Raw genomic sequence first — 72,089 nt, forward strand, 5'->3', positions numbered from 1 at the left:
GCAGCGCCTGTCCCCTCGTTCGCTGCAACGTGTGGGCAGCAAGTGTTTGGCTGTAGCCCACAGCCGCTTGCAGAGCCTGGCTTGCGAGGGCCCAGGCAGGCAGTGCCGGCTCCCAAGTTCGCTGCAGCGTGTGGGCGGCGGTTGGCTGCGGTTCACAGAGCCGGCCCCTGTGAGCCGGCCCCGGGGAGCCCAGGCAGGCAGCAACAGCTCCCAAGTTTGCTGCAAAGTGTGGGCAGTGGCCGGTGGCGGTTCACGGAGCCGGGCAGTATGGGCCCAGGCAGGCAGCGCCCGCTCCTAAGTTCGTTGCAACATGTGGGCGGCGGCCGGCTGCGGTTCACAGAGCCGGCCTGCGGGGGCCTAGAGGGCAGCAACCTCTCCTATGTTCACTGCAACATGTAGGCAGCGGCCATTTGGCGGCCCCAGCAGGACTGTGCCCCTGCTCTGCGTTGCCGAGATTCAGTAGTCTGTGACAAGCTGACACCTCCAATTAAACTTACTAGTTTCCGGTAGGTCTCCTTTCAGTGGAATTTTGTTTGAGGTTCCTCAGCAGGACGCATGTAGGTGTATTAATGAGTCTCGGATCCCCTTACCACGGAGGCATTGAATGTGCTGCCTCTTCGCTGGCAGCCATGTCGGGTCCCTCCTTTATCAATTTTATTGTAAAGTAAATGGCAAAAATGCACTTTTATTTTTTCTCCTTTACTACAATTTGTAAAATTTTGATTTTCTCATAACAGTTATATAATTTGAGGAGATTTGTGTGATAGTACAGTACATGTATATAATGTATAATGATAATGCCTGTATCACCTCAGGCATTTATGAATTCTTCATGTTGGGAACTTTCCAAAACTTTGCATCTACCTATTTTAAAATATGCCATAAATAAGATAATGTGTATTTTTCAGATATTTGCTATATTTTCCAAATATCTGATCCCTGTAAATTACAGAAATTTCTGGGAATATAATAGTGAATGACAAGGAAGCTCTTTGGAGCAATGAGAATTCACATAGATATGACAATCACCAATTTGGATGTGAATCTTGTTTCCAAGACTTCACTACCATAATAGCCTTTCATATTGGTCATGATTAGTCTGCTAATTATCCTTTTTCTTTTCTTCTTTTGCCTATTCTCTTAACTTTTCTATTGACACTGACATTATCCCTTATTGTGAATGGAGAAATCATTTAGCCAAGGGTTGGACTTTGCAGAATATTCATTTCTCTGCTTGTGGAATGGAGAATTATCATATTTGGTTCTAATCTTTGAATAAAATCAGATTTTCTCTCTACAAAAACAGGTTTACTTTGGGCAAAAGTATCTTTTGAAAGATCAATGAATGATGTAGTAGAAAATGCTTGCTTTCAAATTATGTCATGAAGATGTGATATTCATTAAATATGAATATACATCAATTCTTTGATTCTTTTAAAGAATATGCTTATAGATCTGTTTATAATTATAAACTCAGGACAGCCTACTAATACAAGAGGTACAAATTAATAGGTACTCATTAAAAACGTGCAATTTGTATTCCTTGATACGTGTGCAACGTACATTTTTTTTTGTTGTTGTTGTTTTTTCTTTCAGGCAACTGTGGTATGGAGACTCTGTCCTCTCAGAGAGTTTTCCTGAGAACACCTGTACCATTGGGGTAGACATGAAACACTTCTGGTCTTCGCTTGTTATAACAGTTTTCACACAATTTCTTTCTTGCTCATAGTCTATCTTTCAATGCAGAATGAAAGGGTTTTCGGGACAGAGACTATGCTACATTGTTTTTCTGCATATTCAGCATTTTCCTATGGTACATGTTAGTCCCTTCTCAATATTCTGTCACAGAATGACTGGTATTTTCTTATGTGGTAATAAGATCTTCATTTATTTGACTCTATCCTCAAAAGTCCCATCAAAAGTCCCTATTCTTCTGTAACAAAAATGAAATTCACATACATGTGGTGGTATAGACATGCAAGAATTCCAACTTATAGGTACCTTTGCTCCATTCCAGGTAATTCTGTCACTGTGAGTGAGTCATTTTGAGCAAGAAAGAGAGAATCACACCTGATGAAGATGTAAGAAAGATAGAAACAACTAAATGGCAACAGGTTTACTTTGGGCAGAGGTTTGGCTGGTCTGCAGTGGAGTCCTCCAACAAAATGAACATTTGGTAGGGTTGGGAAAGAAAACTCTGAATCCCAGTAGGTGTGAATGAGCCAGATATCTGCTTAGCCACTGTCTCTGAGAATGTAGTGGGTCATACTGAACAGGAAAAGGAAGATTAAAGCTATAGTCCTACAGCTATTGGGAAATTGTCATGTAAATACACATATGCCTGGTGTCTGAAAGGACTTACAATAATGAAGGCAAATCTGTTTAAAAGTGCATGTTGTTTAATAAACCCATGTGTTTATTTACTATGTGTGCATGTAAAATATGTATATAAATCTGTTTATTACATTATGTTGCTTATATTTACATATCTGTAAATTGTGTCATATAAAAATATATATGACACAATGGGAGAAAATGTGGGGAACACACTATGTGTAATCATTTCTTTATTCCAAATCTTAAATATCATCATAGTAAGCCAGCTAGTATAGAGGTAAACATGTATTTCCTTAATCTCTAAATATGTAATAATAATAGACACAAATGTAAACAAATATTTTGAGTTATAAATTTATTCAATGTATGAGACTAATGGAAGGAACTTTCCACCATGCTTCCATCTCTTTTGTACAATTCAGAGGAAGAACTCTGATCCTTGTTTCTGCAAGTGAACTGAAAGGAGTTTGAATATGATTTTTGTTCTTTATATCTACTACTGCTTTGGGATCATGTTAGGAGCTTACAAATATTTATTATATAAAATAAATTTAGAAGAGATGGAAGTATTTAAGAATATATAATAGAAATCATTTCACTCATTTTTTCTACTTGACAATTTAAACAGAAGACTAATTTGCATTTCTATGCATCAACATTATATGCCTTAAAGAGAATGAATTGCAAACCCTTAGTGAAGAAATATGGAAGTGTTAGAAACCACAATTATAGGCCTCCTAATCTGGGATAAATACATTGTCACCCAAATGAGAAGGAATTCATTAGGTTAAATGATATATTTTTTTTTTCTAAATTAAGAATCTAATTGAACTAAAGGGAAACAATTTTCTCAGTGACCTACTAAGCATAAAACAACCTGTTTACCAGAGGATCCCCTGCTACACTGAAATATTATACCTACTGAACCCCTTTTGTCTGTATTGGTATAACTAAAGCAAAAGCAGGCTATTTCTTTGTTAGAGGCAGACCCTTCTGCTCTGTTCAATCAAAAATAAAAAAAAATTGATATTTTATATATCCACCCAAAGAAGGAATAAAAATAAGGACATCTAGGGGAACATTTTTAAAGGGCAAAGAGCAAAAGGGAATGAGCTCATGAAACTAAATATTTCCCACATACTTCTATTTGATAAGAGAAAGCAGGTAGGCATCACTACATTTCTAAAGCCACTGACAAATGACTTTGTTTCCTTCATCTTTCAAGAAAGAGGGATGCTGGGGCTGAATGTACTATGAAAAGTAAGCATCACTTCCAGTTTCCTGGAAAACCAATGGAAAGGCAAATCACAACACTCTAATTAGAAAACTCTATCTTCAAAGAGGTGAAAGCTACAAAACAGAATCAAATGGCAATATAAATGCATATGGTTTAATTTTATTTTCTCAAATAACTTTTCCTTGAACTGAAATATTTCTGTATCTTACATAGGGAGTAAATTTTAGGAAGACAAAATTTGACTTGACAAAGTGATTTGTGAAAAGTTGTTATGATAGGTAGGAACCTGGCCATATAGCCTCCTCTAATGGGAGCAATGGGAGGAGCCAGGCCTAGATAAAATTACTCTCTTTTTTTCTTCCTTCCAGTTTTAGAAAACCTCTGGCAACAAAACAGACAGCATTTAGTGATGATGAATATCACAGTTACCACACAGGCCATCAGGAACCCAATCACATCCAAAGAGTAGTACTGGAACCAGGAGAGGTCATGGGCAGCCACCCGGAGGTGTTTAGCTCCTTTGTGGCGCATGACAAACTCAATCCAGAAGACAGCTCGGTCCAGAGGCTTCACTGGCTGATCATGGTGAATTCTTGATAACTTCATAGCATTCTCTTTATATCTAAAGGTGAAACATAAACGGATGAACATTGAAAGTAAGTTAATCTGTCTCAGCACATGAAGTTAATGAAAGTTTTTCACAGGTGCTATATGGATGATTTCAAATAATTATCAGAGACTTGCCCTGCATATGATTTGTTTTTTCTTTCATCACTATATAATGTCTGATTTTAACTTATGTTCTGATGTAAAATATTTCAAAAGTGCCCATGGAATTTCAAGAAGGTGAGTCAAATGCTTTCCATCAGAGGAAATAGTTATGAACCATTCTGAGTCCCATAAGTGAGAGAGAAGGCACATAATTTGTGAAAGATCACCTTGAAGCTTTTAAAGAGGAATCATATCATGGTGTGCAGTGCTTCCTAACTATTTTCTCTGTTTTTCCTCTTCTTTTCTACTCTCTACTGTATTTTCCATTCAGTAGCCAAGATGGCATTATTAAAACATGCACATCAAATTATGAAGCTCTTCTTCTCAAAATTTTCATGTGACTTCTCATCATTAGTAGAATAAAATCCAAATCTCTTCTTGTACTCATGGATTCTGATGGGTTAGACACTGGCCATGATTTCTGATATTATTTTTCCTCACTCATTCTGTATAGACATATGTGTTTTTTAAAAATTTTATTTGAATTGACTTTTTTTTTAGTTATATGTAACACTAGGACACATTTTAATGTAATCACAAAAGCAAGGAATATAATTTGCTCTATCTCAGCCCCTAGCACTCCTCTCTTCCCATACCCTCCCTCCCCTTGCTTCACTCTCTCTACTCTACTGATCTTTCTGCAATTTATATATACTTTTTTAATTAGTGTTTTTTGTGTATAAATAATATTGGGATTCACTGTGATGTATCCAAAAATGTACACATGAACTTTAGCCAGATTTTTTTTTACTCTTCTTCCCTATTCTTGTTCCTGCTTATTTTTTCTCAATCTTCTTTGTTCACTCTATTTATCTCTCCTCTCTTTTGATAAAATTCTCTCTTTGTTTATCCTTTCTTGCACCCTATTATTTTGGATTAACTTGCACATATAAGAGAAAACTTTTGATGTTTGACTTTTTGAGCCTGTCTTATTTCACTTGGCATGATAGTCTCCAGTTCTATGTATCTACTGGAAAGTGACATAATTTCATCTCTTAGGACCAATAATCGATTATGTGTATACATTACAATTTCTTTATTCATTCCTCTGTTGAAGGGCACCTACATTGTTTTCATAGCTTGGCTACAGTGAACTGTGTTACTATAAACATCAATGTAGTTGAATTCCTATAGTGTACTGGTTTTAGATCTTTTGAATATATACTGAGAAATGGGATACATGAATTATATTGTAGATCCATTCCTAGTTTTTAGTGGTTTTCAGCACATGTGTGTTCTCTCTGTTCTCCTGTGTCACCAAATGTGTTCTCCCCTTGGCACCTTCATACTTTTAATCTCCTCTGGCTTTACCTTGAGTATCCTTTCAAACATTACCCCCAGTCTTGCTTATATCTCATGGCTAAGTTCTTGGCCATCAAGTCACTCCTCAGATGTACTTTTCTTGGTCTTATTAGCATAGTAGTCCTAGGGATTTCTTCTATTATTTTATGGTGTTTTAAATGTATTTCCTATTAATATAAAATACATTACATTTTCTATAATAAGCCCCAAAGTACAAGAAAAACACACCATATCCTAAGTGATCACCAGGAAATATCTCAATTAACTTTCAGGGATGATGAAGTAAGGACACCAATGTGCCCACTAATTGGATCGTGATACAGGATTTGCAGGTCATATGTTCTGCCACTTAGAAGATCCTTAAGAATCCATTAGAAGACTTAAATCTGATAATGAAATATAAACTCAGAAAAGGAACAATATACAAATCGTCACACAAAACAAAGAAGCTTTTTAAATATATCAATAGCAAACTCAGTGAGAAAGAAATCAGAAGAATATTTGTTAACAATATCTTAAAAGAAAAATCACTAGAAATCAATGTAATAAAGGAAGTGTAAGTTTTCTACAATGAAATTTATGGAATATTGAAGAAAGAAGATACTGGAAGATGGAAAGTCATGAACCAGCAGAAAGAATACTGTTGAAATAGCCATCTGGCTGAAACCAATCTACAGATTAATAAAATCTGTATCAAAATACCAATGAAATTTTTCACAGAAATAAAATAAAAATTGTAAAATTCATATGGAAGCCATAAAGATCTCAAATATCCAAAGCAATGCTGAACAAAAGGAGAAATGCTGGAAATAACACAATTCCGATTTTAAAATAGACTACATGACCATAGTAACACAAATAATATAGTGTGGGATAATAAGAGACACATACCAATGAAATATAATAAAGGCCCAAGAAATAAACCTGTACAGTTGTAGCTATCTGATTCTTGAGAAAGTTGCCAAAAATGCACATTGGAGAAAAAAGAGCCTTTTCTAAAAATGGTGCTGGTAAAACTGGATAGCCATATGTAGAAGATTGCAACTTAATCCCTAACTCTGACCCTGTACAAGAATGAACACAAAATGGAATTACACATTTCAGTACTAAGTGAAATAAGTAAAAAATCAGAAATACAAAATATTGCATGTATCCACTCACATGTGGAATCTGGCAAGCTAGGTGATATAAAAGTAATAGGAAGACTATTATACAAGAAGAAAGGGATCAGGAGAGAAGGAGGAGAGATTGTTAGGGTAATGAAAGTCTTTTAGGACATAATGTAAAACTGATATATTCATATTTAAGTCTGATGTTTTAATCTGTATTTTTTTCCATTTATATATTATTTTATGTCACTTTTTTCCATTCTTTATTCTCTCAGAGTATTTTTATTATTTATTGTGCTACTATTTTTTTCTTGGGAATGTAGTTTTGAACTTGTCCATTAAGTGATACCTTCCTTAAGCAATAATACTATCATTAAGAGAAATGAGAGTTGAATTGAAGACAGTCATTCTACCTAGAAACTATATACTCCATATAATTTCCTTTTGTAGTATGGAAAAGGTTAATTATTGAAGTTTTATTTTATCAAATATCATGAATAAAATTTTATTGTGCTTCTAAGATTATCACAAAGTTAAAAAATATCAACCATATGGAATGTTTGAAAGATATTTGCAAATCATATATCTGATGATACTTATGTCCGTAAAACATGGAGAAATATTAAAATCAATAATTAAAACATAAATAACCTGGTTAAAAATGAGCAAAGGGTTGGAACTGACATTTCTCTCTTCAAGGTAAGTGAATGACCAAAAAGCACATAAAATGATGCTCTTTAGCTATCATGGAATGCAAGTCAAGACCATAGTGAGCTACAATCCTATTCATTAGGATGACTACCATAAAAGAAAAGGTGATAATAAATGCTAACAATGATATGGAGAAGTTGGAACTCTCTTATATTGCTTGTATGCTGCAAAAATTTTTGCAACTACTTTGTAAAATAGTTTGGCAGATCTGAATACATATAAAATTATTATCTGACCTAACAGTTCTATAACTAGAAATTATCAGAAGACATGCATACTTATGTTCATACAAATTGTGCACGTTGTTCATAATAATCAAAATTGGAAACAGAAACCTTTATAAACTGATGAATTGATAAATTACTTTGAATATTTCCAACCACTCAATGTTATTCAACAATAAAAAACAATAAAGACTGACCCTTGGCAAAGCATGATGAAACTAACAGCACTAGTGAAAGAAACCATTGAAAAAGACAATTTTTATTATCTTTTTATGTGAAATATTTAGAATAGGATGATCTATAGAAACAAAAAATAAATGGAGTTTTCCTAGTCTAGGAGGTATTAAGAAATGACTTCAATGCATTGTCACATTTCTTTTGATGTGATAAAATTTACAAAAATTATAATATTTAAGAATTTTATAACTATGGGAACATCAAATGTATTTGAATTTTAATTCACACTTTTTAATTCAGATATAAATGGTATATTGTGTGTTATACACCATTAAAATCTGTGAAAATATTAACACTAATGAAATAATTTTAAGTAAAATAATTTATGGTTGCAGAAATTTTAGGTATGGATTTAAGGTACTGTCAAATCTCTATAAGTTTATCATTCTTTTCTTGTGTAGTCGTGTCATATTTAAAAATTAAATCTTAATTGAAAATGGCTATATATGGCAAATATTTTATGTATGTATAGAAATGGTACAGTAATCATTTTCCTATGTAATCTACAAGATCAATGCAATTTTGAAATTCTTATGATATTTGAAGTTGTATACAACTCTGAAACAGTAATGGTTAAACTGATTGAAAATAGATTTAATATGGGTTGAATCTTTAGATTCTTTCAAAATTACCCTCATCCACAGCCACATCAATGTTTTTAGCTGCACAATTACCAATATGTAAACTGTGGAACCAACCTAGATGCCCTTCTATAGGTGAAAGGATAAAAAGTGTGGCATATATACACAATGGAATATTACTCAGCAATAAAAGAGAATAAAATCATGGCATTTGCAGTTAAATGGATGGAGTTAGAGAACATAATGCTAAGGGAAGTTTGACAATTGAAAAACCAAATGTTGAATGTTCTCTTTGATATAAGGGGGCTGACTCATTGTGGTATAGGGAGCAAGAACATGGGCAGAATAGATGAACTCTAGATAGGGCAATGGTTGGACGGGAAGGGAGAGAGCACAGGGTTATTCATGATGGTGGAATGTGATGATCATTATTATCCAAAGTACAGGTATGAAGACATGAATTGGTGTGAATACACTATGTATACAACCAGAGATATAAAAAGTTATGCTCTATATGTGTAATAAGAATTGTAATGAAATCCACTGTCATATATAAATAAATTAATTAATTAAAAATTACCCTCCTGAAAATGGGCTGCAATTTATACTCATTGATGAGAAGATAATTCTTCTATGAATAGTACCCAATGTCGAAATTGTTGTACTCACATAGGGTCATTAATGACCATCCTCAAGGCCTTGAGAAGATCTGCACTTGTCAGTGTTCTGTATTCCAACCAAATAGCTGCTCCCTTGGCCTTCACATAAGCAATGTTATCAGGTTGATCCGCAAATAAAGGAATGCCCACCATAGGGATCCCATGGTAAATCCCCTCATAGACGCCATTGGTTCCACCATGAGTTATAAAAGCTTTTGTTTTTGGATGACCTAGGATTGATTAAATGTCAGAAAAAATATTAATTTAAATCTTACAAAGAAAAGGAGAAATGTGTATTAGAAGACATTAAAGGATCAGAGTGTATTTTAGGTGACAAATTATTGTAAACATGACCCTGCATTAAGTATTTTTTTCATATCACAGAGAAATAAGCTCCTTAGTCCACTAGAGTGCTAACCAAAAACTACATGAAAGAGAGTACATAACTTGAGAATTGAATATTGAATACAACATTAATAGGCAGAAAAAATAGAATATTTTTTAGTGAAAGAATCAATATGCACTTATGGAAAATAAGGTCATGAAGGACATGTTAGCATATTATCTCATTAAAAAACTGAAGTCGCTAAGTTTGCTATGTAGCATGTCCAAAGCAGCAGGGAATAGCATGGTGATGGTACTGAATTCAGAGGAAAGAGAGACTACACTTCATTATAAAATGTGTTTTCACTTCATAATAAAGATTGTGCATCAATTTCCAGGTAAAATAAAGAGTCACTGTTCATTAAAAAAAAAAAAATCCTGGCTGCCATCTTGAAAGGTATTTGAAACACACCTGCAGAAGAAGAAAGAATAAGTGAAAGATATACAACAACACAGAGAGACAATCCAGGAACTGAGTGATAAATTCTTGCAGAGGTAAATGCACAAGAAATAAAGATAATTTGGATTCTGTATATAATGATGGTGTATATTAAAATTGCAGCTTTTTGCTTTGTTTTTTCAAACCATCCCTGGGCCTGGAAAATAATTAAAAAGAAGTTGAACATTGTGTTTGATTTTTTTAAGTAACAAGTATTTGATAAAATGTTTTCTGTTGAATTGTAAGCATTCAGATTGATGGTACTCACGCTTTTAGGACTTATCTCAGAGTCTTACCAAGAAGGTCATTCTGGGGGATCCAGTTGTATATTCGAGTGTTGGGTCCTAATTTATCTGGCTTCTTGCCTTGATATCTCCAGATGACCTGTTTGGTAAAGAATGTACCTTATTCTATGATTTAAAGTTTAATGTTATAGCATGTTTGCATTCTAAAAATTTAAGAGATCATCTAGTTCAACATTTAACACATAAGAAAATAAGTACAATTTTAAGTAACAAGTATTACAAAAATACAAACTAAAAATCCAAAATTATTTTGTTTTATGCATTTTATCCTAGATTTCATTTCCAAATTAATATCATTATGTTTATTTCTTGTGAGTGACATAGGTTAGACAGGACATATATTGTTTAAGATGCTTATTTCATTTTGCATTGTTTTTTATACACAAAAGCAAACCAATGCAGTAAGCTGCTATTAGAAATAAATGAATACTAACTAATAATTACATGTATCTTGTTTTAGACTTCAATTTATTAAACACTGCCTATAAGAAACCTTTTATTGGTACTTATGAACCTTAACCCACATTTCTATCAATATTGGTGAATTTGAAAATTCTTTAATTATTAAAAGGAAGAAACCATTTGTAACTAACAAATAATTACATGGATATTGAAATAAAGTTCAAAACTGTGAGGTTGCTAAATGTTTTAAAACTATGTGTTATCATTCAATGATGCAGTAAAAATCTTGGTGGTAGTCTTATATATATCCAAGATATTTTTATGTCTAGGAACAAAATAAGGAGCTGACTCTGGAATTTAAAAGCAATCTTCATGAACTGGAGTATAATTTCTAAGTGCTTATCTTCTAAATGCAATGGGAGCAGTAAAGTAAATTTACGTCTAGAGAAGAAAAAATAATTAGGCGATTAGGAAAAGCCTATATGAGATAGGAAAGTGCAAAGCAGATGGAAAACACTCAAAGACTACAAGAGTGGTTATGTTAGAAATTTGGTATTAAAGCATTTTATGGAGGTGGGAACTATTGAATTTCAGCCCATGCCAGGCTTGCTTCTGCTTGACTTTTACTTATACTCTCTTCTTTCTTCTTAAAAGGTATTAGTCTGATTTTTTAGAATCAAAGTCCTTTGGGTACATTTTATAATGCACCGGATCCACTTCAAAGGCAGAACTAATCTCTACACTTTCTCTAATTGTCAGATATTGTCAGAATCTCGTCTACTAGTACAAGCTGTTTTTTTCTTTATTCATAAATACATGTGACTGAGTGGGAATTTGGTCCAATGGTTTGGGTAGCCTTTCTCCTCAAAACTCCAGGAACAGTTTCTTAATGGGGAGGGGATGTATTTTGGGCTTAGTTTCAGAAGTTCAGTCCATATTTAGCAGACTCCATTTTTCTTGGCCAAAGATGAAGTAGAATATTATGGCAAGAATACTATTCTTAAATGAGGATAACCAAGGAATAAGGGATTGCATGGGATAACTAAAATCATGATAAAATTCAGCCTTCTTCAATACCTGCTTAGCATTATTGTGATGGACCAGTTAATGAGTTAACTTTTTATAGCTTTCTGATAATATTGGCAGTGTATATAGTGCCCTCGGGGATCTGTCAAGGAAAAGGAAGAAGTAACAGGGAAGAATGTGGTACTTGTGTAAATGCCTTTGATACCCTTACAATTAAAATTTCACAATAGACCTGTAAAATATATTTTTTTGATCACAATGTTAATATTGGCATGAATTAAACACTCTCTACAGTTTAGAATTACCACACATATTTTTGTTTAAAACATGATTTTTGAGATGAATTAGAGATATCACAATAGGTTATGTTTCACAAAAGATGCTTCACTAAGCAATCCCGTTATAAAGTTTAACAGACTTTTTACATATTTGGCCACTAAGAGGGCACTTTTGCTTACCTTTTGTGGAATCTGTGCAAGGGCAAATGCAATTATATTGGCTTTCTCTTCTGGCATGTTAGAAACTATTGACCCCAGAGAAAATACCACAATACCATTTTCTCCAGAACTCTGTACAAATTCTTCCATTTCCTGTGAATAAAACATTCGCTCCATCAAAAATGATGAAGAGGTAGGGGATACAGATGTCAGATTAGAGGAAGGCTGCCTTTCTAGTTGCTCCAAGGATCAAAATATAAGCAGTGAGAATACTGCTTCTTAGTGAGGTGGTGAAAGAAGGATTTCACTAAAATTCAATACTGGACAGTGAGAGTGTCTCAGAGACTCAGAAGTTTGCGTTCATTAAACAAAGAAGACTACATTGATACCAAACCGTGGAAGCAGCTACAAGCAGTAGTAATGGTGCTGTCTACCACAGAGAAAGGAAAAATGCAGGGAGAAACACAGTGGACATATTTGGTATGAAAAAAACCTGAGATCAGAGAAGCGACACGAACTTAGCTGATCCAGAGACTCCAGTGTGCACTGGTGATTGAAAAGTGCGGTTTATTTACTGCCTGGGGAGAAATGAGGTGGATTCATCTTGAGGTGGCCTTGCTCCAGTGTCTGTTACCAGAACTGGGAGATCTGAGCAAACACTACTGTGTGGCCTAGAGTGTACCTAGCTAAATGGGAGTGAAACCTGCATAGATAAGATTTTACTCCATGGGATTCAAGTCAGAAAAGCAAAGGGGCAGCACAACTTGCTTTTCTTTTGAGCTGGTGGCTCTTGTGAACAGCTGAAGTGGGTGAGAATCTAAAAAGAAACTTAGCGAAATACTAAGGGACTGAGCCTAGGAAAGATGTGTAGGTGAAAAGCAGAGTGTGTTGAAATCAGTTCCTCTGTGAAATGAGTATAATTCTTAGGAGGCTTCTGAGATTCAGACTCCCTACAGAGATAAGCAACTGCCAGGCCCTGGGTGTGTGTTCATCCAATTTCTTCAGAGTATGTACCAAATAAAACCCCTGAGGTCTGATTAGACCTAGGTTTCCTCCATCAGAACTCATCTCATAGAACACTGCAGCAACCCCACCCCAGGAGTGCTTATATCAGGTCTGTGCACACAAAGCTCCAAGTGATACTTCTTCCCATTCCAACCTATGTCATTCCGGTAAGAAGGGAAGCTGAGAACTATTTCAAACACCTTCAGTCTTAGGCCATTCCAAGTGGTAGCTCAGAGAGAAACACAAAAAGAGGATAACAAAATCCAACCTTTGCTTTTAATCTCAGTATATAGGTAAAAAAGAAATGGAATAAAAAACAGTTGAGTACAGTCAGTAACCATCCAGTCTGACAATTTTGGCCACCTCAGCAGAAATGATTCCTTCATTTATCATTAAGAATATTTTTACTTTTTTCTTATTCTTTCTGTGTGTTTGTGTATTATTTCATTACTGATCAGTTTATGGACATATATTCATATACATTTCTTTCTTTTTTTCAGCTTTAGCATTTTTTTTAATGTAGCTATTTTTCCTTGCATTGTCTTTTGAGAGTTAAGAGTTTTTTGGTCTGTATATATTTGTTTTGTTTTGTATTTTTTATTTGTTTGTTTCTGTATTTCTCTTTTATTCTCCTGGTTATAGCAAAAGTCTATTCTCTATTTTTCTCTCCATTTATTTGTTTCTCCTATTTTCTCCTCCATCCTTATAACTATCACCTGCTCTCTCTTCTGCATTCTCTCTCTTCACTATTTAAAATTTCAAACTTTTTTCCCTATCTTCTTATCTTACATTATTTTCTCTTACTCACTGTATTTTTGCCATCTTTAAACTAATTGGTTTATATAACTCTTGATCCCATCATTAATGTTGTTGCAATTATTACTTCTTGGATGACATAGTTGACACCTGTTTCTTGTTTAGTTTATATTTATTCACTGCTTCATTATTGGCAATTGCTGACCAACTTTTTCTGTTCTTTGTAGCAATTAACATTTTAGCAATCATAATAGAATCCAGATATTTATTTTAATGCTGTATATTATTTATATCTGATATTGTTGTTCTTTATTTCCCCTTATTATGTGAGTATCTGGAAATCTACAGTGACACTACAGTTTCACATGGTAGAAAAGTCCACTGCTGAAATAAATTCAACTAAAATATAGTTTATCTTGCTCCACATGAAAATTAATGGCATTGAATCACTAACTATACTTTAATACAGAGAATAGTAGAGATAAATTTCAAACTAATGATTAGGCCTCAAATAGAAACAGCTGAGGATGAGAATGAGTTCATGGTTTCCACCTATGGAAATCCACTGCACAGGAATTATGGAATTAATTCAAAGGCTGTGAATACCATACTTATAAGGAGTCTTAATCCAGATCACTTCAGGACACTTTGGAAAGTAAATATTATGCCTTAAAAAAGTAGAAGAGGGCTGGTTTTGTGACTCAGTGATAGAGTGCTTGCCTAGCACACATGAGGCACGGGGTTTGATTCATACTACCAATAAAAAAACTAAATAAAATAAAGTTATTGTTTCCATCTGAAACTAATTTTTTTAAAAGCATGGAAGAGAAATTCCTCCTAACATATGCATAAAATCCAACAAAGAGTATAAAAATTATATTAAAATAAGGTACCATGAAATCACTTAAAAGTTCCTAATTTTCCAAAACTGATACCAAAGATATTGACAGTTTTTTAAAAAATCAGGTAAACAATTAAAACAGTAAATTATTATAAACTATAATCAATGAAATTATCATATTTTAAAATGATCAATGAATTATAAAAATGATCAATGAATTCCAAGAGAACATAGAAAAACAATTGAATGAATTAAAAAATCATTACAGAATATAAATGAAAAATTCAACAAGATATAAATATTGAAAAAGAACCAAACATAAATCTTGAAAGTCAAAGATAAAATAAATAAAATAAATGGTCATTTTAAAATTTTTATAGTACAGTAGACAATACTGAAAACAGAACATCAAATATTAAAGAAAAAGTGGCCAGCTTTGAATATTTAGACAGTACTGAAGTAAATAAAATAAGCAACCATAATGGTAATATTATTTAACAAAAGATTTCATATAGAAGAAATAAAAAAAATCCCTGAAGTTCAAAAATGAACAAATCTTATTGGAAGAGTAGCTAAGCAAAGGAGAAATAGAACCACATTAAACATAAATGAATCAAAATGACAGGAATTAATAAACATCTCTTTGTAATGACATTGAATATAAATCACCTCAATTCTTTAATTAATATATATTAATTATATATATATAGTCTGGGAGAATGGATCATAAAACAAGACCCAGTGATATGTTGTTCATAAAAGACACACCTTACAGGTAAAGACAGCCATAGCTGAATGCAACAAGATAAAAATTGATACATAATACAAATGGAATCAGAAAATAAGCAAGATTATCTACTTTTATATCTGAAAAACAGACTTCAAACCAAAAAAACCAAAAAAACAAAAAACAAAAAAGACAAAGCTGGTCACTTCATACTGGTAAAATAAATAATCCTACAAGAAGATATAACAATTATAAATATTTAAGTCATAAACATGGATCCAACTAATTACAAAGGAGACACTGGTCAAATTGAAACGTCAGATAGACATGAATAAAAATAATTCTTGGTAATTTCAACACAATTCTCTCATCTTTTGATAGGTCATCCAGACATAGAATCAATAAGGATTCTTTGGACCTAAAAAATATTATAAATCAAATGAACTTACAGATATCTATAGAGCATTTCATTCAACAGCATCTGAATACACTTTCTTCTCAGCATCTCAAGAAAACCTTCTCCAAAATAGATAATATTTAAGGCCACAAAACAACTCTCATCAAATGCAAAACAAGTGGTATTACTTATTATATTCTACCAGATCATAATTGGATGAAATTAGAAATCAACATGACAGAACCATACAAAATCTATATGAACATATGGAGATTGGACAATCTCTATTGTATAAAAATGAATTATAGAAGAAATTAAGGGAGAAATTTAAAAATTCTTAAACTCAAATGAGAATAGTAATACAGCCTCTGGGGCAGAATGAAGGAATTTATAAGAGAAAAGTTTATAGCTATGAGTTCCTGTATGATAAAATCATAAAGATCCCACATAAAAACCTAATTTTTCATTTCAAGGCTCTTGAAAAAGAAGAACACACCAATTCCAAAACCAGTAGAATAGCAACAAGGAAAGATAAATAAATATAAGTGAGAAAACAGGAAACAAATAATTCAAATTATTAGTTTGTAGATGATATGATCCTATATAGAGAAGAGCCAAATGACCCTACCAAAAGACTGATATTGCTAATAAAAAATTTGACAAAGTAGCTTAGTACAAAATCAACATACAAAAATCAATAGGTTTCTTATATACCAACAATGAATCTTAGAAAAAAAAATCACGAGAATTATTTCATTCACAATAGCCTCAAAACAAACAACAAACAACAACAATAACAACAACAAATACCTAGGAATAAATCTAACAAAAGAGTTAAAAGACCTCTAAAATTGAAGATTGAAATTATGGAAGACATAAAATAAGGTGAAAAGACCCCCCATGTTCATGGATAGGTAGAATTAATGTTATTAAAATCATCGACTATCCAAAGCAATATACAGATTCAATGTAATCCTAAAGAAAATATCAATGACATTCTTCACAGAAGTAGAAAAGATAATCCTAAAATTCATCTGGAAGAATAAAAGACCCTTAATATTCAAAGCAATTCTAAACCCAAAAATTAATGATGGAGGCATCAAAATATCTGATGTCAAATTATACTACAGAGCTATAGTAACAAAAACTGCATGGTACTGACATAAAATCAGACATATTAACCAGTAGTATAGAATGGAAAACACAGAGAAAACCACATACATACCAAAAACACATTGGAGAAAGATTGACTTTTAAATAAATCATGCTGGGAAAACTGCAGAAAAATGAAACTCTACTCTTGTCTCTTACCCTGCACAAAAATCAACTCAAAATGGGTAAAAAACCTAGAAATTAGAACCAATACTATACAACTCCTAGGAGAAAATGTAGGGTTAACACTCCAGCATATAGGTACAGGCAATGAACCCCTGAAGGTCAGGAAATAATTCCAAGAGTAGATAAATTGGAAGGCATCAAATTAAAAAGCTTCTGAACAGCAAAGAAAACATTTAGAATTGTGAAAAAGAGAACTTATGAAATGGAAGAAAATCTTTGGAAAACATCTTCTGGCAAATGATTAATATTTAGAATACATAAAGAATTCCAAAACCTTTACACCAAAAAAATCTAACAACCCAAATAATCAAAGAGAAAATGAACTAAAAAGATGCTTCTCAGAAGAATAAATATAAATAAGCAACAAAAATATAAACACAAAAAGTGTTCAACATTATTAGAAACAAGGGAAATGAAAACTACACTGAGATTTTATCTTTCACCAGTCAGAATAGTAGTCATCGAGAATAAAAAGAATAATAAATGATGGAGAGGATACGGAGAAAAAAATTTTTTACACCATTGGAGGAATGGTAAATGAGTACAACCATTATGGAAATCAGTATGGATAGTTTTCAAAGAGTAAGCATGTAAATATCATATCACCCAGGTATACCATTTCTCAGTATTTATCCTAAAGAAATAAAGTCATCTTATAACAGTGGTACATGCATACCCATTTTATAGCAAAACAACTCATAATACACATGGAAAAAGCCTAGGTATCTGCCAATATATGACTGAATAAAGAAAATGTAATATATATACACAATGAAGTTTTATTCAGCCAAAATAACAAATAAAATTATGTCATTTTATAAAAAATGAATGGAATCAGAGTGTATTACATTGAATAAATCAAACTCAGAAAGTCATGGGTTGTATATTTTCTCTCATTTTTGTAAGCTAGAGAGGAAAAATGGAAAAAATTAGGGTGGATCTCATGGAAATCAAAGGGAGATCAGTGCAGAAAGGGACCAATGGGAGAGAGGTGGGCAGGGAAGGGAAATTACTGGGAAGTTTTATTGGTCAAATTATACTGTTATATTGTGTACATGTATAAATATGTAATATCAGATCTCATCATTATGTACAATGAAATGAACCAATAAAAATGTAGGAAAAGCAGAGAAACTATTGGTATGTAAATTAAGAAGAGAAAAGCATGTATTATTAGAATTTGGGAGTTATGGATATTTTTAAATTGATCCAGTCACTCACTTTCTTTGGAAAGAGATGTGTGTTATGACATAGAAGGCACAATTAGGCCTACTTGTAGAAATAAGTGTGTGTGAGTGTGTGTGTGTGTGTGTGTAAGAAATGACATAAAGCTATTAAATAGTAATTCAAGAGATGATGTTAGAAATTATTATATGTAGACTCTTAATACATAATTTTATTCATTACTAATGTTAATTTTTTTGTTAAACTCTATAGCTAGTACTTGGTTATAATTCTTATTGTTATAGTACTTCATTTGATTTTATTCCAGGATTTTAATCTGGATGATTTTTTAGTTTGGAATTATTAGTACTTATTTCTGTCCTTGTGAGCCCAGAAGTAAAGTTACCTGTGCATAGGATTTTTGTATATTTTTATGTTTCCCATCTCTACAGAATTTCATTCCTTACTTTATAATTTGTGAGAGTTTCCCAACTTTTCCTCTATAAAAGCTCATAAAAACTGGAGATTAACAAACACTAGAATTCAGAAGATTAATATTATTGTTTGGAATTTCTTTTACATAATTCTAGGATCCTAACAATCCTATACATGTCCAGAACTATATGATCCCAAATCAGCATTTTCACTGCATTGGAATGATACATATACTTGAGTAATCATATCTTTGGGTTATTTATATGTCTCCTCTTTTTCCCTGAAATTTGTAATGATATTGAAGTTGTATGAGAATGCACTGTGTATCAGTGGCTGTAAAGAACCCTTATTTTTTCACCTATTATGAATCATGGAGCTCTTGCACCACAGTGGGACTTCCTCTGGCCATTTAATAGAACAGGCCAACTTGAGTAGCTCATTCACATATAGTGAACATTGCACTACTCCTAGGAACTTGTGACACATCCAGTTATTTTGTGATTCCAGTAACCTAGAGCAACGTGTAGGAATGTATTCAATATATTTTCTCCCTGCTCAAAATGTTCTTCATCTCGTATTGTACAAACATTTTCTCACTATTACTGTTTTATAAATATACCCTTTTTTAAAACCAATTAATCCCTGACATAGAAAGGTCCCAGTCTTTCTGCAACATAATTTTTAAAGGAAAAAACCATTAATCATGCAAAAATTTGGAAGAGCATGAAAAAAGTATGTAATGGTTTAAGAAAATTTGCCAAAATTATTTTTGGTTCATTTAGAGATACTGTTGGTACAAAATTTGAATTTTTTATTGTGGTCTTTTTTTTTTTCTGTTTATGTAAGTACATGAGTAGATACATGCACATATATAATGTAAATGGAAGATTAAAATTCTTTTCTGAATCTTTTCTTCTCACAAAATAATGATATTATTATAATCAGTATTTGGCCTTTTAGTCTCCAACTAAACTTGTGTTATGACTTAATGTAGCTAAGCATTTATTTTTAAAGTAATTGTACTGGGCAAGTTGGTACACCCTGGTAATCCCAGCAGGTCAGGAGGTTAAGACAGGAGGATCTCCAGTTCAAAGCCAGCCTCAGCAACAGAGAAGCACTAATCAACTCAGTGAGATCCTGTCTCTCAATAAAATGTAAAATAGGGCTGGGGATATGTCTCAGTAGTTGAGTGCACATGAGTTCAATCCATAGTACAAAAAGAGAGATAAATATAAACATTTAAGTAAATAAAGTGATTCTGATGGTGTGGTATGTACCAGAATAAGTTTTAAAATCATTACTTAAAGAATGACATCACTTAATGTGTTAATTAATTAATGTAAGACATATTTTTCCAATATGTATTCTATATGTAACTACCATAAACACAGATTACATTTATTTGATTTTTTGTTTGTATAATTACAATTGGTATACTGTGAAATCCAGGGTATTTGCGTTGTTAAGAGTATTGATACATTTGAATCTTTGTCATCTTTACAAATTTCTGTATTTAAACAATACCAAAATTGTCTGAGAATATAATTATTAATGGAAAAGTAAGTAATTTGAGGGAGCATTACTTTATATAACAAAGATCAAGAAGACAGTGTTTCTAATACTGGCCTGTATTCTAATCTTGTTTATTCTATTAAATAACACCAGCTACTATTATTCCTTATCATGATCACACTGCTATCTACCTTCTCTTCCTCCTCCTCCTCTTCTGCTGTCTTTCCCTTTTATTGACAAGGTCAATTTCTCCTACTGTGAATGGGGAAATCTCTCAAGATCAGAGGTTAATGGCTTAAAACTTACAATAACTCTGTCTCAGTTTTTAGTCAGAATTTTCACTAACTTTTGTTTTCTGTTTGTATTGTATGGAACTTATCACAAACAACAAAATAATTCTATTGAATATGAGGCTTGAGTTAAGATCTCAATATGTTGGTGCCTTTAAGAAGGTAGGGAAAAAGAAATGCTTAAGAGATCACATAACAGTATGGCAAGTAATGTTTTCTTCTAAGCATGGTATTTATTTAAAATGTTTTAGACTCTTCTGTTTCCTCCTATGAAATATTATCCTATTTGTTGACAGAATGATTTTGTAATTGTAAACTAAAAGGCTGTGGTCAAAAATAAATGACAAGAAAACTTAGGTAATCATTATGTTTGCAGTATATATTTCCTATGTTCATTCTGTTGGGAAGCTGTGCTGTCATGTTGAGACTTAACTGTTCCAAGGGAGTTTTCCTGATGTGTCCTCTAAGGTTGGCATATGGCAGAAAGCTCTCTCAAGCTAAACATCCCTATCATGGTCTAATATGCAATAGTCTGAGTTCTCAGGTGAGTTTGTTCAAATGCTGGAGTGAAGACAAGTAGAGGCCACACATTTATATCACCGAGAAAAGCAATTACTTTAAAGCTAAAAGGCTGTGAAGAGCTTGAACACTTACAATATAATTTCAGCAATTCCACTTAATCATTTGATTGCCAAAACTCAGGCATTTTCCTTTAAGCAAATTGATGGAATATCTATTCTCTAGGTCTTTGGTTGAAAATACAGTGTTGATTTATCTAGTTTCTAGTTTCTGTTATATATGAAATTGTATCCACTGTACCTGGCACATATTACCTAATTAATATTATTGGTAATAAAGCTATCATACTATACCTGGGCGGTCTACAATTACAAGAGAATATCTATGGTAGTTTGTTTCAGCCATATTGTGAGTTTCTATCTCTCAATTTGAATATAATCCAAATCATGTACACAACAGAGTTCAGGGGATGCTAAAATGAATTAAATGTAAAAATACCCAAATATTAATATTTATAAGGGTTAATCCAACCTTTTTGGTATAGTTAGGGTATTTAAAAGTAGATAACAATGTTCAGTTTTTCAGAAGGAAAAATAGTTTTATAGAAACAAAAAAGGAATAATTACAATAGCAAATATTGCTATGTATCCTGTTTGTACCAAGGACATTGTGTATCAGTATTATCTACTTTTTCCAGGTAACACAATATGAAGTTTGACTATTAATAGATAAATAAGCACAGTCACATGTAAGAACAACCTCATCCATGTTTACATCATTTGTTATCTGCAGTCTTGCAACAACTTTCTGAGTGGTTCCTCTGCATTGTCTTTCCCTCTAAAATCCTGCTTGGTGACTGCATTTTGAAATTTTTCAAAATGGAAACTTTATTCTAATTTCTCTTATGCTTAACTCTTTTCATTGGCTACCCAATGTACTTCACAGATATTTTAAACTCCTACTAATTATCTGGCTTTCACTTACCTCTCTAGCAACAACTACACTTTGCAGATCCTTCTCCTGCTAAACCACTCTTGAAGTTTTTGGGAGTTTCCCTTACTTTTGTATGTGCTTTTCCTTTTGTGTCTTCCTCTCTCCCTCAACCCCTTTTCCTATCCTGTGGATTCTTTAGTATTCACCTTTGTTATCGAGGCTTTTAGGATTTTTTTAATGATCTTTGCTGGAGGTTTCATTAGTATTGTATAATTTTCTTATGATAACACACAAAAATTTATTATTTGTTACAGTCTCTGTACCCAGATGGAATATAAGATTTGGCTGATGCAAATACTGTGTCAACTTTATAACTCTCTATATCCAGCACTTATCTCTGGTGTATGACAGTCACTTTATAAATATACTTTGTATTTATTAGAATAAATGATTAATTCTTAAGTGTATATGACAGCCACTTAATAAATATTCTTTGTATTTATTAAAATAAATTATTGATTCTTTATTATTTATTACACAATGAATGACATTTTTACTGATTATTCTCAAAGGATACCCAATATCCTACTTTCTTCTGTGAAAATAATGGAACAGCATTACATGTGATGGCGTAGAAATGCCTGGTTCTATAATTTGCAGAACTCTTTATCTTGCTTTTCATATCTCTGAGTTAAACACTCTGAGTTAAGAATGCAGAGTCATTTCTACCAAAAATGTTAATCAAATAGAACAAAAGAAACAGGAGAAGATTTACCTTAGGGAGGGGTTTGGCAGGTTTACAGTGGAGTCCTCCAACAAAGTCAAAATTTGGTAAGAATGGACGAGGAAATTCTAAATCCCAATAGGTTCGAATGAGCCAAAAATCAGCTTTCCCCATTGTCTCATATATTGTAGTGGGTCTCCCTGAATGAAGAAAGAGAAGAAAAGAAAATGAGAGACATGTACCTTGAATGCTTGATATATTACCTTGAAATGAGTTGGATTTGTGTAGGTAAGATGTTCAAATGTACTTGTGTATGTGTGTGTTCGTGTGTTTGCATACTACAATGGGTATGTTTTTTAGAGCACATTTTTGCATACTATATTTGATGCATTTTATATATGTTAATATGTACATAAACTAGTTGTTTGGGTACTTTCTAGTATTTCATTAGTATATTTACAATCACAATTAGATTTTTAACCTAAGCCTCATTAGAAGTAAAAATGCATTTTATTTTTTCTCTCAAACTACAAAAGAAACCTAATTTTTTAGAATTTTTGTGAGATCCATTAACAATCAGGGCTCCCATAACTGTAGACATATCTTTTCTAGGAGTAGTCAGTCAATTTCTACAATTGAGCAAACTATTCCCTTGATCCTTGATTCTTCAAGTGAACTGTAATGATTTATTGAGTATGCCTGAATTTCTGATGACTTCTACTGCATTTGCCTCATATTAAGAGATTAATAGTTTTAACTTTGTAAAAAATATACATTTTTGAAAGTAACAGCGAGAAATTTTACACAAATATTAAAATAGGGATTGGTTCTCATGCTGAATTTAGTTTATATTGTCTTAAATGGTATATGCAGTTTAAAAAATATAGACTAATAAGGTGTGGTTTTACTTTACACCCAATTTTTAGGGCTTAACACATGATTAGTTTGTTTTTATTAAGGAATATGAAATATAAGGTATCACAATGTATAACTTTCTGTGCCTGAGATAGAGACACTGGTAATGGTGAAGTAATCTTCACAGCAATGCAAATAAATATTTCTTTTAAATTTCTAACTGAGGAAACAAAGCTATTCAAAAGTAAACAATTTCCTCCATGGTACATATATATGGTTGTGCTAGTAATACATATGTATGTTATTAATGTACATGCTTATCATCATTAAAATATTTAGTGAGATTAATAATGAATGTCCTTAAAGATGAAAAGAATAGTAAAATGCATATGTAATTGCTCAGAGAAGTCATCCATGATTCAATTTGCAGGTTATTATTTCCTGAAACATTTTAAATAAGTAATTTCTACTGGTTTCTAACAGGCCCTATAATATAACTGGCTTTTTTTGATTGGTGAAACTATTTGTTCATCTTATACTTTCATTCCATTCTTTTACTTACAGAAAAGAAAATTCTTCTGATTTTCTATTCATGCAAGCTCAGGTTCAATGTCACAGGAAATTCAGGTTTCACAGTACTAATCAAAGAAATAGCTTACCTAGAACTTCACTGTAAAACTGATTCCATTTCTTCACATCAAATGTTTGGAACCAAAAATCAAAATAAAACATATACATTATGTTTTTAATCCGATCCATGAATGTCTTTTGAGCACTTAATTCAGACATGACAATGGGCACATAGGAAGGAGGGAATGTAAGTCCCCCACTGTACTTTTCATATGTATAGCCAGGAGTAAAGCGGAGAGTGTATACAAATGGTACTTTAAGTAGCTCAGCCAGCAGCTCACCACAGGGACCAATAGCATCAGCAAAAACCACGTCAAATTTTGATTCATGTAGTTTCATCATAAGTTTCTTGTTTAAAACTACATTTCTGCAGAGGTGTTCAATTGTATCAGAATATTCCTTGAAAAGTTTTTGCAATAATGAATAAAATTCCCAAAAGTCATCTTTTGAAGTATCATAAATGACTTCATAGATCCATTTGGAGAAACGTTCTTCCAAATATTGTTCACTTGATGGTGCAGGATAAACTTCAAAATTAATAGCAGATGTTGTGTTGGGATTAATAAGAATGGAAGCTGTTGATGTCAGAACAGTCACTTCATGACCTCTCTGGATAAGTTCATCCAGGATTGTCTTTATGTTGATCCAATGGCTGTATTCTGTGGGCCACACCAGCACTTTTCCACAGCTTCCAGAGCTAAAGTAACACATCAGATGTATCAGCAGAAGAACCGAGTTCCTTTTCACAGACATATTGGTGCAATGTAATGCTTCTTTTACATTAGCAGCTCTTCTTTTCTTCAATTTCTCAGGCTTATATCTCAGGACAAATCAATCCAAAGTTAAAGTATAACTCCTGGACTTCAAAGTACAATTGTACAGGCTGATCATGTTGAACTTAGGAGAACAAACACAAGGTAGAGTACTTCAAGGTTATAAAAGTTTCTATGCCCTAGAAGGGTTCATCTGTCCTGTGGTGCCTCTCTCTCTTTCTTTTGCTCTCTCCCTCTCTCCTTCCAGATGCTGACATGAGCTGAGTGACTTTTCTTTGCTGGGACTTCCCTCAGGATGTGCTACTTCACCTTAGGCCCAGAGCAATGGAGTTAGCCATCAATGGACTGAGACCTCTGAAACCTTAAGCCCCAAATAACCTTTTTCTCCTCTATGTTGTTCTTAGGAATTTTGGTCACAGTGATTAAAAAGTTGACTAAAATAATCACACCTCTCAATATTGTACAAACCTCAACACAAACATGGGTGGTGATAAGCTATGTTCAAATCACAGGACTCCCCTAATGAAAATATGATTTCAGTGATGCAGATACTTGAATGAGTCTACCTTACTGTTTTTAAGAGTTATTGTTAATATTTTTTTAACAGTAGTGTAAAACATTCTAATCTAATCTAATGTTACTGTGTTTATTCTTTGTTCTTGGAAGCAGACAATACATAGGAACTGGGGCAGGATTTGTGGCTTAGTTATAGAGCACTTCACTGACATGTGTGAAGCACTGGGTTCAATCTTCAGCACTACATAAAAATAAATAAAATGAAGTCATCATGTCCATATACAACTAAAAATTTAAAAAATAAAATACCTAAGAACTTAACTCATCTTTAGATATTTATCATTATTGTTTTACTAAGCAATGTGTTGCATTCAAGTTATCTGAATAATCATTTTATTTTAGAAATGAAAATGAACTGGATTTGCCATTACATGTATTATCCATGTATCAAGTTTTCTACTCTGCATAATAATGGTTACAATATATTCGTTTACTTTTCCATGTGTTCTGTTTACATTTAGCTACACAGAACATATATTTTTAGCATCACATTGATTGAATAATAAGAAGTCATATAGTCACTACATCAGTTTGATTTTCACTTTTAATAGTCCTGATTTAGTAAAAGCATACATCCCGTTGTATAAATCAATTCATGTTTGAAAATTAGACTAAAAATAGGAGAAAATCTGTTTTCACTGTCAAGGGAATCTGTCTATACATATATCTAAGTGAAAAAAATTGTTATACTTACAAAGGGACTTTGATGACTATATTCAATTCTTTGAGCAAATCAGTACTTGTCATTGTGTTAAAATCCAATCTAATAGCTGTCCCCTTGATCTTCATGTGAGAAATATTATCAGGTTGATCCACAAACAATGGAATGCCAACCATAGGGATCCCATGATAGATGGCCTCATAGATGCCATTGGTTCCACCAGGAGTTTTAAAAGCCCTGGTTTTTGGATGACCTATGATTAGAAGAAATTAAGACACTCTACCAATTTTGAGTCATAAATAAGATAAGAAATGCACAACATGAGCCATTGGAGATGAATTATTTTCTAGATAGCAGATTATTATAACCATGAAAGTGCACTGAAATTATGAAGGCTACATGGAAGTATGTGAATTGAGACTTGAAAGTGGAAGCAAGGTTGCCATGTAAATAAAAAGGAAGAGAACACTCTGGGTAGTAGCAATATCATGTGTAGTTTAAAAGTGGAAGTATGAGAATGTGTACAATTAAAGAAATTGTGACACCTTTGAGTCAGCTATGCATTGTCCAAGGCAGCAGACAGCACGGTAGTTGTGGTGCTGGAATTAGAAGTAGGACTGATGACACTTCATCATGAATTGAAGTACAGTTCACAATTATAATCAAAGATTTTTTTTATAATGGAAAATGCAGAGAACATTGTGAGAAAGGAGAGGGATCTTTTTTCATGGTATTTCAAATAGCTCTGTTGTATGTCAAAGTATAGGTGTAAAATTGCAGAAATAGAAGAAAAATATACAATGCAGAAATTGATAAAAAAATTCACTGAGAGAGGTAATTACAACTGAAATTTAGATAATTTATTATGCCATGTATAATAAAATGTGAAGGGTTGATTAATCTCCAATTTCCCTGAAAAGAGAGTAAATATAAAGAACTTAGGTAATTAATGATTTTTTCATTAATATTTCTAATACAAAAATGAATGACTCAACTATTATCTTTATGATTATGTTTTTTAAAAATATATTTTCATGATTCATTTCCCAAATCTTACCAAGGAGGTCACCTTTGGGAATACACTTATACAGTCCAATGTTGAGTCTTAATATATCTGGTTTCTTACCATCAAATCGCCATAAAATCTGTTAAGGTAGAGCAGACCTCTTATTCACTGAGACAATTTCAAAATATAGCAGGTTAAAATATGGAAGAGATTATGAAATTTCATAGCCTAATATTTCTGATACAACAGATAATGAACTGAAAAATAGTAAAAAGATATGATAATGTTAACAACTTAAATGGTGATTTAAATAAAGGAAATTTTTATGTACATATTTTTATATTTAACAATCTTTCCTGCTATATGGCCTCCAGGGTTCATAAATATTTGACAAGTTAAATTGTTTTATCAATGTGATACACAGGTATTTAAATATTGATAGTTATAATAATTCTATTGTAGGACAAAAATCATTAAAAATTTCTAATGGGCTCCCCCATTTATTAATCTATATTTATAGTGCTTATCAACTTTTAAATTTAATGTTACACTTTTTTCTTTTGTTTTTTTCTTATTTTTATTATTATTTTAAAAACATTTTTTAAATTTATATTTATATTTATATATAACAGTGGAATGCATTACAATTCTTATTACATATATAAAGTTCAATTTTTCATATATCTTGTTTTATACATAGTATACTGACACCAACTGGTTTCTTCATACATGTACTTTGGATAATAATGATCATCACATTGAATCATTATTAGTTACTTCCTTTCCCTCCCACCCCTCTGCCCTATCTAGAGTTCATCTATTCCTCCCATGTTCCCACTCCCTATTCTACTATGAATCAGATTTCTTATCTAAAAGAAAACATTTGGCATTTGGATTTTGGGGATTGACTAACTTCACTTAGCCTTGTCTTCTCTAACTCCATCCATTTACCTGCAAATTCCATGATTTTATTCTTTTTATTGCTGAGTAATACTTTGTTGTGCATATATCCCACATTTGTTTAACCATTTATCTATTGAAGGGCATCAAGCTTGGTTCCACAATTTGGCTATTGTGAATTCTGTTGCTATGAACATTGATGTGGCTGTGTCTCTGTAGTATGCTGTTTTTAAGTCCTTTGGGTATAGACAGAGGAGAGGGATAGCTGAATCAAATGGTGGTTCCATTGCCAATTTTCCAAGAAATCTCCATACTGCTTTTCATATTGGCTGCACCAATTTGCAGTCCCACCAGCAGTGTATGAGTGTACCTTTTTCCCCACATCCTCGCTAATGCTTATTGTTGTTTGTCTTCATAATAGCTGCTATTCTGACTGGAGTGAGATGAAATCTTAGAGTGGCTTTGATTTGCATTTCTCTAATTGCTAGTGATGATGAACATTTTTTCCTATGTATGTCTATTGATAGTACATCATCTTCTGAGAAGTGTGTCTTCAGGTCCTTGGACCATTTATTGAATGGGTTATTTGGGATTTTTGTTTGTTTGTTTGTTTGTTTCTTTTGGTGTCTAGCTTTTTGAGTTCTTTATATACCCTAATGACTAGTGCTCTATCTGATGTGTGAGGGGTAAAGATTTGTCACCAAGATGTAGGCTCTCTATTCACCTTACAGATTGTTACTTTTGCTGAGAAGAAACCTTTTAGTTTGAGTCCATCCCATTTATTGATTCTTGATTTTAATTCTTGTGCCCAGGGAATCTTATTAAGGAAGTTGGGGCCTAATCTCACATGATGGAGATTGGGGCCTTCTTTTTCTTCTATTAGACACAGGGTCCCTGGTTGTATTCCTAAGTCCTTGATCCATTTTGAGTTGAGTTTTGTGCATGGTGAGAGATATGGGTTTAATTTTATTTTGTTGCATATGAATTTTCAGTTTTTCCAGCACCATTTGTTGAAGAGGCTATCTTTTCTCCAATGCATGTTCTTGGCAACTTTGTCTAATATAAGATAATTGTAGTTTTGTGGGTTAGTCTCTGTGTCCTCTATTCTGTACCATTGGTCTACCAGTCTGTTTTGGTGCCAATACCATGCTGTTTTTTTACTATTGCTCTGTAGTATAGTTTAAGCTCTGCTACAGTGATGCCACTAGCTTCACTCTTTCTGCTAAGGACTGCTTTAGCTATTCTGAGTCTCTTATTTTTCCAGATGAATTTCAGATTGCTGTTTTTATTTCTATGAGGAACATCTTTGGAATTTTAATTGCAATTGCATTAAATCTGTATATGGTTGTTTTGGAAGTATGGTGGTCATTTTGATAATATTAATTCTGCCTCTCCAATAGCAAGACAGATCTTTCCATCTTCTAAGGTCTTTTTTGATTTTTTCTTTAGAGTTCTGTAATCTTCATTATATAGATCTTTTACCTCTTTCATTAAGTTGATTCCCAAGTATTTCATTTTTTTGAGGCTATTGAGAATGGGATAGTTTTTCTCATTTCCCTTTCTGAGGATTTGTCACTAATATACAAAAATGCCTTTGATTTATTGGAATTGATTTTATATCCTGCCACTTTTCCAAATTCATTTACTATTTCTAGAAGTTTTCTTGTGGAACTTTTAGGGTCTTCCAGGTATAGAATCATATCATCAGCAAATAGTGCCAATTTGCATTCTTTTTTTTCCTATATGTATCCATATAATTTCTTTCATTTGTCTAATTTCTCTCACCAATGTTTCAAGAACTACATTAAATAGAAGTGGTGAAAGAGGGCACTCCTGTCTTTTTCCAGTTTTTAGAGGGAATGCCTTTAATTTTTCTCCATTTAGAATGATTTTGGCCTGAGACTTAGCATAGAAAGCCTTTATGATGTTGGGACATGTTCCTGTTATCCCTAATTTTTCTAGTGTTTTGAACATAAAGGTGTGCTGTATTTTGTGAAATGCTTTATCTGCATCTATTGAGATGATCATATGATTCTCATCTTTAAGTCTATTGATGTGATGAATTACATTTTTGATTTCCATATGGTGAACCAACCTTGCATTCCTGGGATGAAACCTACTTGATTATTTTTGTATTCAATTTGCCAGAATTTAATTGAGATATATTTTTGTATTCAATTTGACAGAATTTAATTGAGAAATAATTCTTGTTGTACCCATGCAGATTGTCTGTATCTTACCTTGATGTTGGGCTTCCAGACCCTGCTGGTGTCCCTCAATGGGTGCTACTGCATCCTGGATCTGGGAACTATATAAGTTGAAGTGTGTAGATCTGGGCCACTGAGGTTGACCTCTCATGGTAGTCTGCTGGTCAGAAGGGGCAGTCCTGAACCACAGCCTAGGCTCTGGAAAGGTTTGCCCTGCTGGGAAGAGGCTGGACCAGGCTTGCTGTAAGCCTGGTCCCTGCAAAGGCAGCTGTGGGTGGATCTGAGCCTTTGTGCTTGACTTCCCACTAGTCTGCTGGTTGGAAGGGGTGCTCTTATCCCAAAGCCTAGGCTCTGACAGTGTCTGCCCCCTGGGGGAGTGGTGAACTGTGGCTACTGAGATCCTGGATACCCCTGGGCACTGATGTTTGTGGTCTGGGCTGCATCTGGCTCCTGTGGTAGTCTGCTGGTTAGAGGGGTCAGCCCGGCACCAAAGGCTAGGCTTTGGTGAGTGTCTGCCCTGTATCAAAAGGAGTGGACCTAGCCCGATGTGGGCCTGGGCCCCACAGTGGCTGGTGTGTATAGCTCCACTTTTTTTTCTTTAGAGTGGTGTGTGAGAAAATTTACTCAAACATATTTCCCGAGAATAAATTTTTGTGGTAGTGTTTGCTCTTGTGTGATCATGTTTCTCTAAGGAAGAGAGTCCATGGTAAGGGCAAGCTTCCTGTTTCCTTCCTGTCTCCTGTCTGAGTCATTTTCAATCTTGAGAAAGGAGAACAAGTCACTAGAGCAGGTTGATTTTTGTTTTTCTCTAAGTCTGGTTGATTTGGTAGTTATCTTGGTTTTCCTTCTCTGAATAGAATGAAGGACAGCTCCAGGAATAGGCCCTTTTTATCATGTAGGAGAAGAATGGAGGTCAAGATTATGTAGGAAGATGGCAATCTGTGATGCATTTTGACTTTTTAAGACCTACTTATTGTCATTGTGTTGGTGCTCATTCAAACTTAACTTCTTTGATATCTACATTGTTCTCAGGGGTCTTGCACAGAAAAAAAGGACAAGGAAGGCAGGGCAGAATTTGGTATTTTGGTATATCTGTCATACTAATATAATATTATATTCACACTGAACCTATGAATATATTTGTGCTTTAGCATAATGTTAATGCTGACTTTTTAAAATCAGAAATAATCTCTGCACTATTTTAACAGTTGCTATATATATTTGGTTTTAAAAATGAATACTGAGACAAATTATACATATCACAAGTGTGCATCTTTTGCAAGGAAAATCATTTATAAGACCCTTTACAGAGTTAAACAGACTCTTTCCACAGTTCTATACCACTATCTAACCTTATCAGGAATCTGGGCAAGAGTTAATGCAATCATTTTGGCCCTTTCTTTCATCAAGTTTCCAATCATTGACCCAATTGAAAAAAATCACAACACCATTCTCTCCTGAGCTCTGGACAAATCCTTCCATTTCCTGTGAAGGAAAGAATTTGCTCTATCACAAATCTAACAACAAAGCAAGGATTTATTCAAATTAGTATCTCCTGAACATATTTATTCAAAATATGTTCAGGAGATACTAAATTAGTGGCTTTTAAAAAAATTAAGTTCATATAAACAAAACATAAATATATAATTTTAACCTTTTTTGAGGTACATAGTTCAATAATGCTACACATACACATATCCTAATGCCAACATTTGTAGAACACTATTACTTTGCTAAACCAAGAAATTATATAAATTGGACACAATTATTTTTTCTCACTCTGATCTTTTACTACCAATACTTCTACTTTCTGTTTCTCTGAATTTGTGTAGTCTATATACTTAATATATAAGGAAGGTTTTTGTTGTTGTTGTTTCATAAATATATTGTTGTTGTTGTTTTTAGTTGTAGATTACCACAATACCTTTATTTATTTTCATATGGTGCTGAGGATTGAACCCAGTGAATCACATGTGCAAGGAAAGAGCTCCACCACTGAGCCACCACCCTAGCCCCTTTATTGGATTTTTTAAAAAATATCTTTATTCTCCTTATTCATTTGTATGTGGTGCTGATGATCAAACCCCAGGGCTTCACTCTACTGCTGAGCTGTAGCCTCAGACCCCCTTTACTGGATGTTTTTTACACTGTAGTGTAAGTAAGTTTCATCTGGGTTGTGGCACAGTTCCACTATTTCCTACGTATTATAGGGTAAGTAATGTCCCAGGAATGTAAGTTATATAAGATATACATATATTACAAATAGCCTATCTGTATATCCTTCTTAGACACTTACTTTGCCTCCAAGACTTCACTTTTAGCAATAGTGCTGCTGTGGTTATGTGTGTGCAAGTTCCTCTTCAAAACTTATAATCACCCATATTGGCTTCCATAAGACCTTTCTCTTTCTTTTCATCACCACTCCCTCCCTCCTCTTATTGTTTTTAACACCTTCATAGTTCCCCTAGTGTCTTCACTTTCTTTGATGTGCTTCCTTTCAAGATCCTAGTAGTCCTCTCACTCTGTGGCCTAAGCCACACTTTTCAGTTGCTGCTTAAGCCTCACTGTTCCTCTAGTCACTTGTTCTTCTGACCCAACTGATAGCTCTCAAGCAACTCAGGATCCCCTAAGGCAACAACTGGAGATTTAAAAGAAAATAAATATTATTGGAAATAAAATAATTTAATCTTGGTTTAATAAAAATGAAAACTATCAAGAATAACAACTGTTAGAGTCTGTGAACAAGTCAGGATGACGCCTGGCATTTTGCCAGAGAAATGTTAGAGTTCGTAAACAAGTTTGAATGGTGCCTGGCAAAATGCTAGAGGGAGTGGTTTGAGAAGTAACAAAACTGAACCATTAAGTGTGGAGATTCCTTATTGGTTGACTGATGTATCTAGTTTATGCTAATTAAAATAAGCTGTGTAAAATGTATAAATACCTCTGTTGTCCTACAATAAACGGCTTCCACTCCTGCTGTATCAATCTACACAAGTTGTTTGTCATTCCCCGGTTATTTTGCTGCAGCCAGACTGCGGCAAACAACAATAAATATTGGCAAAGACGTGGGGTAACAGGTACATTGCTGGTGGGACTGCAAATTGGTGCAACCATTATGGAAAGCAATATGGAGATTCCTCACAATAATTAGAATGCAGTTGCCATTTAACCCAGCTATGCTTTTCCTTGGCATATACCCAAAGAACTTAAAATCAGCATACTACTGTGATAAAGCCATATCAGTGCAGCTCAATTCACAATAGCCAAACTATGGAACTAACCTAGATGCCCTTCAATAGATGAATAGACAAAGAAAATATAGTATATATACACACTGGAATGTTACTCAACACTAAAGAAAAATGAAATTATGAAATTTGCACGTATACATATGGAGCTAGAGAATATCATGATAAGTGAAATAAACCAATTAAAAAACCAAAGGTGGAAGTTTTCTCTGATATGTGGATGCTAATTCACATTACAGGGTGGATTGTACACAAAAATAGAGTTTCTTTGGATTAGGAATAGAGAATTGATGGGAAAGGAGGCTGTATGTGGGTAGGAACAATAATAGAATGAATCAAATATTATTACCCTGTGTACATGTGTGATTACTTGATAGGTGATAATAAGAAGCTACACTCCTTTTATATATGATAGATCAAAATGCATTTTAATAATTTTATTTTTATTTAACTAATGAGAAAAACTTTAAAATAGAAGAAAGAATTCAAATTACTATATTTTACACTCAGATATGCTTAGAAGACATTCTGAGCACCACAAGATATCTGTCTCCTCAGCCTATTCAGCCTCCATAAGAGAGACTCTCTATGTGAGGAGAAAAGAAAATGTTAAAATCCTTCTTCATAAGCATTAATTAAAAAAAACTTTGTCATTTCAAATTGTTGTATTTTTATCAAAAACAGTTGAATCATTGAGTTTTGTATTAGAGTGTTACCTGATTTATGGCCAAAATTTTAGAATGTAGTTCATAGGGTCTGTAAAGATATGTTATTCAGTTTGTTTATTTATGTAAGTATGTGTTATGTTTATATAATATTTCCTAAGTACAAGATGGTATTCATTATTAAATTTATAAAATCCTTGTACAGATTTCTATTCACATTGACTTAGAGTTAAATCAACATATGTAGAAACTAGATCTAAGCAAACATTTAGAATACAGAGAAGTAAAGAAACTCAAACAGGCTTCATGTTCACATGACTTGAATAAATCTTTGGTAAAAAAGATTGCATTGACATTGGTTTAATGAAAAAAACTGTGTTTCTGAACAACCAGCACTAAGTATTTTATTAGCTTATATTTTCTTTCTGTATGTATTACACAGTCATATAGGGTTAACAAGGAAATACCTTGAAATGATACCTGATTTTGCTGGTGTCATTGTATCTTCCCAAAAAGAGTTTTTGAAAATATTTGTCTTGATAACTTGATATATACTGTTATGTGGTATATATTAATTACATACTAGCCCATTTCAAACTAAAATTAACCACTGAAACACTAATTAAAGAATGGAACCATGCAGTTTTGTAATTTTGACATGGGGCTCTAACATATGTATTTGGTTTTGTTAATAAACACAAGATATACTTTGGTGACAAAATAGTCATGAATACTAGGATTCCCTCCTATCTGCATTGAAAAACAAGGTATTTCTTATCAGGTCCAGGAACCTTAAATTATCCTAGGGTCTACAGGTAAAGAGGAATTTTATAAAAATCTAAGAGTATTAAAGGTAAAATCTGATGCCTGATTTGACTTCCCAGCCTTAAGTGGAGATTAGAATTCTTATTTGATACTCCTAGCAAAAAGATTCAGAAGGCAAATTCACAAAGCATTATGCAGTCAATTACCATTCCATTTGTACTGATGTAAACAATTCTATAAATCCAAAACAGTTGAGACACATTTTGTCAAGAATAACCTTACTCACTTACTTTCTTAATAAGATTAAGAGATTGTAGGTAGATTTTGTTACAATAGAATGTTATAGTACATTTTTTTGTGTTACTCTAACCTGTAAATTGGATTGGTTCATATGTTCATCCTCCATGAATTTTTAATTCTGGTTTCCTTCATTATGTGGCTACAATTCACCAAACAAAACTACCATATTTGCCCCCGTCCATCCTGCTGAATTGGTCCATAGAGAACAATATCCTGACTTCCCAGATACTTATCTGGCTCTTGGCTCTCTAAAGTATCCCCACCTTCTGAAGCTGAATGCTTCTATTTCTGTGGTTGTGACGTTGATGTCTATGCCATCACCAAGGACTCAAGATTGTGAATGACAAATTTCACTGCATAATCATTGCTGATCATGTGCCAAATATTCTGCAAATGACACCTGGTCATGTCAGAGCCAGCTTGAACAGCTTCTTGCTTCTTGTTTTACCTTGAAGAAGCCTCTAAAGAAATGAACTGGTTTGGTATGTTTCACTAAAAATAAAACATTTGCGGGCTTTTCCCTTTTTTAGGATCAGACCCATGAAGTCTCTTTCACTTGTCAATGCCCTAACTTTGAAAAATATTTTTTCCTGTATCTTTTGTATTTATTTCTTGATATTACTTTTCTAGCTTTTTATGTCCAGCCAGCCCATACCTCTGAGAGTTAGAAATTCCTTCCCAGGCCAAGGGAGAGAATTTTTTGTTAAAAGTGAAGTGTAAACTTTATGTAAAACTTTTTAGTTAAACTGTCCTGGTGCTACTTAAAGTCATTTATTACCAAACTGGTCCAAGATTCTGATTCACAAAATACTTTTGATATACCAAAATGCAGTGGTGATGATTGTATGGTGAAGTATGGTGTGTTCATTGCTCCTTTATTTCTCTACACATATAAAGAAAAATTAGGATAAATTGAAGAAAATCCTTACATATCTTTTTCTTTGCTCTCAAATCACTTATTAGATTAATTGCATCAGAATATTGCAAATTGCACCTCTAAATCATTCTTTATTGTTAAGAGTCATGTTTATTCCCTAATAGTTTATATATTTAGCTACATGTTTGATTAACATATTACTGTACATATTATGACATGAAATCATATTGTAAAATTGAGGTCCCTGTAGAATATCCTGTGTATACCTGACTGTGACAGATTTTTGATATTTCCTATTGGGTTTGGCAGGAAATTCACACAAGTGGGAGAATTCCACCAGACCTTTCTCCAGTAGAGATTTGATCACACTATTGAATAACTCACTTCAGTGTTTTGAAATTTCTGAAAAAAAATGCTTCCTGAAATTGTCCTGGAATTATCCTAACAGGTGGTTTCTGATCCTCTGCCTTATATATTCTATACAAGAATAATTGTACTTTGTTCTATAAAGTCCCGCATTCAAAAATGAAATAGAGATCCAAAAGTTTTTTGAAATCTTGTCAATTTCCACACTTAATGTTTCTGTTTCCAAGTCACTTTTTTCTGTTTTCATCTGTGAAATGATAGTCACATTCTCAAAAACCACATAGTATATTTCATTTTCTAATTACTGGTCTTAAGCAACAACATGAAATAACTTCATATTTGTTACAGGTCCCATATTGTCTTCAACATTATTTAAAATTATAATTTTAACTTGATTATGTCTTCTTCGTGATGAATGCATTATTCCTGTGACTCACACATACATCCAGATAGTTCCTGTGTTCAGATGACTTTTAGTAATGTAGCCAATTTTATTTGCTATTTATTCTCACTGATGCTCTGCTTAAATAATTCTTCATCCCTATTATGAGAAATATGCCTATGGTCTTTGATTTATTTATTTATTCATTCATTTTTTAAAATTTTGTGCACACTTATATGATTAACTGAAATATCCTCAGATTACAGATTAACCACTGAGAACACTGGTTCTTCTCATTCTACAGCAGCCTTTAAAATTCAATTTTAAAATTTTATCATAAAAATTGGAATAATATAATAAACAGAAATTTTCTTACCAATAAATTACTTGTTGTTTCAAATTTAAATTTATTAAACTTTTATGTGTTTTAAGGGCTAGAGATAGAATTCAGTGTTCCAGCATTGGCTTAGTAATTAAGAGGATCTGGGTTTCATACTTAAGTAACAAATACATATAAATTTTCATGTTTTTGTTGTGTTTTGTTTTCTATTCTTACAACTAAGTGCATACATATGGCACATATTTATAGATATTTAGGCACATATTATATATGCCTATTCATTCTCCATGAAAATATCAATCTTATTTAATATATATCCCTCATTTTCCAAATGTATTTGCATAATGGCTGAAAATGAAGGTGAGTATTCTTGGATAAAATGATTGTAATTGTATAACATGAAAAAAGTTTATATTTTACATCATTCCTCCATGTTGTATATCTAAATGATTTCCAATTTTTTATAAATAAATGCTATAAATATGATTACAGCATAACATCTTTGTCTGTATAATTTCCAAAGTGGTGAAGCAAATAGAGCTAGCCATTTTTATTTTTGTGTGATATTTTGTAAAATTTTTACTTTCCCATAATAGTCATACAGGTTTTGGAGATTTGTGTGATAATTCAACACATGTATATAAAGCTAAATGATCAAATCAAAGTAATTAGCACCTGTGCCAGTAAGCATTTATCATTTTTTTTCTGCTGGGAACATTTCAAACCCTTTCTTCTAGCTATTTAAACCATACAAAAATTTAGAAAATGTGTATTTTTTCTAATTTTTGCCATTTTTCCAAATATATTATTCTTCAAATTTTTAGAAATTTATGAGAATCTAATGGTGTATGGTGAGAATGCACATTGGAGCTATAAAAATTCGTATAGGTCTGACAATCACTGATGTGGATTTGAATCTTATTTATGAAACTTCATTATCACAACAGCCTTTCTTAAATATTATGATTAGTCTACTAATCATCCTCTTTCTTGTCCTCTTTTATCTGTTATCTTAACTTTTCTATTGATGCTGTCATTATCCCTCTATCTAAATGGAGAAATATTTTACCCAAGTGTTTGGCAGTTCAGACTGTTTGTTTCACTGTTTGTGGAATGAGGGGTGATCATATTGGATTTTAAACTTTGAATAAGATCAGATTTTATGCTGCTACTAAAGATCTAGCCAAAAAGTCTCTTAAGTGATCACATAATGAAGCAGTAAAAAATGCTCACTTTCCAACTGTGTTATTAAGGTGTGATATCCATAAAAATACATTAATTTTTTGCTTCACTTTAAGATATATAATTCTATAAACTTATAGATCTGTTCATAATTATAAACTCAGGGAAGCCTACAAATTCAAGTCTTACAAATTAATAAATATTCATTTAAAATCCACAATTTGCACTCCATGTTACATGTGCAATATATATTTTTTCTATTCTTGTTGTTCAGCAGTTATGCTATGGAGACCCATGATTTCTCAGGGAGTATTCTTGAGGCCCCCTATAGATGGGGTAGACAAGAAACACTTCTGGTCTTTCCTTATCATAACATTCCCCACACAATTTCTCTTTATTGTGCACACTCTACACTTCAATGCGGAATGGAAGGTGTTTGTGACAGAGACTGTGCTACTTTGTTTCTTCGAATATTCAACACTTTCCTGTGGTACATGCTAGTCCCTTCTCAATATTCTTTCAGAGAATGACTGGTATTTTTTTATGTGTTGAATAATGAATTTTTACACTTAACTCACCTCATCCTTGAAAGATCTTCTTGTGAAACAAAGATAAAATTCACATATTTGTGATGGTATAGATGTGAAAGATTTCAATATATAGGTCTTTTTGCTCCATTTTCTGTAATTCTGTAAATGTGATTAAGCATTCTGAATGAGCAAGAGAGAGAGAATTATTCCTGGTGAAAATAAAACGATGACAGAACCAAACTAAATGGAAACAAGTTTACCTTAGGCAGAGGTTTGGCAGGTCTGCAATGGAGTCCTCCAACAATATCTACATTTGGTAGGGTTGGGAGAGAAAATTCCAAATCCCAGTAGGTGTGAATAAGCCAGATATCTGCTTTGGCCATTGTCTCTGCCAATATAGTGGGTCATCCTGAACAGGAAATAGAAGATTAAACCTATAGAACATTGGGAAGTTGTTGTGCAGACAGGAACATGCCTCCTGTTGGAAAGAACTTTCAATAATGAAGAAATATATGTTTAAAAGTTTGTTTAGTTTTGTGCCTCAGATGAACCACTAATCTCCAGGATATATAAAGAACTCAAAAACCTGAAACCAAAAAACCCCAAATAACCCAATCAATAAATGTGCTAAGGAACTGAACAGACACTTCACAGAAGAAGAAATACAATTGATCAACAAACATATGAAAAAATGTTCATCATCTTTAGCAATTAGAGATGCAAATCAAGACTACTCTAATATTTCATCTCAAGCCAGTCAGAATGGTGATTATCAAGAATACAAGCAAAAAGAAATGTTGTTGAGAATGTGGGGGAAAATGTAGACCCATTTATTGCTGGTGAAACTTCAAATTGGTGCAAACTTTATGAAAGCAATATGAAGATTCCTCAGAAATGTTGGGATGGAACCACCATTTGACTCAGTTATCCCACTCCTTATTTTATACCCAAAAGTCTTATAATCAGCATACTACAATGATGCAGGCACATCAATGTTCATAGCTGCTCAACTCACAATAGCTAAACTATGGAACCAAGCTAGATGCCCTTCAGCAGATAAATGAATAAAGAAAATAATGTACATATATACATGGAAAATTGCTGAGGGCCATTACCAAGTAGGAATGACGCATCGAAATTTCCTTGCCAAGCGTACCCCATGCTGCTTAGAGGACATTTGATGGAACATTGCATGCATGCTTTAATAAGGTGACCTTGCTCAAGGACCAAGGCGGATTCGGGTTTAGAGCTGATCAGGTTTGAGGAAGTAACCGGCTCCTTGAGTTTAAGGCGTTGCCAGTTTAAGATAATGGGTTTTAGGGAAGTTGGAAGTTGAAGATTATTGCTGGGATTAGGGTGTTCCTGCTGCTTGTTCCCGTTGAGTTCTCGTGAGATTAAAATGGGATTTGGAGATAGCCTCGTGGAGTAGGTGGTTTGTGCGGGAGACGGCAGAACGCGTTTGCCCCTGGACCTGTGTGGAGGTGGTGTGAGAGCTGGAATAAAGAATTGCTGTTTGAACCTACAAAGCTGTGAGTGCCTCGTGATTCTGGTGCCAAGCCGAGACATTGGCCTTGGCATTTTGGTGGCCCGTACGCGGAACGTCTGAAATTTGGAGGTGAGTAAAATCGCTCCCCCCTGAGGGAAGGCGAGAGAATGGGTGACCATTTCAAAAAACAATGTGTTCTGGTTTTGATTTATTTCATTTTTGTTTCAAGCTGCCTATCCCTAGAAATTTCTCAGGCAAACTGGGAAAAATGGTTGGCTCAAGGATTGAAGTTTGTTAGCCCCGAGAAAGAGAAAATTGATACAGTGAATTTTTATTCAGTTTTTGTTTCATTCAGTTGTGGTTTTGTTTTGTGTTATCTTATTGGATTGCGTTATCTTTATAGAAGATTAGAAATTGTTAAAAAAGAAGCCGAAAAAGTGTTAAGTAAATTGTTAGAGATTCAGACCATGGAGGAAGACATTTTAGATCAAGCAAAAGAGAAGGTCTCTCGAGCTAGTCAGAGAAAGGGAGAAAATTTAAAGGAAAAGGGGTTATTAGAAAAAAGGCCACAACAAGAGGCTGTCACTAACTCCGTTTTACCAGAGGGTGTAATTCAACCAACAGCCCCACCGATGGAGACAGCTGAGTGGCCCTCAAACCCCGTAGTTGATAGATGGGACCCTGAGACAGGACCTCAAAGATTAGCATGCCCTGTATTTGAACAGGCAGGAGGGCGGCGAATTCACCGTATTTTAGAATTTAAAACAGTGAAGCAGTTAAAGGAGGCTGTAACAACCTATGGTCCTCAAGCCCCCTTCACGGTAAGCATGGTGGAGTCCATTACTAACTTGGACATGACGCCAGCAGATTGGGCTAGCATGTGTAAATCTGTGCTAAATGGAGGACAATATTTGTTATGGAAGGTTGCCAATGAGGAATTTTGCATGGAGACAGGTAGGCGAAATGCAGCAGCCGGTTACCCTCAAAGAAGTCTTGATATGTTATTAGGAAAGGGACCTTATGAGGGTCAGCGGCAACAAATGGAATATGATCCTGCTGTATATGTACAGATTGCTGCAGACGCAGTTAGGGCATGGAAGACTTTACAAGGACATGGAGATTTACAAGGTCAGCTATCTAAGGTAATACAGAGACCTAATGAACCTTACGCTGACTTTGTAGATAGGCTTATTCAAACGGCTGCCAAAATTTTTGGTGACACAGAACAAGCAATGCCATTAATAAAACAAATGGCTTATGACCAAGCAAATCGTTGCTGCAGAGAGGTTATTAGACCATGGAGACATGAAGATTTAAACACATATATTAAATTATGTAGAGATGTTAATGAACAAGGGCAAGTCTTGGCAGCTGCAGTACAACAGGCTTTAGATGCCAGGCTAGAAACATGCTATAATTGTGAACAAACAGGACATTTTAAAAGGAGTTGCCCCATAAGAGGAGGGTTTAACAAAACTAGAAATCAAAGGAATAGAATACCGGGTATTTGCCCACGATGCCGTAGAGGGAGACATTGGGCTAATGAATGCCGTTCTCAAACCACCATAGAAGGTACTCCCTTATCAAAAAACGGACAAGGATCAGGTATTTACCCACGATATCGTGGAGAAAGGCACCAGGCTTCATTGCCAAAAAACGGACCGGGGGGCCCAATGCTCCGGGGCCCACAACCACAAATATACGGGGCAGTGGAGGAACACAGCAACCCCATCAGGGTGGTGCCCAGGACACATTGTCCATTAAATCCCTCATCAGACAAACCCGAGGGAGCGCAGGGTTGGACATCTGCGCCTCTGCCAGAGCAGTATTAACTCCAGAGATGGGAGTTCAAATCATTCCTACAGGAGTAAAAGGACCTCTTCCCCAAGGAACAGTAGGCTTATTGTTGGGACGTAGTTCATCTACATTAAAAGGACTTATGATAAGTCCTGGGGTAATTGATCCCAATTATGTAGGTGAAATAAAAATTATAGCTAGTTCTCCAGGAGGTATATCAGTAATTTCACCTGGAGATAGAATAGCACAGTTGTTAATACTACCCAGCCTACATAATAAGTTCTCTAGTCTTAATGTAGAAAGAGGTTCCAAGGGATTAGGCTCCACAGGTGTAGATTGGGCTATGTCGTCTTTAAATTTAGATTCTCGCCCAATGTTAAAACTAAATATTCAGGGTCGTGACTTTAATGGACTGCTGGACACAGGTGCTGACCTTAGCATCATATCTCTTCAAGAATGGCCAAAACATTGGCCATTACAACAAGCCACTCAAACGCTTCGAGGCCTAGGAGTGGCGACTAATCCCCATAGAAGTGCTATGGTATTAGATTGGAAGGATCCTGAAGGATGTGAAGGAACTATACAGCCATATGTTTTGGATCACCTTCCTATTAATTTATGGGGACGAGATGTTCTAGATCAACTAGGTTTGATGTTAACAAATAACATCAATCCTAATGTCCTCACTACTAGGGCTAGACAAGGTATCAGGAAAGAAAAAAGATTAGGAAAACAAGAACAAGGTATAGCAGCGCCAATTCAAATAGATCAAGGAACAGACAGACATGGGTTGGATTTTCAGAAAGGGCCACTGAGACAATCAAAATTACTTGGAAATCAGAAAGACCAGTGTGGGTTCCTCAGTGGCCCCTGACTAAAGAAAAGATACAAGTAGCCCATGATCTGGTCAAACAACAATTAGCGGAAGGACATTTACAACCTTCCGTATCTCCCCATAATACTCCCATTTTTGTTATCAAAAAGAAATCGGGTAAATGGAGATTATTACAAGATTTAAGAGCAATTAATAATGAAATGGTCATTATGGGACCTGCTCAATCAGGGATTCCTCAATTGTCTGCTTTACCAAAAACGTGGCATGTTTTAGCTATAGACATTAAAGATTGCTTTTTTTCGATTCCAATTCATTCCGAGGATAGTCCACGTTTTGCATTTACTATCCCTGCATTAAATCATGAAGGTCCTGATGAGAGATATGAATGGAAAGTACTCCCTCAAGGAATGGCTAACAGTCCAACTATGTGTCAAATATATGTTAATAAAGCAATCCAGCCACTTAGAAATCAAAATCCTGAACTAAAAATATTTCACTATATGGATGATGTATTATTGGCACATAAAGATAAAAACACATTGCTGGAATGTTATGCCACACTTACAAACTTGTTAAAAAATTATAATCTAGAGATAGGAATAGACAAAGTACAATTAAATTTTCCAATTAATTATTTAGGAGTTCTATTATCCTCAACCATGGTCCGTCCACCTAAAATTCAAATACGAGTAGATCAACTCAAATCACTTAATGACTTTCAAAAGTTGTTGGGAGATATAAATTGGATAAGGCCTTATCTAGGCATACCAACAGGAGAGTTGGGACCTTTATTTGATATTCTAAAAGGTCCATCAGATCCAAATTCACCCCGAATGTTAACTCCTAAAGCTAGAAAGGCATTAAAAATTATTGAGACATATATGGAAAATATGCATTTAGATAGAATTGATATAAGTTTGCCTTTATTATTTATTGTACTACCAACAAGAAATATTCCTACAGGAGTATTTTGGCAGGAAGGTCCATTATTGTGGATACATTTATCTTATTCTCCTAACACTATTCTTACTAGGTATCCTGAGGCTATAGGACAATTAATACTCAAAGGTATAAGAGCAGCAAAGGCAGTGTTTGGAATTTCTCCCAATAAGATTATTACTCCATATACTATGGAGCAAATTGATGAGTTAGCTAATGAATTAAATACTTGGGCAATAATCATGTGTAAATCGAATGTTTCATTTGATAATCATTTACCATCTAATCCTTTGTTGTCTTTTTGGTCTAAGCATCCTGTAGTTTTTCCTAAAATGACAAGAAAAACACCTATCATGAATGCTCCAAATATATTCACTGATGGGTCTAATAATGGTACAGCTGCAGTAGTTACCCCTGATCAAACTTTTACATTTTTAGTTCCCAAACAGTCAGCTCAAAAGGTAGAGCTTAATGCAGTTCTACAAGCTTTTATGATGTTCAAAGATTCTGTATTTAATTTATTCTCTGATAGCCAGTATGTAGTTAATGCTATAATATCCCTTGAAGATGCTGGTAGGATTTCTCCTTCCTCTACTGTTTTCTCTTTGTTTTCCACTATACAAAGTCTAATCTGGGATAGAAAAGATCCATTTTTTATAGGACATATCAGGGCACATACAGGATTGCCTGGAGCCCTTAGTTTGGGCAATGATTTAGCAGATAAAACTACACATGATATACATATTTTTTCTACTGTAGAAGAAGCTACAAATTTTCATAAAAGGTTTCATGTTAATGCTAATACTTTACAAAAGCGTTTTAAAATAACTAAGGAACAAGCCAGGCATATAATAAAACAATGTCAAAATTGTGTGACCTTTTTACCACAAGTTAATCTTGGAGTCAATCCTAGAGGACTGATACCTAACCATATTTGGCAGATGGATGTCACACACTTGCCAGAATTTGGAAAATTAAAATATTTACATGTTACAGTTGATACTTCTTCCGGATTTTTGATGGGCTCCCTTCATGCCGGAGAAAAAACTAAAGATGTTATAGCTCATTGCTTACAAAATTTTGCCACTGTGGGTGTTCCTAAACAGTTAAAAACTGATAACGGTCCTGGTTATACGTCTAAATCTTTTAAACAATTTTGCTCATCATTTGGTATTACTCATATAACAGGAATCCCATACAATCCACAGGGACAAGGCATAGTTGAAAGAGCTCATCAAACTATTAAAACGTACCTATTAAAGCAAAAAGAGGGAATTGGAAAGGGGTATATATCCCCCAAAGATAAACTTAAAATAACCCTTTTTACTCTAAACTTTCTAAATTTGGATTCATCAGGACTTAGTGCTGCGGAAAGACATGTATCCGAAAAATGTACATAAGCCTAAGGTACTTTGGAAAGATATTCTAACAGGACAATGGAAAGGTCCCGACCCAGTTATTGTCTGGAGTCGGGGTTCCGTTTGTGTGTTCCCACAGGGAGAACAGCAGCCGATTTGGATTCCAGAGAGGTTAACCAAAACAATTTCTACAGAAAAAGAAGATGATTTGACTGAAATCCATAACAGCTGAAATCCAGAGCTCCAGCTTGGCTATTCTTACATCTGCGACAGTGATTTACCATGGTGCTTTTTTCAATATCTATTTTATTATTGCTTTTTCCCCCATCATAAAGTTCTATTTTATTTTTTGAGCTCATACAAACCTAGGTTAATGTTTTTCTGATCAGTTTTGTTTTTTGACTGTTTTTAATTTTTTGACTGTGGAGTTTTTAAACATTGCAATGGAGATTTTACCTAGGTAAAGCTACAAGGCCGTTATTATTGTCTTATGTGTTGTATGTTATGTCTGCACTGTTTTGTGTTGCATGTCAGTATGTGTGTATGTCCATATGAGGAGCGCTCATGAAAAAATGGATCCGAATTTTCTTTTTTTTTTTTTTTATTCACGTGATTTAAGTGGTTTAATCTAATTAGGTAAACAGCTGTTAATGATTGTTTTCAAAGGTGGTTAATAGATCTGTTTGCTTACTATTGTTTTTAAAGGTGATTAACAGATCTGTTTGTTTACTTTCACTTTTCCTTTTCATTATATTTAATAATTCTGTTCAGGATAATGTCTCTTTAACATCATTACCAGAATTCCCATCTCCATCCCAGTGCTGGTGAAGACAAAGAAAACCAAACTACAGCTTCTATGATAGCTACCACAGTAAACTGTATAAACTGATGCATCAATGAATATAACTCAACAAGTAATGCTCAATCAAGGACTTGATTTACTTTGGGAGGAAATGGACATATTGATAGACTCCTCCGATTTGAACTGCCTGCAGAACTTGCCTGGACTATATATCAGTTGCATGCATTGTGAACTATCGTCTGGTGCAGCGAATTGTGGTACTGCTGGCATATTTTTGCTGATGGTGTCACCAGTGATGCAATTTCCTTGCCAGCGCACCCCATGTTAATTGTGGTAATGCTGACATCTTTGCTGATGGTGTCACCAGTGATGCAATTTTTCCAAAGGAGCCGTCAATTGGCTTGGTGTCGTGGCATTTCTGTATCTTCCTCCCTTCTACTAGTGATGGTCTAAAATTTGGGGGCCAACAGAGGTGAGGCAAGAACCTCACCCCCCCACTGGCACCAAGGTTAAATTTGGGGGCCAACAGAGGTGAGGCAAGAACCTCACCCCCCCACTGGTGCTTAGGCCTATCCACAAGCATGGCTGAATGCTGGACCGGTAGTCAGCGACGGGTTGATCTGATTGCAGTGGATTCAACCTAAGACAGGGGACTGACGCCTAGAGGTCAGTTCATCCGATGACGGGTAAGAACCATATGTTGAATTGGACAACCTACCAGGCACGGTCCTAAGCCGCATTGCTTGTTGTTTAATTAATCAGAAGGTGGGAGATGCTGAGGACCATTACCAAGTAGGAATGACGCATCGAAATTTCCTTGCCAAGCGTACCCCATGCTGCTTAGAGGACATTTGATGGAACATTGCATGCATGCTTTAATAAGGTGACCTTGCTCAAGGACCAAGGCGGATTCGGGTTTAGAGCTGATCAGGTTTGAGGAAGTAACCGGCTCCTTGAGTTTAAGGCGTTGCCAGTTTAAGATAATGGGTTTTAGGGAAGTTGGAAGTTGAAGATTATTGCTGGGATTAGGGTGTTCCTGCTGCTTGTTCCCGTTGAGTTCTCGTGAGATTAAAATGGGATTTGGAGATAGCCTCGTGGAGTAGGTGGTTTGTGCGGGAGACGGCAGAACGCGTTTGCCCCTGGACCTGTGTGGAGGTGGTGTGAGAGCTGGAATAAAGAATTGCTGTTTGAACCTACAAAGCTGTGAGTGCCTCGTGATTCTGGTGCCAAGCCGAGACATTGGCCTTGGCAGAAAATTAATCAGTCTTAAGGAAGAATAAAATTATGGCATTTGCAAGTAAATTGTGGATGCTAAGGGAAATAAGTCAAACTCAAAAAACCAAATGCCAAATGTTTTCTCTGATAAGCAAATGCTAATCCTCAATGGTAGGAATGGAAGAATGAAGGAACTTTGTACTTTGCAGAGAGGTATGAGGGAGAACAGCAGCTATGGGGATGGGAAAGTTGATGGAATGAGACAGATATTATTACCCTGTGTACATGTATTATTATAGTATTGGTGTGACTCTGAATCATATTCGGCTAGAGGAAGAAATTGTGCTCAATTTGTGTACAATACATCTAAATGCATTCTACTGTCATGTATAACTCATTAGAACAATTTATTTTTCAAAAGGTATGTGTAGTTTAATAAAGCTACTATGTGCATGGAAAATATGCATACATAGTCTATATTTATTATATATATGATGCTTATATATATATATATCATATATATTACATATACATGAGCTTTTGGAGTCAGCATTATCTGTAATCTCTTAATTATTTACAAGGTTAATTGCACCAAAATAAGCTAGCCAATATAGATGCAAATATTTAGTTTTTTACCTAAAGTGAAAAAAGTAACTAACAGAAATGTAAGCAAACATTAGACTTATATAACCCATTATTCTTACCATGTTAATAAAATAACATTTCAGCATTCTTTCATCTAGTTTGTATAATTTAGAGAAAACTCTAACCCTTGTTCTGCAAGTGAACTGAAAGGAATTTAAATATGATTCTGTTCTTTGTGCCTACTACCTCCTGTGGGTTCATGTTAGGAGCTTGCAAATATTTATTGTACAAAAATTATTTTGAAAGAAGTGTTGGAAATTCTAACAGTATAAAATAGAATTTTTTTGTTTAGTTTTAATTTTCATCTTCTTTTTTCTTTGACAGATAGTTTAAAACACAAGACTAATGATTTAGATTTTTGTGCTTGAACATTGTAGGCCTTAAAGAGAATGAATTGCAAACACTTAGTGAAAGAATTTGGAAGTGCTAAAAAACACAATTAAGAGCCTCCTGGTATGGGATGGAAACAATGTCACACAATGGAGAAGGAATTTATTAGGCAAACTGACAAAAGAGTTTCTAAATGAAGAATCTAATTGAACTAAAGGGAAAAATTTTCTCAGTGCTACATGGATCCTTGTAATAGAAATATGAGTGTAAATCCTCAATCTCTGTGTCTAGGTTCATCAAGACATTAAAGTTTAAAATTAGTATTCAAAGATAAATAAAATGAGTAGTGCAATGATAAACTGTATGCAGTTGTCTAGAGAAGTCCTCTGGGCTCTATATGGTGGGTATATGATTTTCTAGTGTGTTTTATACAAATGATGGCCAGAAGTTTCTGACACTTCAATGTATATTTTTCTGAAGAACTCTGAGTTTGATACATGATTTTATTTTATTACATGAAACAACTAAAAAAATTTCTGATTTTCTATTGTTATACATTCACCTTTATAAAGGTCCAGAAAAGTTAGGACCTTATAGTACAAGTCACTTACCTAGTATTTCACTGTAAAACTGATTCTATCTCTTCAAATTAAATGATTCAAATCAAAAATCAAAATAATGCATATAGCGTATTTTTCATTTCATTGAATGTCATTTCATCACTTAATCCTGAAAATATTACAGGCACATAGGAAGAAAAAAAGAGAAATCCCCCAATACACTTTTCCACTATGTAACCAGGAGAGAAGCAGAGAGTGTACACAAATAGTTTTTGAAGAATTTCAGCCAGCAGCTCACCACAGGGACAAATGGCATTTGAAAGAATGACATCAAACCTTGACTCTTGTAATTTTGCCTAGAGTTTCTTGTTCAAAACTGCATCTCTACATACGTTCTCCACATAATCAGAAAATTGACTCAAAATTTCATGAAATATTAAATAATATTTCCAAAATGTTTTTTATTGCGTCTCATGAATCAATGCTCTTAGTGATTGAGAAGAAAAAGTCTCTATATCTTCTCTTTACAATGATGAAGGATAGCTTTCAAATTTAATTGCAGATGATTTGTCACCATCTACAAAAATGGAAACCGAAGGTTTCAAAACAGCCACCTCATGCCCCCTCTGTGTAAGCTCCTCCAGTACTGTCTTTATATTGATCCAATGATTGTATTCCATTGCCCACATCAGCACCTTTCCACAACTTCCAGAACCAAAGTGACTACTCAGAAGTAACAGGAGCAGAATTGCAGTCATTTTCATAGACATCCTGGTGAAATGCAAGGCTTCCTTTCACATTGAATTCCCTCTATTCTTGTTGCTATTTGAGAAAAAAAAATCATTATTTGGTTAAAAGGTAACTTGTACCCATCAAAGTAAATACACCAGTGAACATTTAGAATATCTGGATTCCAAGTTGAAAAATCAAAGGTGAGGTGTATTTTAATGACTCTTTCATGATTATAGATACTTTCCTACAGTTAGAAATTTATGATCCTGCATGTGTGATCACCTCTCTTATGTTCAGATTTTTAGAATATGGAAGAACAATGGCAAGTGAGTTGACTTTTGCTTATAGATTTTTTGACTGAAACTAAACTAAATATACAGTTGAAACAATATTTCTTAGGTATCGTTTAAAATATTTTTGCAGTAAAGTACTTGTTTGAATATAATTCATATAGTATACAAACCACCATTTTAAATGTATATATCAGTTGTTCAATCTCAGAAAAGAAATCTCAGAATTGGAAACCTCAGTTAATATTCATTGTGGAAAGGTTTTAAATCCAAACCCTCCTAGTACCTCTAATCATCCTATATGCCTCATTGCTAGGTAATATCTAATCAATTTCATCTCTCTATAGATATGTTTATTATGGAGACACTTCAAGTAATTGTTATATAATATATGGGATTTAATGATTGATTTCAACACTTTTAAATAATTGTTACGGGTTTTGTGATTGATATCAATACTTACAATTATGTCTTGAAGGTTCATCAATGTTGTAGTATGTGTCAGGCCTTCATTCCTTTTCATGCTATGACAGGGAATTAGTTATGTGAGTGATCTAAGGCAACCATGGAAATCCTTTATCATCCTGATTTTTGATCTTATAGAATGCAGGGTAGTATCTCTATTTTTTTTATATTTTCTAAGAGTTGCTTTGTGGCATAATATATGGCCAATTTTAGAGAAAGCCCCATGTGCTGCTGAAAACAAAGTGTACTCACTTGTTGAAGGATGAAATAGTCTATATATGTCAGTTAAGTCTAAGTTATTGATTATATTATAGAGTTTATTTGTTCAGCTTTCTTTTTTTTTTTGGAAGCTCTATCCAGTGGTGAAAGAGGTGTGTTAAAGTTACCCAAAATTATCGTGTTGTAGTCTATTTGACTCTTGAACTTGAGAGGAATTTGTTTGATGAACGTAGATGCTCCATTGTTTGGGGCATATATATTTATAATTGTTAAGTCTTGTTGATGTATGTAGTGTCCTTTTTTATCCCTTTTTATTAACATGACCTTGGAGTCTTATTTATTTGATATGAGGATGAAAACTCCTGCTTGCTTCCAAAGTCCATGTGAGGGGTATGACTTTTCCCAAGCCTTCACCTTCAGCCTGTGGATGTCTTTTATCATAAGAGAGTCTCTTGGAGGCAACATATTGTTAGGTCTCTTTTTTGATCTAATATGCTAGTCTGTGTCTTTTCATTGGTGATTTTAGGTCATTAACATTCAGGGTTATCATTAAGACATGGTTTGGATTCCCTTTTGGTATTTAACATGACTTAGTTTCTCCTCTGATTAGGTATTTCAGACACATTGCTAAGAGTAACAGGCATAAGTTTATTGAAGAGACCAGAGAGTATGAGTGGTTATCTCAGGAGAAGGACATGCCCTTCCTTCTCTCCAGTTTTTTTTTTGGGGGGGGGGACCCAGGGAGTTTTCCAGAGAGTCTTCACAGGTATTTCTTTGACTTTTGAAAAACAGCAGGCTACCATCCAGTCTTTAAATTCCCACTGTGCATGGTAACTTCCAGGGAAATTCTAGGTCACTTTGTACCATGCTGACCTGTTCTAATTGGTAAACAGATTTTAAGGTGAAAGGTTATTTATCCTTATCTCCCTGTTTTGTAAGAGATCTTTGTAAGGGTCATAAAACTCCACCTCTCCCTCTCCTCAGGGTAACTTGTATATTTATTGGCATTTTGGGTCTGCATTTCTATGGCAGATAACAGCTTCTTTGCTAAAAAATGTAACATAATCTTTTGATTTAAATCAGGCAGGGCTGCAGTAATATTTTTTATATAAAAAATAAATCATGTGTAAGTCAGCTCAGTGTGTTGTTTGGCTGGTCAAAGGTCACTCAACAAAACACACCAAGTCCCAGTTTTGTTCAAATTGAAGAGTCTTTATTCAGCTATCTAGCTAGTGACTGCTCCCCACAAGACCCATAATTGTCTCTGCAAGGAACAGTGCTGAGCTTGAGAATTTTAGGATATTTAAAGACAAAAACCACAAAAAACATACCTGGGTTGTTATACCTTCAAGCAAGTATATACAGAAGCTGAATTGAGCAGTTAGTGAGACAGTGCAATGGGTACATTAGTATTTTCCATGAGACTTTTCAGGTTGGTATAGCAGTAAGAAAGCAGAAGGGAAGTGGATCAAAATGACCCTAATTCAGTACAAGTTAGAGAATTGTTACTAATGTGTAGGCAATCAACCTCTGACAAGGTACATTGCCAAGAAAAATGAAAACCAAAGAGAAGAATTTTACATTGTGTATTTACTATATATTGCTATTTTGTGTTACCAAGTATATTATATTAGGTAACTATTAATAGGTACAGAAGTAGGACTTTACCATGGGAGAAGCATTTCTTACTTGATATGTGCCGCGTCCGGCTAACAGGAACCGAGTCCGGCGAGAGACATGGAGGTTAAAAAATTAAAAAAAATCACAGGACACCAAGGTTCTTCATCCAGGAGGAGGCATGTGTGCCCTTTATTGCCAAATTTGTTCTCCTTAAATATCTTTTGTAACAGGGGAAATGACTCAAAGGCGAGGAGGGAAGAGTAATAACTGTGTCCTTGGGTTACCGTCATGTCCCCTTTCAGGAGGCTCAAACAGGTCAAGCTGTTCCGAGAGTCACATATGCTCGAGGCAGATAAACTGGAAACCGCAAGCCTGTATCACGGCCTTGTGAGCTGGCCACCTGCGTCACGGCCTTGTGAGCTGGCCACATTGACATGCAGAACAAGGAATTGGGGGCTGGGCCCCGGGGGCCAGGGAAGGCCTGCTACCAGCAGATATGGAGTTTCAGGGTAAAATGCAGTCTATTTGGTCATTGTCCATATAGCCTGGCCCATACCAAGTGTTTCTACTTTATAAAATTATTACCTTAACCTCTTGTGCCCATTGTTAATTTTCGTGTGTTCCCTATCAAAGGCAGATCACAATTCATGGTATAAAATTGGTCACATTTTTAATTTCATTCCTAAGTTTTTTGCACACTAGTTTTTCCCAACCTTGGCTACTATGAATAATCTTAATTATTAATGTTTATGTACTAGTTTTATTTGGATATTTTTATTTCTATTTGGCATATAAGTTAAAATAAAATTTCTAGGTCTTACAAAAACTCTATTTAACATTGAGGACCTGGATAACTCTTAACTCTATTTACTGAACCAATTTTCTAATCTAATAAGCATTGATTGAGTATTTTAATATCTCAATCATTGCTAGCACTGTATTATTATTTTTATTATAACAACATCATTGGTGATATAGTGAGATATATCAATATGGTTTTGTTCTGAATTTCCTTTCCTTATTTGTAAAATTATTTTTTCAGTTGTCCATTGGCCATTTGCATATTTTTCTTGGAATTATGTCTATTAAGATCTTTTATGTCTTTTAAGATCTTTTGTTGATTTGGTGTTATTCTTATTAGTTACTATCTTTTTTATATAGTCCTTCTATAATTCCATTAACATTTATATGTGATTTGCAAATATTAGTAATTTTTCTCTTGATTTTATTGATAGTGTTCTTTCATGTAGGATATGTTTAAGTTTGATGAAGTCCAATTATTCCATTATAATTTTTCCATGCATTTGTACCCTAACTAAGAATCTGTTACCATCCTCAAGGTCATAAATATTTATACATTTTTGTTATTCACTTATATGCTAAAACCTGTCATGTAAATTTCTGAACTACCTTATTTAATATTTTCACATGGCATAGGTTGAAGAAGGAAATATATTTTAAAATATTTTTTAGTTGTAGATGGAAACAATATCTTTTAAAAAGCATTTTTTAAATTTAGATGGACAGAATACCTTTTTGTAAAATTTATTTTGATTTGGTGCTGAGGCTCAAACCCAGTGCCTCACACATGCCAGATGAGTAAACTACCACTGAGCCTCAATCCCAGCCCTGGAAACAATATTTTTGAACTTATTTTTATATAGTGCTGAGGATTGAACCCCATACCTCACATGTAGGAGGCAAGTGATACATCACTTAGCTATAGCCACATCCCAATCATTTGCATTTTATTTACACGTGGATAATCAGTTTTTGCACCCACATTTATTCCATAATAACACTATTCTTTCCCTTTGTTTGTTTTGTCAAACTTATAAAAATTAACTAATCCATTAACATTTAGTGTTATCATTGAGATATGATGTATACTCTTACTTATTTTGGATTATTTCTAGTTTCAATTTAGCTTTGGTTCAATTTTGATTGTCTTTTCTTTTGGTGTGGTTCCTACTTTTGCTGGTTTTCACTTTTTAAATATCTTTCCCATTTGATTGAGAATGTAGTTCAGGCTTTCTAGTTGTGAATTCTTTTAATTATTGCTTATCTTAGAAGGTTTTTATTTTATCTTCAAATCTAAAGTTTAGTTTTGCTGAATATAAAATTCTTGATTGGCATCCATTTTCTTTCAGAGCTTGATATATGTTGACTGAGCACCTTTCAGCTTTGAGAATGTGGGTTGAGAAATCATGTAAGATCCGAATTGGTTTCCCCCTGTATGTAATCTGATACTTTTTTCTTGTGTCTTTTAAAATGTAATTCTTATTCTGTATGCTAGGCATTTTCATTGTAATGCACCTTGTTGTGGGTCTGTTGTAATTTCATACATTTAGGGTCCTGTAATCCTTCCAAACTCATTCTATTATTGCCAATATCACCCTAATCCCCAAACCAGGCAAAGACACATCAAAGAAAGAAACCTTCAGACTAATATATCTAATAAACATAGATGCAAAAATTCTCAATAAAAAATCTCACAAATCAAATACAAAAACATATCAGAAGATTATGCACCATGATCATGTGGGATTCATCTCAGACATGCAAGGTTGGTTCAACATTCGGAAATCAATATATATAATTCATCACATCAAAAGACTCAAAGATAAGAATCATAGATCATCTCAGTAGATGCAGAAAAAGCATTTGAAAATATACAGCTCCTTTTCATGTTCAAAACACTAGAAAAACTAAGTATAACAGGAAGATATCTCAAAATTGTAAACGCTACCTATGCGAAGCCTCAGGCCAACATCATTCTAAATGGAGAAAAATTAAAGGCATTCTCTCTTAAAACTGGAACAAGAAAGGAATACCCTCTTTCACCACTTCTATTCAACATGGTTTTGGAAACACTGGCCAGAGCAAAAAGTGACAGGATATAAAATCAATACCCATAAGTAAAGGACATTTCTATATATCAGTGACAAAACCTCTGAGAAGGAAATGAGGAAAACTACCGCATTCACAATAACTTCAAAAAAAAAAAAGATACGAGGGAATCAACTTAACAAAAGAGGTGAGAGTCTATACAAGAAAAAGTACAGAATCCTCAAGAGAAAAAATCAAATAAGACCTTAGAAGTTACAAAGATCTACCTTGCTCTTGGATAGGCATAACTAATATTATAAAAATGACCATACTACCAAAATAATTAAACAGATTCAATGCAATTCTGATCAAAAAACCCATAGCATTCCTCATAGAAATAGAAAAAGCAATCATGACATTTATCTGGAAAAATATCAGAATAGCTAAAACCATTCTTAGCAAGAAGAGTGAAGCAGGTGGCATCACTATACCAGATCTTAGACTGTCCTACAGAGCAATAGTAACAAAAAGAGCATGGAATTTACACCAAACAGACTGGTAGACCAATGTTACAGAATAGAGGATACAAAGAACAACCCATAAAATTACAGTTATCTTATATTTAAAAAAGTGCCCAAAACATGCATTGGAGAAAAGATAACCTCTTCAACAAATAGAAATCCATATTAAACAAACTGAAATTAAAATCTCATCTCTCACCATTAACAAAACTCAACTGAAAATGTATCAAGGACCTAGAAATTACAACACAGACCCTGCATCTAATAGAAGAAAAAACAGGCCCTAATGTTTATCATGAAGAATTAGGCCCCAATTTCCTTAATGAGACCCCTATAGCACAAGAATTAAAACCAAGAATCAATAAATGGGATGGAATCAAACTAAGAATTTCTTCTCATCAAAAGAAATAATCTGTGAGGTGAATAGACATTTTGGGAGAAAATCTTTACACCTCACATATCAGATAAAGCACTAATCTCTAGGATATATAAAAAATTCAAAAAGAACCACCTAAAAAATGAGCAACTCAATCAACAAATGGGTCAAGAACATGAAAAGTCACTTCTCAGAAGAGGATTTACAATCAATCAACAAATATATGAAAAAATGCTCATCATCTCTAGCAATCAGAGAAATACAAATCAGAACTACTCTAAGATATCATCTCACTCCAGTCAGAATGAAGACAACCAACAATAAATATTGGCATGGATGTGGGGAAAATGTACACTCATACATTGCTGGTGGGACTATAAACTGGAACAGCCAGTATGGAAAGCAGTATGGAGATTCCTTGGAAATCTGGGAAGGGAACCACTATTTGACCCAACTATCCCTCTCCTCAGACTATACCCAAAGAACTTGAAAACAGCATACTACAGGGACACAGGCACATCAATGTTTATAGCAGCACAATTCACAATAGCTAAACTGTGGATCCAACCAAGATGCCCTTCAATGGATGAATGGATAAAAATAGTGTGGCATATATACACATTGGAAATTTACTCAACAATAAAAGAGAATGAAATCATGGCATTTGCAGGTAAATGCATGGTGTTGGAGAAAGTAATCCTAAATGAAGTTAGTTAGTCCCCAAAAGACTAATGCCAAATGTTTTCTCTGATATAAGGAGGCTGACTCATAGTGGGAAAAGGAGGGGGAGCATGGAAGGAATAGATGAGTTCTAAATAGGGTACAGGGGTGGGAGAGAAAGGGAGGGGGCAGGGGATTAGCAAGGATGGTGGAATTTGATGGAGATCATTATCCAAAGAACATGTATGAAGTCACAAATTAGTGTTAGCATACTTTATATACAACTAGAGATAAGAAAAATTGTGCTGTATAAGTGTAATAAGAATTGTAATGCATTCCACTGTCATTTATTTTTTTAAAAAATCAATAAGTAAAAAAATAAATAATTTCAAAGAAAAACTGGAAGTAGTTTGAAATATAAAATTGAATTCTTTTTCAATCATTTTTATAAATTGATGGATAGTTTTAAACATGAGACTAATAATTTGCATTCCAGGGAATGAATTGCAAACCTGTAGCAAAAGGACTGTGGACGTGCTAGAAATCACAAGAGCCTCCTGCTATGTAAAGGAAACACTGTCACACAACTGAGAAGAAATTCATTAGGCAAAATGACAAGATGGTTTCTAAGTGAGAAATCTAATTGAACTAAAGGGAAACAATTTTCTTAGTGTTACATGTATAGTTGTACTAGAACTATACATGTAAGTCCTCAGTCTCTCTATGTTCATCAAGACATTTAGTGAAGTTTAAATTTATTTTTCAAATATAAATAAAATAAATAGTGCAAAGGTAAAATCTGTATGCAGTTGTCTAGAGAAGTCCTTAGAGCTCTATGTGTAGAGTATACGTGTTCCTCTTATGTCTTATACAAGTGATGGCCATAGGTTTCTGACAATTCAATGTACATTTTTCTATAGTACTCTGAGTTTGAATGATGATGTTTTTTATCACATGACATAATTAAAAGAAATTCCTCTGACTTTATATTCTTGTAAGATCACCTTCAAAAAGGCTCAGGAAAGTTAGGATTATATTCTACAAATAACTCACCCAGGATCTCACTGTAAAACTGATTCTATTTTTTGTATTAAACAATTCAAGCCAAAAATCAAAACAAAACACATAAAATATATTTTTTACCCTCTCAATGAATTACATTTGATCACTTAATTCTGAAAATAAGACAGGCATGTAGGAAAGAGAAAAGGGAAGTCTCCAACTATACTTTTTAATGTGTAACCAGGGGAGAAGTGGAGAGTGTATACAAATAGTTTCTGAAGAATTGCAGCCAGCAGCTCACCACGGGGACAAATGTCATCTGTAAGAACAATACCAAACCTTGATTCTTTTAGTTTTCTCATAAGTTTCATGTTAAAACTATATCTCTGTATGTATTCTCTACAAAATCAGAAAGTTGACTTGCAGATTCTTGTGATATTGAGTAATGTTTTCAAATTTTGTGTGGGGGGCAATTTATATACCACTACATCAAACAATTGAGTGTAAAGATTCTCTACATCTTTTCTTGACAATAATGAATAACTGTCAGATTTAATGGTAAATGAGTTATATCATCCACAAATACGAACTGTGAAGATTTCAAAACAGTTACCACATACCTCCTCTGTGTGAACTCCTCCAGTATTCTCTTTAAGTTGTTTCAATGGTTGTATTCCATTTCCCACACCAGCCCCCTTTGCACAAGTTCAAGAACCAAAGTGAGTACTCAGCTGTAGCAGCAGAAGAACTACAGTCATTTTTGAGGACATCCTAGCAAAATGCAAGTCTTCCTTTCACATTGAATTCTCTCTGTTTCTGCTGACATCCAAGAAGAAATCATTACTTAGCTAAAATGTAAATTATACACATTAAATTAAACACATAAGTCAACAGTTCAGATATCTGTATGACAAGCAGAAAAATCAAAGATTAGGTGACTTCATTTTTGCCTATGTGTAATGATTCTTTCAAAATCATAAATGCTTTCCTGAAATTAGGGATTGATAGTTCTGCACGTGTATTCATGTTAAGCATTTTAGAATGTGGAACAATGGCAAGTGAGGTGATTTGTGCCTAGAGTCCTTGACTGGAACTAAAGTAAAATTATTGTTGAATCTACATTTCTTAGGTATCATGGTTTAACAGATTTTTTTTCAGTAAAATTTTTGTTTTCATATAATTCACATAGGAAAGTACTCACTATTTTAAGTATACCTTTCAATTGTATAATTTCAGAGGAGAATCTCAGAATTGTAATCTTTAGTTAATATTCCATGCTGAAGCATTTTAGCAATTCAAATTCTCCCAGTACCTCTAACCATTCCACATCCCTCATGCCTAGTTAATCTCTAATCAATTTCCTCTCTCTAAAGATAATATTATGCTGGGACATTTAAATTAGTTGTTATATAATATATTGGTTTTTATGATTTATTTCAACACACTTAAATAATTGTTATGTGTTTTGGTGATTGATATCAATACTTGTAATTATGTCTTAAAGGTTCATCCACATTGTGGCATGTGTTAAGAATTCATTCCTTTTTATTCTGTGACAGGGCATGAGCTATGCCACTGAGCTGAGGCAGCCATAGAAGTCCTTCTCATCCTATTGTTGTGGTAATGTCAGGGTGTTTTAGACATGTCCCTAAGGTAGCAGGCAGAATTTAATTGAATGGACTGGAAAAGGGAAAAGAGAACACACTCAAGGGAGTGAGTGGTCCTTTCAAGAGAAAGACAGCATGCCCTTCCTGCCCTCCAGGTTTTAGGACATACAGGGAATTTTCCAGAAGTGTCTGCCCAGGTCTACCTTAGACTTTTGAAAGAGAGCAGGATGATATCAGACTTTTAAATTCTCACTGTGCAATTTAATTTCCCAGGCAATTCTAGGTCACTTTGGACCATGTTGACCTGTTCTAAATACACCCTGTCCCTAAACAGATTTTCAGGTTACAGGTAAATATCTTTATCTCCCTATGTTTTGTAATCAGGTCTTTCTTGGGGTAAATAAAAGAACATGTCACTCCCCATAGAGTAATTGGTACAATTATTGGCATTTTGGGACTTGCATTTCTCTGGCAGATAAGAGCTTCTTTGCTGAGGAATGTAACACACTGCATTGTTTTAAACCAGGCTGTTTTGTAATTATTTATTCTTTTAAAGAAAGCATGTGGGAGTCAGCCCAGTGCCTTATTCCATAGAAGTATTACTTTAACTTCATGTTAACATTTGTGTGTTTTTTTCTATGAAAGCCAAATAACAATTCATGGAGTAAAATATATTACATTTGTTTGTTCATTCCTAAAGTTTTGCAAACTAGTTTTTTCACAGCCTTTTGCTACTATAATTAATTGTATTTATTAATATGTATGTCATAGTTTTATTTGGATATGTTCTCATTTTTATTTGGTATATTGGTCAAAGTAAAATTTTGTGGTCTTATGAAAATCTTAGGTTTAACCTTTGAGAGTATGTATGACTATACTCTAGTGACTGAACCAATTTCTATTCTAACCAGCATTGCATGACTATTTTAATATCTCACATCACTGCCAACATTTTATTATTATTTTTATTATAACTATTTTATTGGTGGTGTAGGGAGATACTTCATTATGGTTCTGTTCCGAATTTCATTCCAATGCTTGCAATGTTATTTTCAGGTATCCCTTGGCCATTTGAATATTTTTCTTGGAGTTATTTCTACTCAGATCACTTGGGCATTTTTTTCTTTAGTGATATTCTTAATTTTAGTTGCTAACTTTATGTATTCTTGATGCAAATCCATTATCAAATGTATGGTTTGCAAATATTATTCATTTTTCTATTCATCTCATAGTGTCCTATAATATTAGTTAGAAAGAGTGAAGGGCAGGGAAGTAATGTGGGAGTATAAAGGAGAGCAGAATAAATCAAACATTAATAACCTATGTGCATATATGACTCCATGACTAGTATGATTCCACAGTATGCACAAACAGAAGAATGAGAAGTTATACTTCATTTATGTATGATGTATCAAAGAATATTCTATTGTCATGTATAACTAATTTGAACAAATTTAAAAAATAAAAAATAAATAAAAAGAGCATAGGCAGAAAAAAAAGAATACAAGCAACAATAAATTTTGGCAAGGATATGGAAAAGCATACCCTAACATATTGATATTGGGACTGCAAACAGATGCAACCATTATGGGAATCAGTATGGCATTTACTCAGAAAACTTAGAATGGAATCACCATTATTTGACCCAGCTATCCTACTTCTAGATCTATACCCAAAGGAACTAAAATCAGCATACTGCAGAGATGCCGCAGCATCAATATTTTTAGCACCTCAATTCACAATAGCCAAAATATGGAACCCACCTAGATGTCCTTCAACAAGTGAATTGCTAAGGCAAATGTGGTATGCATGCACAATGGAATAGTACTCAAACTAAATGAAGAATGAAATTATGACATTTACAGGTAAATGGATGAGCTGAAGAATATCGTGCTAATTTCAATAAGCCAATACCAAACAAATAAAGGTGCAAAGTTTTCTTTCATATGTGGATGCTAATTCACAATAGGGGAGGCTTGGAAAAAATAGAGGTACTTTGGAATATGCAGAGGGGAATAAAGGAGTGAGAGAGGGCATGGGGATAAGAAAGATAGCATAATGAATTCAATATTATTACCATGTGTACATATATGATTACAAAAGCAGTATGATTCTACAAATTGTACAACCAGATTAATGATAAATTATATACCATATGTATGATGTGTCAAAATGCATTCTACTCTCATGTATAAATAATTAGATCAAATTAAAAATCATTTAAATAAAATCTGTGTGGTTTCTAGGTTCTATAATCTATTATACATCCATACTTACTTATTGTACATCCATACTGTACTGCCGCAGTCTGGCTGGGCACAATTCAGGAGCCACTTGTCAAAAGAAACTAACTTTATTTTTAGAACTACAAACACCAAGCAAAACAGCTCCTCAGGAAAAAAACCCTCAGAGCCCAACTTCCACCACAGGCTTCCACAAGCCTCTCACCCACACAAACCTCACCACCTCCCACAATCCTCCTGCTCTTGAGGCCAATTGGCTGGGTCGCATGGGCGGAGCCAAAGAAGTCCCCCAATGAGCAGCTCCGTGGTCTGAAAGGGAAGGGAAACAGCCCAATGAGCAGCTCCAATCAGCTAGATGTTGCTGGGGCCACTGTGAGGCAATCATCAGCTGGCAGTCTGAAGGGCAGGGAAACAGCCCAATGAACATCACCGCAGAGGAGCCAATCAGCTAGATGTTGCTGGGGCCACTGTGAGCCAACATCAGCTGGCAGCATGAAGTTTGATGGCAGCTGGAAGTTTGCTGGGGCCCCTTTGGCTGTGGCTCTCAACATTTCCCCCTCTCTGTTTAAACAACAAGCATGTGGCTTAGGGACCGTGCCTGCCTTAGGTTGTCCAATACTACATATGGTCCTTACCCGTCTTCGGATGAGCTGACCTCGGGGCATCAGCCTCCTGTCTTAGGTTGGTACCATTGTAATTGAATCTTACCCGTCATTGACTACTGGTTTAGTATACAGCCACACCTGTGGAGAGGTCTTTGTACCAGCGGGGGGGTGAGGTTCTTTGCCTCACCTCTGTTGGCCCCCAAATTTTAGCTGAATGATCATGACAAGCAGAAGGGAGGAAGATACACCAAGCCAATTGATGGCTCTTGTTGGAAAAATTGTACCACCGATAATCATCAGCAAAAATACCCCAACACTACCACAAATTGCTTCACCAACAGATAGTTCACAATGCATACAAGTGAGTTCACAATGCATACAAGTGACACATAGTTTAGGCAAGTTCTCTAAGCGGTTCAGTGATGGCTATTGCAGAAACTGCAGATTAGTTTTATCTTTGTCTTCACCAGCACAGGGATGAAGATAGGAATTCTGGCAATAATGGCTAAAGAAAAAATTATTTAACATTCCAGAAGGCACTAAAAGAAAACAATTTTCTTAACAATTTACATTATCTTCACTGGCACTGGGATGAAGATAGAAATTCTGGCAATAATGGCTAAAGAAAAAATTGTGTAACATTTCAGAAGGCACTAAAAGAAAACAATTTTCTTAACAATTTACATTATCTTGAAGAGAATTATTAAATATAATGAAAAGGAAAGGTGAAGGTAAACAAACAGATCTGTTAACCTCCTTTTTTGTTTACATATTAAAACAATTCTTAACAGTTATTTACCAATTTAAATTAAACCATTTAAATCACATGAATAAAAAAAAAATTTGGATCCATTTTTTCATGAGCGCTCATCATACATGATATATGGACATACGTACATTCAAACATATAACACAAAACACAAGTGTGCACACATAATATAATACATACAACACATAACATAATAGTAAAGGCCTTATAAATTTTTACAGGTGAAATCTCCATTGCAATGTTTAAAAACTCTATAGTAAAAAAAAAATAAAATAAAACTGATCAGCAAAACATTAACCTAGGTCTGTATGAGCTCAAAAAACAAAATAGAACTTCATGATATGGGAAAGGGCAATAATAAAATAGATATTGAAAAAAGCATCCTGGTTCTGTCACAGATGTAAGGATAGCCAAATTGGAATTTTGGATATCAGCTCTTATGGATTTGAGCCAATTCATCTTCTTTTTGGTCTGTAGAAATTGCTTTAGTTAATCTCTCTGGAATCCAAATCGGCTACTGTTCTACCTGTGGGAACACACAAACAGACCCCTGACTCCAGAAAATCACTGGGTCAGGATTTTAGTTAATCTCTCCCGAATCCAAATCAGCTGCTGTTCTTGCTGTGGAAACACACAAACAGGCCCCCGACTCCAGACAATTACTGGGTAAGGACCTTTCCATTGTCCTGTTAGAATATCTTTCCAAAGTACCTTAGGCTTATGTACATTTTTTGGACATATATGCCTTTCTGCAGCACTAAGTCCTGATGAATCCAAATTTAAAAAGTTTAGAGTAAAAAGGGTTATTTTAAGTTTATCTTTGGGGAATATATACCCCTTCCCAATTCTGTCTTTTTGCTTTAATAAGTACATTTTAATAGTTTGATGAGCTCTTTCAACTACGCCTTGTCCCTGTGGATTGTATAGGATTCCTATTATATGAGTAATGCCAAATGATGGGCAAAATTGTTTAAAAGAGGTAGAAGTATAACCAGGGGCATTATCTGTTTTTAACTGTTTTGGAATGCCCACAGTGGCAAAATTTTGTAAGCAATGAGCTATAACATCTTTAGTTTTTTCTCCAGCATGAAGGGAGCCCAACAAAAATCCAGTAGAAGTATCAACTGTAACATGCAAATATTTTAATTTTCCAAATTCTGGCAAGTGTGTGACATCCATCTGCCAAATATGGTTAGGTATCAATCCTCTAGGATTGACTCTAAGATTAACTTGTGGTAGAAAGGTCACACAATTTTGACATTGTTTTATTATTTGTCTAGCTTGTTCCTTAGTTATTTTAAAATGCTTTTGTAAAGTATTAGCATTGACATGGAACCTTTTATGAAAATTTATAGCTTCTTCTAGTGTAGAGAAAATATGTATGTCATGTGTAGTTTTAGCTGCTAAATCATTGCCCAAACTAAGGGCTCCAGGCAATTCTGTATGTGCCCTGATATGTCCTATAAAGAATGGATCTTTTCTGTCCCAGATTAAACTTTGTATAGTGGAAAACAAAGAGAAAACAGTAGAAGAAGGGGAAATCCTACCAGCATCTTCAAGGGATACTATAGCATTAACTATATACTGACTATCAGAAAATAAATTAAATACAGAATCTTTAAATATCACAAAAGTTTGTAATACTGCATTAAGCTCTACCTTTTGAGCTGATTGTTTGGGTACTAAAAATGTAAAAGTTTGATCAGGTGTAACTATTGTTGCTGTACCATTATTTGACCCATCAGTGAATATATTTGGAGCATTCATGATAGGTGTTTTTCTTGTCATTTTTGGAAAAATTAGAGGATGCAATGACCAAAAAGACAATAAAGAATTAGATGGTAAGTGATTATCAAATGAAACATTAGATTTGCACATGATTATTGCCCAAGTATTTAACTCATTAGCTAATTCATCAATTTGGTTCATAGTATATGGAGTAATAATTTTATTGGGAGAAATTCCAAACACTGCCTTTGCTGTTTTTATTCCTTTGAGTATTAATTGTCCTACAGCCTCAGGATACCTAGTAAGAATAGTGTTAGGAGAATAAGATAAATGTATCCATAATAATGGACCTTCTTGCCAAAATACTCCTGTAGGGATATTTTTATTAAATAAATTATTATTTATTGGTAGTACAATAAATAATAAAGGCAAACTTATAACAATTCTATCCAAATGCATATTTTCCATATATGTTTTAATGATTTTTAATGCCTTTCTTGCTTCAGGTGTTAACATTCGGGCTGAATTTGGATCTGATGGACCTTTTAGGATATCAAATAAAGGTCCCAATTCTCCTGTTGGAAAACCTAGATAAGGCCTTATCCAATTTATGTCTCCTAATAACTTTTAAAAGTCATTAAGTGATTTGAGTTGATCTACTCGTATTTGAATTTTTGGTGGATGGACCATGGTTGAGGATAATAGAACTCCTAAATAATTAATTGGAAAATTTAATTGTACTTTATCTATTGCTATCTCTAGATTATAATTTTTTAATAAGTTTGTAAGTGTGGCATAACATTCTAGCAATGTGTTTTTAGCTTTGTGTGCTAATAATACATCATCCATATAGTGAAATATTTGTAGTTCAGGATTTTGATTTCTAAGTGGCTGGATTACTTTGTTAACATAAATTTAACACATAGTTGGGCTGGTAGCCATACCTTGAGGGAGTACTTTCCATTCATATCTCTGATCAGGACCTTCATGATTTAGTGCAGGGATAATAAATGCAAAATGTGGACTATCTTTAGGATGAATTGGAATTGAAAAAAAACAATCTTTAATATCTATAACTAAAATATACCAAGTTTTTGGCAAAGCAAACAATTGAGGAATCCCCGATTGAGCAGATCCCATAATGACCATTTCATTATTAATGGCTCTTAAATCTTGCAATAATCTCCATTTACCAGATTTCTTTTTGATGACAAAAATGGGAGTGTTATGGGAAGATACAGAAGGCTGTATATGTCCTTCCGCTAATTGTTGTTTGACCAGATCATGGGCTACTTGTATCTTTTTTTTAGTCAAGGGCCGCTGAGGTACCCATACTGGTCGTTCTGATTTCCATGTAATTTTTGTTGTCTCAGTGGTCCTTTGTGAAAATCCAACCCATGTCTGTCTGTTCCTTGATCTATTTGTATTGGTGCTGCTATACCTTGTTCTTGTTTTTCTAATCTTTTTCCTTTCCTAAAACCTTGTCTAACCATAATAGTGGGTGCATTTTGATTGATATTATTTGTTAATGTCAAACCTAATTGATCTAGGACATCTCGTCCCCATAAATTTACTGGAAGATGATCCAATACATATGGCTGTATAGTTCCTTCACATCCTTCAGGATCCTTCCAATCTAATACCATTGCAGTTCTATTGGGATTAGTCACCACTCCTAGGCCTCAAAGCGTTTGATTGGCTTGTGGCAATGGCCAATGTTTTGGCCATTCTTGATGAGAGATGATGCTAAGGTCTGCACCTGTATCCATTAGCCCATTAAATTCATGTCCTTGAATATTTAGTTTTAGCATGGGGTGAGAATCTAAATTTAAAGAAAGCATAGCCCAATCTACACCTGTGGAGCCTAATCCCTTGGAACCTCTTTCTATAGCATGACTGGAAAATTTATCATGTAGGCTTGGTATTATTAGTAACTGTGGTATTCTATCTCCTGGTGAAATTACTGATATACCCTTTGGAGAACTGGCTATAATTTTTATTTCACCATCATAATCGGGACCAATTACCCCAGGACTTATCAAAAGTCCTTTTAGAGTAGAAGAGCTGCGTCCCAATAATAAGCCCACTGTTCCTTTGGGAAGAGGTCCTTTTACCCCTGTGGGAATGATTTGAACTCCCATCTCTGGAGTTAGTACTGATCTGGCAGAGGCACAGATGTCCAACCCTGCGCTCCCTCTGGTTTGTCTGATGAGGAATCTGATGGACAATGTGTCTTGGTCACTACCCTGATGGGGTTGCTGGGGTTGCTGGGTTCCTCCAGTACTCTGTATATTTGTGGTTTGGGGCCCCGGAGCATTGGCCCCCTGTCCATTTTTTGGCAATGGAGCCCGATGCCTTTCTCCATGATATTGTAGATAAACACTTGGTCCTTTTTCGGTTTTTGATAATGGAGTACCCTCTATGGTGGTTTGAGAATGGCATTCATTAGCCCAATGTAATGCAGTGCCCTCTATGGTGGTTTGAGAATGGCATTCATTAGCCCAATGTCTCCCTCTACGGCATCGTGGGCAAATACCCGGTATTCTACTTATTTGATACCTAGTTTTGTTAAACCCTCCTCCTGTGGAGCAATTCCTTTTAAAATGTCCTGTTTGTTGACAATTGTAGCATGTTCTTGGCCTGGCATATAAAGCCTGTTTTACTACAGCTGCCATGACTTGCTCTTGTTCATTAATGTCTCTACATAACTTAATATATGTGTTTAAATCTTCCTGTTTCCATGGTCTAATAATATCTCTGCACCAACGATTCGCTTGGTCATAAGCCAGTTGTTTTATTAATGGCATTGCTTGTTCTGTATTCCCAAAAACTCTGGTAGCTGTTTGAATAAGCCTATCTACAAATTCATCTGGGAGTTGGGTGCTTCTATGAGAGAACAAGAAGACATGAATACCAGAATGAGATTTATACAAAAGAAATGTAGTAGCATCTGAAACGTATCTATGAATATCATGATGATGATAGAAACCAGTAATTTTAGATTAAGAGGTCCACAACATAAAAGGTTTTTCCCCTGAGTAGGCCAGGAAAGTCATAACTTCTATTTTGGAATGTTAATCTTTAAGGATATAATTTACATTGCCAGAGTTATCCAGACTATAAACACAATACTTAGTTTTCATAATGTCACAGATGCCCTCATAAGATGTTCACTTGGAAAGACAATCAGTGAGAAAACTCACATAAACAAAAGGAGAGACTATACTGAGGAGATAAGCAGCAAACTAAGAAGTTGTGATGGGAAAACAGCAACCACTTAGGAGCTGCAGGCATTTCAGAAGAAGGTATAAAACAATCAGGAACTGTAATGCCAGCTCCCAGGAAGGGGCATGGAAAACTGATATGCAAGCACCAGTTAAACTGGGAGAAAGCAGGCAGATAATAACCATAAACTAGTAATCCTAATTACAGTGGAAACCTAGAGTTCTTATAAATTTTATATCCAATGCAAGAGTTAAATTTGAAAATTCTTTTTTTTTTCTGCATAAAAACTAGCTATAGAGATGTATTTAATATATATCTTATCATCTCTTAGTGTGTTATAACCAGGAGGCATCTTTAAAAGGGCACATTGTTATGAAGTAACTACTTCTTGGATCAGAAAACAAGAAGCATTACTAATACTGGGTCCCTGGGGACACTTGCTGTATGACAGGATGGGAGGCAGTTACAAGAGACAGTCTTTGTAAAGGGGAGGATCTTTTACAAATGTCCTGAGAATTTAATGAATGGGGAACATGGTCTGTGTAAAGCACTATGGTTGGTGTCTCCACTCTCCCTGTTAAGCAATGAAAAACTCATATTAAAGGACCAGGTCATAATGAACTCTGACCAGTATTGGCATATCACTAGGTTCCCAGTGATGATGTTTTATCCTTGAGTGAAGAACTCAGTGGTCTCCAAGCTTTGCCTACAATGCAGGTCTATGCCACAGTTTGGTAATTTGCAATAGCCTCAGTTGCATTGCTTGAGTATCTGCCCAGCACACATCCTGCTGAAATTCATCAGGACTAATGATAGTTCTGGGTATTCATTCTGGAAATGAACTTAACTCCACAGCAGACATATATTTTACTCTTTCATTTCCCAATTTTTTAAAAAATTTTTGTTTTTTTAATTTTTAAAATTTAGCTTTTTCTACAATATTTCTGCCCTTTCCCTTATTTGCATTGTTACATGTTTTCATTCTCACTGCATTAATAATATATTTTTAAATCTGTTTTTTGTTTTGTTTTGTTTTGTTTTTTGATTGTTACTCTGGTTTGTTTTCTTCTTTCTGGCTGGAGCTTCGGTTCATTCCCAGCAAAATGAGGGCATTGGATTTAGACCTCACTGTGAAATTGCACACAGCCATATTAAGAAAAATTTATTCCAGTCATATCCTAGTTCTGCTATAACACTGACAGGTAATTCCACTTATGGTACTGGGGAGATAAAAAGCCTTTAGTTCATGACCCAGCCACAAGTACCTGAGATTAATGAGGGCTCAACATTACACCCTGGACATTCAGCATATAGAAAATTAGAGGGACATAAAGGGAGAAATAGGCTCCAATAAAGGGTAGTGGGACCTTCATAGCCTCTCTTTCTTCAATAGATCAATAACCCCACAAAAAAACAAATAAAAATATTCAGAATTAATTCACACTATTGACCAATTGAACTTGACAGACAGCTATAGAGTATTGTATCCATTAGTAGAATATGCATTCTTTGTAACATATAATCAAATGTTTCCCTAAAGTGGTTAAATTTAGGTCATAAAGAATGAAAATTATTGAATGAATTGTTCAATAATTTGAAACTTTTTTTCTAATTTATCAGACCTTAATGAAATCAAAATAAAAATCAAGAGCAAGAGAAAATGGAAAAAAAGCAGAGAGAGAGAGAGAGAGAGAGAGAGAGAGAGAGAGAGAGAGAGAGAGAGAATGCATGGAGATTGAACAACACAATATTGTACAACTGTGAATCATTAAGAAATCAAGGGTGTATTTAAAAATATATATCAATTTAAATGCAAAGAGAAACACAATGTAACAAAAAATGTGAAAAAAAGAGCAAAAACTATTCTATTTGAGCTATGAGACCCTAGGTTAAAAAATCAGCTCTGATCAAAATCTAATTAGATGCATTTTAAGATCTTAGAACTATGAAAACATTCAAACAGTATAAAGTGGAAAAAATGAATCAAAAAGATGAGAGCTGAATTATTTGATAAAGAGATCAAAGAAAGAGAAAGAGCTACATGAGTAAAATCAGATGCAAAAGGGTGGATATTATACCCCAAACCATCTGAAAATCAGATGATCATTAGGGAATAATTTGAAAAACTATATCCCAATCAATTGAAAATTGTAAGATAAATGGATACACTGAGACACATATGACCAAGCATTCTTGAAACAAAGCCTTACAAATCCTGTGCAGTCAACAGTGAGCAGTGAGACTAAAGTAGCCACAATGTTTGCCAACAAAGATATCCCTAAAAATGACAGATTTGTTCCTAATTTTTCCAGATTTGAAGAGGTCATTCCACATAATAAATAGGGAAGGAATACTTCCAAACTCATTCTGCAAGTTCTGTATTTTGCTGCTATCAAAATTGATAATGATACAGAGAAAACTATAAACCAAAATCTTCCCTGAATATAGATGGAAGATCCTCAATGAAATGCTCACTGATCCAATTCTCTAATAATATAGTAAAATATCATGTATCATGATCAAATTGGCTTCATTTCATATCAAGGAATGAAACAATGTTTCAATAAATGCAAGTCAAAAAAAGAAACACAGCATATGAGTACAACTAAGGACAAAAATCAAATGATCATCTTAATACAAAAACAATTTTCATAGTTTGATATCTCTTCCTAAAACAATCATGTAGGAAGTTGGTATAGAATGCTTGCATCTCAACATAATACAAGCTAAGTGTGTAAAATCCACAGCCAGCAAGATACTGAATCAGGAAAAACTGAAAGTATTTTCTATAAATTAGGAACACACCATGGCTGGCTGTCCACTGTCACCATTCTTATTCAGAATAGTACTTTAATATTGAGGCATGTCACTCAGGCTATTGGGAATAGGTGAGGGTATACAAATAGGAAAGGTACAAGTGCAATTATTTCTCCTTAACATGATTTGATTCTATACTTAGAAGACTCTTCTCATTTCAATAAGACTCTTAGAAATAAGAAACTTAGAAGTGCATGTGGATATAAAATGAACATACAAAACTAGTAGATTTTTAAATAAACCTGTGCTGAACTAATTGAGAAAGAATTCAGAGCAGTCATATTCACAATAACTTCAAAATAAAATAAATCTGGGAATTAACCGAACAAAATCTGTGAAAGGCCTCTGAAATAAAAGTTGTAAAACAAAGAAACAGAGAAATTGAAGAAGTTGGCAGAGATTAGAAAGACTGCCCATGTTCCTTAACTGGGAGAACCAATATTGGTAAAATGGCCATATAACCAAAAGACACCCAAAGATTCAGTGAAATCTCCATCAACATGCCAATGATATTCTTCACAGAAATCGGTAAGGCATATGAAAGACTGTAGGGCCAAGGAAATCCTGAGACAAAGACCCAAAGCTGAATTTATCAAAAATGTACTAAAAAGCCATATTAACAAAATAGCATAATATTGGTATAAAACAGACTGTAGTCAATGGAATATAATTGTAAAAGCTGAAATAAACTTGCACATCTAAAATCAACAGATTCCTGGCAATGTTTCTAAAAATATACGTTGGAGCAAAGACAGATTCAAAAATTGGAAAACTGGGAAAACTGAATATCTACTTGTAGACAATTAATTGTAGATTTCCTTCTCTCACTCTAGGAAAATTATCAAAAAGTTGATCAAGCGATTTAATGTTTGACATGAAAATTTGGAGCTTAGAGGAAAACATTGTGGAAACATTTCATAATATAGGAATACAGGCAACAATTTTCTGAATAGAACTACAAAGCTTGGGAAGTATCTGTAAGAAATGGCAAATTGGCTTACATCAATCTGAAAGTTTCTGCACAACAACTGAAACAATTGAGAGCAAAGGAGCCACCTTTAAATAGTACAAATTTTTTTAGCTATTCATCTGATGAAAAATTAATATACAGAATATATAAACAAGTCAAAAAAGTGTTCAACAAAAGAACAGGTCATAGAAACCCAACAAATGTGCAAAAGATCTGAACAGATACTTCTAAAAAGAAATTCAAATCAACAACAAATTACCTGAACATATTTTGCCATAAGGACATGCAAATCAGTAGTACATTGAGATTCTGCATCACCCTGTCAGAATGGCAGCTATCAAAACAACAAGAACAACAAAATAACAAAAGCCGAAAAGGG

The 72,089-nt window shown here is 34.2% G+C and overlaps 1 protein-coding gene and 1 pseudogene across 1 annotated transcript; both read right to left on the bottom strand.

Annotated features, from left to right (window-relative positions):
• Positions 1–3,713: 3,713 nt before the first annotated feature.
• On the bottom strand, positions 3,714–25,098 carry LOC101970443 (UDP-glucuronosyltransferase 2B15-like). The gene is made up of 6 exons (XM_013366258.4): positions 24,317–25,098; positions 22,854–23,002; positions 12,183–12,314; positions 10,288–10,375; positions 9,179–9,398; positions 3,714–4,196 (listed from the first exon to the last, which is right to left on the bottom strand). The coding sequence occupies exons 1-6, from the start codon at positions 25,038–25,040 to the stop codon at positions 3,917–3,919; spliced, it is 1,593 nt and encodes a 530-aa protein (XP_013221712.2). The 5' UTR covers positions 25,041–25,098; the 3' UTR covers positions 3,714–3,916.
• Positions 25,099–26,326: 1,228 nt separating this feature from the next.
• On the bottom strand, positions 26,327–49,790 carry LOC144364771 (UDP-glucuronosyltransferase 2B9-like; annotated as a pseudogene).
• Positions 49,791–72,089: the final 22,299 nt, after the last annotated feature.

Source organism: Ictidomys tridecemlineatus, chromosome 9 (genome assembly GCF_052094955.1).
Source record: "Ictidomys tridecemlineatus isolate mIctTri1 chromosome 9, mIctTri1.hap1, whole genome shotgun sequence".
NCBI classification, from domain to species: domain Eukaryota; kingdom Metazoa; phylum Chordata; class Mammalia; order Rodentia; family Sciuridae; genus Ictidomys; species Ictidomys tridecemlineatus.

Bases quoted from the DNA above. Each gene is read 5' to 3' on its own strand.
- LOC101970443 (XM_013366258.4), bottom strand. From the start codon at position 25,040: ATGTCTGTGAAAAGGAACTCGGTTCTTCTGCTGATACATCTGATGTGT. The intron at 12,315-22,853 runs GTAAATCTTCTC...TTTTATTCACAG, and splicing joins CTGCCAAACCCCTCCCTAAG to GAAATGGAAGAATTTGTACA. The intron at 4,197-9,178 runs GTGAGTACAACA...TTTCACCTTTAG, and splicing joins ATGGTCATTAATGACCCTAT to ATATAAAGAGAATGCTATGA.